Source organism: Lampris incognitus, chromosome 6 (genome assembly GCF_029633865.1).
Source record: "Lampris incognitus isolate fLamInc1 chromosome 6, fLamInc1.hap2, whole genome shotgun sequence".
Taxonomy (NCBI): Eukaryota; Metazoa; Chordata; class Actinopteri; order Lampriformes; family Lampridae; genus Lampris; species Lampris incognitus.
In genome coordinates this window covers 5049119-5121207 of record NC_079216.1, presented here as the reverse complement: position 1 = coordinate 5121207, position 72089 = coordinate 5049119, and the positions used below count along the sequence as shown (strand labels likewise).

The 72089-nt window shown below is 44.6% G+C and overlaps 2 protein-coding genes across 2 annotated transcripts in view; both read left to right on the top strand.

The window, feature by feature from the left end:
* Positions 1-11659, top strand: part of LOC130113846 (aldo-keto reductase family 1 member D1-like) — an 11879-nt gene extending 220 nt beyond the window's left edge. Inside the window, exons 2-9 of the mRNA XM_056281517.1 lie at positions 870-1037; positions 5979-6095; positions 6258-6335; positions 7018-7140; positions 9216-9325; positions 9646-9811; positions 10504-10586; positions 10809-11659. Of these exons, the coding sequence (XP_056137492.1) occupies positions 870-1037; positions 5979-6095; positions 6258-6335; positions 7018-7140; positions 9216-9325; positions 9646-9811; positions 10504-10586; positions 10809-10851 (888 nt within the window). The 3' untranslated portion in view covers positions 10852-11659. The remainder of the gene's footprint in view (positions 1-869; positions 1038-5978; positions 6096-6257; positions 6336-7017; positions 7141-9215; positions 9326-9645; positions 9812-10503; positions 10587-10808) is intronic.
* Positions 11660-42389: 30730 nt separating this feature from the next.
* Positions 42390-71612, top strand: slc6a13 (solute carrier family 6 member 13). The gene is made up of 14 exons (XM_056281666.1): positions 42390-42585; positions 45277-45411; positions 46972-47112; positions 48865-48946; positions 51649-51781; positions 55726-55860; positions 62711-62814; positions 63403-63527; positions 66007-66119; positions 66300-66437; positions 67944-68046; positions 68381-68481; positions 69923-70093; positions 71448-71612. Exons 1-14 carry the CDS (start codon positions 42390-42392, stop codon positions 71610-71612), a joined length of 1842 nt encoding a protein of 613 aa, XP_056137641.1.
* Positions 71613-72089: the final 477 nt, after the last annotated feature.

Here is a 72089-nt window from a genome sequence, read left to right as displayed (position 1 = left end):
GCAGAGATCTCCTGACCCCGTGGGTCGACTAACTAATCATTAGCCAACATTTGCCTTGTTTGAGAGCAGTGACAGTATACACACCGTGGTGTGTCACCAGTTTGTGAGACTACATTAATTATTTAGTATTGGTACAGCAGTAAAATTCAAGAGTATAATAAGCAGCTTGGATTGTGAATGAATGAATACCAGCATCATATATTAGTATTAAAAAAGAATATTAGCATGGAATGGTGGTATTATTCTGTGCTGTTCTTTTCTAAAATTATATTGATAGTATAGCACGTTTTTAACATTGTATCAATTGAACAACACATTAGAATAGTATTTTACAACAAAATTTACAAATATTTATTTGTATAATTACCTTTTGGTACAGCGGCACAGTGGTGCAGGGGTTAGCACGGTCGCCTCACAGCAAGAAGGTTCTGGGTTCGAGCCCCGGGGTAGTCCAACCTTGGGGGTCGTCCTCTGAGTGGAGTTTGCATGTTCTCCCCGTGTTTGCGTGGGTTTCCTGCGGGGGCTCCGGTTTCCTCCCACAGTCCAAGGACATGTAGGTCAGGTGAATCGGCCGTACTAAATTGCCCCTAGGGGTGAATGTCTGTGTGTGGGCCCTGCGTGATGGACTGGCAGCCTGTCCAAGGTGTCTCCCTGCCTGCCACCCAATGACTGCTGGGATAGGCTCCAGCATCCCCGCGAACCTGAGAGTGGGATAAGGGATTCGGATAATGGATGGATTTGTATAATTTATTAGCATATTTTGTTTCTCTACTATATAATAATCTCCTTTTGGAAAAATAGTGAATCTGTTCTTTCTTCATCCAAACTACACTCAATACATTGGATATTCTAATGTGATTCTTTCATAGACCCCCAAAGGCACCACGAAGGAGTGTGTGAAGCTAGCCATAGATGTGGGCTACCGGCACATCGACGGGGCTCTGGTGTATTTTAATGAACATGAGGTGGGTCAAGCCATTCGAGAGAAGATTGCCGATGGGACGGTCAAAAGGAAGGACATTTTCTATTGTGGAAAGGTACCGTTCTGTAGCCTACTTTATCTAGAGTCAAAGCCTTCGATGTATTTCCGATGGCCTTGGATGGTCTAGTCAGGAATTGTGATGAACTATTTCCAGTAGACAAGTAACTGCAACTACATCTTTTCTGAGTCTACTTCTACTCCTTAAACGATAAGTGTAAGACAGTTTGTTGACCTGTCGAATGTATTTCCGGGAATCAGGAATACTTATTTGTTGTTTCGGGAAAAATTTCGGGAAAATTGTCACTGGGGGAAAAACACATATCCAAATACAATAAGAACACATATAATAATAATAACAACAACAATAATAATAACAATAATAATAGTAATAATAGTAATAATAATAATGATACTTTTCTTTATATAGCACCTTTCTAAAACAATGTCACAAAGTGCTTCACAAAAAAACCCAAAACAAAACAGATAAAACCAGACAAGGCAGGAATAAGAGTAAGATCAAATAAGAGTAAAAATAAAAACAGCAAAAATAAAAACAATTATCAAACATTTGTAAAAGATTTCATAAAAAGAAAAGTTTTAAGATGAGATTTAAAAGAAGCTAAAGACTTAGTTCGTCTTAGCTCAGCAGGAAGAGCGTTCCATAGTGTGGGGGCTCTAACAGCAAAGCTCGATCACCCTTTGTAACCAACCGAGACCTGGGAATAACCAGCAGGGCTCCATCTGTTGTAAGTCACTTTGGATAAAGGCGTCGGCTAAATGACTGTAATGTAATGTAATGTAGTCTGCAGACCTTAATGGTCGAGGGGGGACATACCAAGTCAATACAAATGTATAAAGGAGCAATACCATTTAAAGCCTTAAAAGTGAGTGGTAAATTTTTAAAATCAATTCGAAATATAGTAACAGGGAGCCAGTGTAGGGAGGCAAGCACAGGAGTGATATGGTCATGCCTCCTTGTCCCGGTAATTAGCCGAGCAGTGGCATTTTGTACCAACTGCAGACGGTGGAGTGAGCCCTCGCTGATACCAGAATAAAGTGCATTACAGGAGTCGAGAAAAGATAAAAGCACGTACAACTTTTGGCAAATCGGCAATAGATAAAAATTAGCTAATTTTGGAGATTAGCTTGAGTTGGAAAAAGCATGACTGAACAACATGTTTAATTTGATTGTCAAAACTGAGGTTAGCATCAAATATTACCCCAAGATTCTTAGAAGCCTGTTTAAGACTACCTGACAGACCACCAAAATTAGTAGCAAACGGACTGATGGAATTTTCGGGACTGAACAGAATGACCTCAGACTTATCATCATTAAATTTAAGAAAATTTTGGACATCCAGGATTTAATGTCGGCGAGGCAAGCTGTGAGATTTAATAGGGCGCTAGGATCAGTGGGTTTTAGTGGCATGTATAACTGAGTGTCGTCAGCATAAAAATGGTACAGCATGCCAAGGGGCAGCATGTATATAGAGAAGAGAAGGGGGTCAAGAACTGAGCCTTGAGGGACACCACAACTCAACTGAGCCATTGAGGATGTAGAGTTACTCAGAACAACAGAAAAAGTTCTGTTGATGAGGTAAGAGTGTAGTAAGTTAAGAGCTGAGCCCTTGATGCCAACCCAAGTCTCTAAGCGATGTATTAGGATGTTGTGATCAACCGTGTCAAAGGCAGTACTTAAGTCCAAAAGAACTAAAATTGAGCAGTCACCTCTGTCTGCATTCAGCAGTAGATCATTAGTGACCTTAACTAGTGCTGTCTCAGTATTATGAAGTGCTCTAAAACCAGACTGGAAACGATTAAAAACGGTATTTGTGTTCATAAAAGAAATCAACTGAGAAGAAATTACTGTCTCCAGAACCTTAGAAAAAAAAGACAATTTGGAGATTGGCCTGTAGTTACTTAGGGACAGGGGGTCTAAATTAGGTTTCTTCAGCAATGGGTGAATGGTGAATGAAGGCATGCTTAAAACTGTCTGGAAAAGAACCGGAGGCCAGAGAACTATTAAGAATTTGAAGAATAATGGGGCTGATAGTGGAAAATACCTCCTTGAGTAGCCTAGTGGGAATGATGTCTAGGATGCAGGAGGAGCAGCTCATATTAGACACTGTAGTCTCCAACAATGAAATTGTACTTGGTTGAAATTGGGTGAAAGAGGCAGAATTAACATGGGGAATGGAACGAAAACAGCCTGGCTGGATTTGGGACCTAATATTCTCCACCTTGTTTACAAAATGAGTGAAACATTTTTCGGACAACTCAACATCAGGTTCAAAAAGAGAAGTGGAGGGACCATTAATGACATAATCAATTATCCTGAAGAGAACTTTAGGATTGTGGTTATTTCTCAATATTAGTTCAGACAAGTATGCTGATCTCGCATCCTTAACTGCCTTCTGGTAAATTAACATTTGGCTTTTAAGGGTGTTATGTGTTAATTCGGAGTTGTTGGCCTTCCATTGTCATTCTGTATTTCTACAAAGTCTTCTAAGGGCACGGGTGTGAGCATTTAGCCAAACCAGGGGAGATCGTGTTTTAGGATAGTGACTAGGAGTAGCAAGCTGTAGTGGGACTTTGAAAATGATAGTTTTATGGTCAGATACAGGCATATCCACCAAATAGACATTTCATGTCCCTGGTCCTGGTTGTCAGCAGGTTCTGGAACATCAGCTTGGGAAGCAACAATCATATATCCAAAGTAAGAACACATACACTACCGTTCAAAAGTTTGGGATCACATTGAAATGTCCATATTTTTGAAGGAAAAGCACTGTACTGTTCAATGAAGATAACTTTAAACTAGTCTTAACTTTAAAGAAATACACTCTATACATTGCTAATGTGGTAAATGACTATTCTAGCTGCAAATGTCTGGTTTTTGGTGCAATATCTACATAGGTGTATAGAGGCCCATTTCAAGCAACTATCACTCCAGTGTTCTAATGGTACAATGTGTTTGCTCATTGGCTCAGAAGGCTAATTGATGATTAGAAAACCCTTGTGCAATCATGTTCACACATCTGAAAACAGTTTAGCTCGTTACAGAAGCTACAAAACTGACCTTCCTTTGAGCAGATTGAGTTTCTGGAGTATCACATTTGTGGGGTCAATTAAACGCTCAAAATGGCCAGAAAAAGAGAACTTTCATCTGAAACTCGACAGTCTATTCTTGTTCTTAGAAATGAAGGCTATTCCATGCGAGAAATTGCTAAGAAATTGAAGATTTCCTACACCGGTGTGTACTACTCCCTTCAGAGGACAGCACAAACAGGCTCTAACCAGAGTAGAAAAAGAAGTGGGAGGCCGCGTTGCACAACTGAGCAAGAAGATAAGTACATTAGAGTCTCTAGTTTGAGAAACAGACGCCTCACAGGTCCCCAACTGGCATCTTCATTAAATAGTACCCGCAAAACACCAGTGTCAACATCTACAGTGAAGAGGCGGCTGCGGGATTCTGGGCTTCAGGGCAGAGTGGCAAAGAAAAAGCCATATCTGAGACTGACCAATAAAAGAAAAAGATTAAGATGGGCAAAAGAACACAGACATTGGACAGAGGAAGACTGGAAAAAAGTGTTGTGGACGGATGAATCCAAGTTTGAGGTGTTTGGATCACAAAGAAGAACGTTTGTGAGACGCAGAACAAATGAAAAGATGCTGGAAGAATGCCTGACGCCATCTGTTAAGCATGGTGGAGGTAATGTGATGGTCTGGGGTTGCTTTGGTGCTGGTAAGGTGGGAGATTTGTACAGGGTAAAAGGGATTCTGAATAAGGAAGGCTATCACTCCATTTTGCAACGCCATGCCATACCCAGTGGACAGCGCTTGATTGGAGCCAATTTCATCCTACAACAGGACAATGACCCTAAACACACCTCCAAATTGTGCAAGAACTATTTAGAGCAGAAGCAGGCAGCTGGTATTCTATCGGTAATGGAGTGGCCAGCGCAGTCACCAGATCTGAACCCCCTTGAGCTGTTGTGGGAGCAGCTTGACCGTATGGTACGCAAGAAGTGCCCATCCAACCAATCCAACTTGTGGGAGCTGCTTCTGGAAGCGTGGGGTGCAATTTCTCCAGATTACCTCAACAAATTAACAGCTAGAATGCCAAAGGTCTGCAATGCTGTAATTGCTGCAAATGGAGGATTCTTTGACGAAAGCAAAGTTTGATGTAAAAAAAATCTTATTTCAAATACAAATCATTATTTCTAACCTTGTCAATGTCTTGACTCTATTTTCTATTCATTTCACAACATATGGTGGTGAATAAGTGTGACTTTTCATGGAAAACACAAAATTGTTTGGGTGATCCCAAACTTTTGAACGGTAGTGTATATCCAAACTAACACATGTATCCAAAATAAAATAAAAAATTAAAAAAAATCACTGTCCAAAAGAGCAAGCACCAAGATGACTGTCGGAACTGTCGATCTGCATGCATTAGCAGTTAGCTTAGCCTACCCCGCTTCCGCATCCTGTCAGACCACCCTCAGTGTTTCCTCTTTGGGCGCAGCTCTGGGCTGGGGCTGTGGTCCTTGGGCCCACCGGATGCAGCAGACCAAGCTCCCCCAGCCAATCCAACGCTAGCTCTCCCAGGCAGACCCCCTCGATACACCTCCCCACACGCCACACAATGACACCAAAAACACATTCAAACACAAAAAACAAAGTCAAGTTTGATGTGTTATGTTTATTTGTAATGGTTTTTACACCCGAATGAGCTTTATTCTGGCTTGGTTTCGACAGAAAACATAGCAAAAAAAACCCTAGCTGTTCTTCCCTGTCCCCCACCTTAAAACCTTAACCATCCTCTCCAGTTTCTTCTCTTTGGCACAACTTGACTCATTCCTGATGACGTCATAAGTCTTGGTCACAATACGACTTTTTAAATAACTCTGAAAATAAGACAAAAGGCATTCTTAAAGTCAACGGTGTTCATTTTAAAATTCTTCTTTAACCTTTACAATGAATCTTCTGTCAGCTGTGGAACACCTTCCATCCACCAGAGCTGGTGAGGCCGGCACTGGAGCGGACCCTGGAAGCCCTGAAACTGGACTACGTCGATCTGTACATCATTGAGCTTCCTATGGCCTTCAAGGTCTGTATGACTGTAGGGTTCATGACACATTAGTAGATTAGCCTAATGACATCAGGAAGTCTTGCACATTAACATACATGGAAAGAAGGCATGTTAAGAGAGACATTGGGCTAACGGTTAGCTTGACATTTCTGCAATAATTTGACTTGTGCTAATTTACAGCCTGGAATGGAGTTCTATCCTAAATATGAGAATGGAAAATACATCTATCACCATACAGACCTCCTTGCAACATGGGAAGTGAGTGTTTCCGGATTTATACGTTGGCTTGTTGTCTGATCTGATCTTCAATGTGAATGCTAACTCTGGAGTCTGGAACAGGAAGGCAGATCTAACTAAAATTTTTTTTATTTTAACACAACTAAATGATTTGATGATCCATTTATTCTGCTTATCTGAGCTAACGTTCATGTGCAGGTATTGATTGAATCCTAAATTTAAGAATGCGGAAAATGGGGGCGTCCGGGTGGCGTGCACTATTCCGTTGCCTACCCCGTGTTACCTCCGGCTTGGTCGGGCGTCCCTACAGACACAATTGGACGTGTCTGCGGGTGGGAAGCCGGATGTGGGTATGTGTCCTGGTCGCTGAAGTAGTGCCTGCTCTGGTTGGTCGGTCGGGGTGCCTGTTCGGGGGGGAGGGGAACTGGGGGGAATAGTGTGACCCTCTCATGCGCTATAGCCCCCTGGTGAAACTCCTCACTGTCAGGTGAAATGAAGTGGCTTGCGACTCCACATGTATGCAGGAGGCATGTGGTAGTCTGCAGCCCTCCCCGGATCAGCAGAGGGGGTGGAGCAGCGACCGGGATGGCTTGGGAGAGTGGGGTAATTGGCCAAGTACAATTGGGGAGAAAAAGTGGGGGGGGGGGGGGGCAAAACTTGAACTGTTTCTTGAATCCTGCTGTGTCTTGGTGGGGTCGTACAGGCTTTAGAGGACTGTAAGGACGCGGGGTTGGTCAAGTCTCTGGGAGTTTCCAACTTCAACCGCAGACAACTGGAACTGCTGCTGACTAAACCAGGCCTCCGACACCGGCCAGTCTCCAACCAGGTGGGCTGCTCCTCGTTCTAGCATGGGAAGATTTAATCTAACATACACTAAAAGATGTTCTGAAGATACTGAGAATATCTTTATGAATAACTGTACATGTGATAAAATGGATAATAAGACACTCATAAGGTCTTACAACACACTTGTACACACTAGTGGATGAAAACAATCATATTAATACGTCTTTAAATGTTGTTTCTAGTGTCTTCTCCCTTGTTTTTTTTCTATCTAAAGTGAACCTCCTCCTAACAGCACTGACCAGACTAGACTGAACCATTCAGGACTTTGTGACTAAACTTAACCTTCAGCCTCACAAAAAACAGCTCCAATCCTAAATCCTGATTTAAAGCAGCCCTGGGTAACTTTCTGGAGTCCGGTCACTTCTGTTGTCCTGTGTCCACACACAACCAAGAGGCTTTTTTTTGTTGTTGTCTTGTAGCAACGGGTTATATTTGTTTACAAGTCGTCACTCAAAAGACTATGCTGAAGCAGAGAAACGGTCACGATGAGTTAAAGTAAAAAAGATAACCCTCTGTGTGGGCCGTGAAGCATCCCATACATCTCCAGGAAGGTTTGAAGAAACAAGACTTCTTGGAAACTGGTCCGAACGGGGATCGTGTTGTTGAATCTACTTATCCGTGCACGTTACACTACCCCCCCCCCCGTCCTACAGGAAGCGCGTCCCCGCTTCAGCATACCAGCTCCCTCACGCCTCTGGGTGCACACACTTCTGATAACCTCACAGTCTCACCCTCCCACTTCCCCGGAGACCCAGGTTCGCGTCCCAGCCGCGGTGATTCCTGGGCTACCCCCCGAATTCGCTATCATGGTGTCAGAAGTGGGATGGTGAGAGCGTGAGGCCATCGGAAGTGCGTGCGCCCAGAGGCGTGAGGGAGCTGATATGCTGAAGTGCGGGGACGCACTTCCCGAGGGGGGGGTGTAGTGTAACGACCATGAATGAGTTGACTCGCTAGCCTTTGGCTAACGGGTCGGACCCTTTAGTCAACTGGTTAACAGAGTCGCCCGTGGTGTGGGAGACCCGGGTTCGCGTCCCGGCTGTGGCGGTTCCCGGGCTGCCCCCGAATTTGCTTCAATATATTAAAGCAAAAAAAGTTACTCGGTGCCACTCAGATTTTATTTTTAGATGTTTTTGTTCTTTCTTGTAAGGCTATCGTTCACAATCATGTAAAATTTATAAGACAGCTATTCATATTTTAAGCTAGCTGCTGATATTAACGAAGGTGTCGTACGGGCTTATAAGTGTCTTATTACTCACTATTTACAGCTAGCCATTTGAAAGTGAGCCCCCTTCATCTCCGGTATACAACACTTTCCATAGGAGGGTTTATGAAGAGTTTCCCGGTCAAAGGAAGAAGAACAGCACAGCAAGATGTGCACCAGGCATCCGTGTGGCATGGCGGTCTATTGCGTTGCCTACCAACACGGGCATCGCCGGTTTGAATCCCCGTGTTTCCTCCGGCTTGGTCAGGCATCCCTACAGACACAATTGGCCGTGTCTGCGGATGGGAAGCCGGATGTGGGTATGTGTCCTGGTCACCGCATTAGCGCCTCCTCTGGTCGGTTGGGGCGCCTGTTCAGGGGGGAGGGGGAACTGGGGGGAATAGCGTGATCCTCCCACGCGCTACGTCCCCCTGGTGAAACTCCTCACTGTCAGGTGAAAAGAAGCGGCTGGCGGCTCAGAGGATGCATGTGGTAGTCTGCAGCCCCCTCCGGATCGGCAGAGGGGGAGGAGCAGCGACCGGGACGGCTCAGAAGAGTGGGGTAATTGGCCAAGGGCAACTAGAGAAAAAAAAGGGAGGGGGGGATATGCACCAATAGCAGACAAGCTAAAAGAAAGAAGACAAGATTTAACACAACAAGGGCAATCAGACGCCTAAAATAAATCAGAGTTGGATAAGAGTTAAACAAGAACTTCATGTCAAAGACAATTCTGAGGGAAAAAAACACATCCCTTTTAATTGTTCTAGCGACGTAGGGTCATGTGACCAGGACACCACAGTTTCCCTCTGGTGACTTGGGTTCCTTCTGAATTTTGTGTTTTGGTTTCTCTCCAGGTTGAATGTCATCCGTACTTCACACAGCCCAAACTGCTGGATTACTGTCGTCAGAATGACATCGTGATCGTGGCCTACTGCCCCATCGGCAGCTCCAGAGATCCATCCTGGTACTGGTCCATTATGAAGGCCGCCGCTATAACTCTCTTAAAGGATCATTCTGTTCCATACAGCCTGGGTCTTGTTTTCTAGTTCCTTCCATCAAACATATCAGTCATGATTTCATTTTGATTTCTAGAAAGGAAAGAAGGACCTGGTAGATAAAACAGGTTCTGGTCGTGGAAGGGCTCCCGGGTTCTTTTGCTGCCACTGTGTAGAGGTTGACATTGACAACATCTCACGCAAAACAAACAAACAGGTTTTGAAGACACGCAAACCTTGTCCGGAGGTCTCCGCGCATTGTTGATGTTTTCTGGTTTTTGCCTGCCAGGGTGACTTTAAAAAGTCCTCCTCTGCTGGAAGATGAGCTGCTCGTGTCCATCGGGAAAAAGCACAACAAGAGCAGCGCCCAGGTGGCGCTGCGCTTCAACGTGCAGCGAGGCGTGGTGGTCATTCCCAAGAGCTTCAGCCCCGAGAGAATCAAACACAACAGCCAGGTATTTTACAACTGAGATCCGCTCCTTTTCTCTATTCATACATGTCCTCCATGTGTGTGTGATGGAGTCAGGCTCCACAACACCACCAGTCATCTTCACCATGGGTGGAGACTCTCTCCAGTCTCCGCATACCGCTGTTGAGATGTTTGACTCGGTAGGACGAACACTGGTGCAGCAGCAAACACGTTCCTACTGAAACAGGAAAAAGACTGAATCGTGATGCTGGTGTTTCCATGACAACCAGTATGACTGTACAACAGTGTTTCCATACAGTGTGATGTAGTTTGTAATACATCAGACCGTGTGTGTTAATGTTGTGGCACACCAGCCACAATGGCTGCTACACCTGGTTTGTAGTCCTGCTACACCTGGTTTGTAGTCCCAGAAAATCAGAGTCAACAGGTCTGTGATAGAATTCTGCCTTTTGTGACCTGAAGTAATATTAAATATAGAACACCAATCAATCAATCAATCAATCAATCAATCAATCAATCAAACTATATATCTACGGAGCACATTTCTCACATTAAAATGTATTGCAATGCACTTTATATGAAGGGAAATTGTACAAATAAATCAAGGGTAATGATAAAAGGAGAAACAAAACTGGAAAACTAAATGAATGAATGAAGTTCTTACCCCTGATAATGAATTACTGCAGTAAACGGACATCGTCCTCTACTTTGTTCCAGATATTTGATTTCTCGCTCACTGAGGAGGAAATGAAGGCCATTGAAGCGCTGAACAAAAACGTCCGTTTTGTGGAACTGCCAATGTAGGTTTCAACTGTGAGGAGAAAACAGTGAATTGTACCTGTCCTTTGCCTTATCCATCTACTCATTGCTAAGGGATTACGCCAAGTCACGGTGTTATGGCTTTTATCTGACTGATGTTTGATGCAAAACAGATACCCACTGGGCTAATTGGTTTTCTTCATCTTCCTCATCATAGTCCTCATCACCACCATGATCAACTTTGTCTTCTTTCTTTGATACAGGTGGAGCGACCATCCCGAGTATCCATTCCATGATGAATATTAACCTCATCCTGCTTTGTTTGTGTGGCGTGGATTATTTTGTGACATGGGTAAATTTCACATGAGCCCTGCAAACCATAGCTTCTCTCTGTACGTATATCTTACCGGCATCAAGTACATCCACGGCCAGCACGGAATCCGCATTGTTCCTCTTGGATCCGAGGTTCGACAATCGGTCGGAGCCTCCTTTCCAGCACCCTAGAGTAGACTTTCCCAGGGAGGTTGAGCAGTGTGATGCCCCGATGATTGGAGCACACCCTCCTTATTTGTTCGTAATAACGCCAATTTACCCACACCTACACAGTGTGGTCTGGCTGGTCTGGCACGTCAGGATATATACACCAGGTCAGGTCATGGATTCATAACATTAACTTGTTGTCTGAGTTGGTTTTCAGTGTTAATAGTCACTCCGGAGTACAGAACCGTGAGTGTGACGTCATAGCATAGCCTGTGTATTGATAATGATATTGTACATCTCAAGAGAAAACACTAGAGTGCGCCGCCTCATAATGAATCAGGAACGTTCCGGTCCTGCAGACTGGTTTTTCATGTCGTCATCCTCGTGGAGACGCTTTTGGCCTGAGACCAGCCAAACATTTTATGCAGTAAACTAAGCAATAAATTATCACTGCCTGTCAAAAAGTAAGATAATTAACAATCCTTCCTATATTTTGTAATCAATGCAGTATTCCTCATTTTCTTCCATCATGGCCTAAATGAAAAACATTATTGGAGTGATATTTTGGAATACAGTTAAATTGTTGAATTGTTTTGACTCAAAAGTATGAAAATAAAAATGTTCTTCTCTATTATTCTTTTTTTAATTTGAATTCTGTCTCTAAGCAAAATGGGTTCATTGTTGGCATCCCGCGACCCACTTGTCCCTCCAGCTGCAACCCAGTTGGGGGTCACAACCGATAGTTTCAAAACCATTCATCTAACCTGCAGTAATTTCACTTTTGACCTCATCTACCCCCCCCCCCCCGATCCATTCATCCTTAAGTCCACTGAAAGATATTGCCATGCCAACCTGCTGTCAAAATGTATATAAAAAAAAAACCCTAGATAGGAATTCTGTATGTCTGATTCATGTCATCCAAGTAGGTAAATGTGTGTGTGTGTGGGGGGGTACTCGTGTGCAGTAATGGAGTAGAGGTGTTTCCCTGGAGCTCCGTGTTGTCGCCTGCACTTTATTACTAAACTACTGAACCTGAACATTATTTTCCGCTAGTCTGCCATCTGAGCTGTACTGTAACCTGGGAGATTTGGTTTTACACCATGTACCCTAAGAAAGACGAAAGTCAAAGCCATAAGAAGGCATCCTAAGCGAGCTCGACTGCTGCCAGCAATGAAGCTACAGTAGCTGCCATCACCCATCAGGGAGTTGAGCTAGCCAAAGTTTCTAAGCTTGTGGACTTTGGATTGATTTGAAGTCAGTGGAGGGACTCCTCGACTCAACTGAACCGAGTGTTTGTCCATATCATGGTGCTGGAAGCCATGAGCTATCTGCATTGGAGGACAACTACCGAAGCTCACACTCTGAAGACACCCTTAATGCCATCTTGAAAATAAAGTATGGGTATGAACATATTCCTGGGGAACAGGTTGGAAACTATATTCATAAGATCAAACCAACACATTTTAAGTTAGGTGATAAAGCTGAGAAATTGCTCAATGTGCAAGTTGACAGGGCAATACATAACATTTTCTCTTCTACTGGACAGCCGATAACTGATCCCAAGTTGATCACTGACCGTTTCTTTAACTTTTACAGCCAGTTATATGCCTCTGAGTCTAAAGCCACTGATGTAGATGTTGCTGATTTTCTCAATGCACTGGATACTCTCCAGTTCTTGGTGAAGCTGTGAGGTGGGAAGTGGACTCTAACTTCACGCTGGAAGAAATCTGTTCTTTTCCTAATGGCAAGGCCTTTGGCCCTGATGGGTTTGGAATAGAGTTTTATAAAGCCCATGTAGACATAATTGCCCCTATTTTACTCCGAATGGTAAATTGCTTTGTGAAAGACAGAATTTTTCCTAATATTTTGTATGATGCTCATATCTGTCTTCTCTTTAAAAAAGGCAGGGATGACATGCAACATAATTGGAACTGACCCACCATGCAGTACGGGTTGTGAAGCACTCAACTAAAAGGCAACTAATTGCAGGCTAACACAAAAACACGAGTTTTAAGTTTGGATTTAAAGGACTCAATAGACACTGATTGTCTGATGGCAGCAGGCAGGTTATTCCACAAGAACAGGGCCCTGGAAAAGGATAGGAAAAGGTCCTGCCACCAGCTGACTTCTTTTTAACTTTGGGTACACACAGGAGCCCTGTATTTTGAGAGTGAAGAGCTCGAGATGGAGTGTATGGTTTAAGGAGATCAGACAGGTAAGATGGGGCAAGCCCATTTAGGATTTTACAAGTCAGCAGAAGCACCTTGAAGTCTGATATAACATGGATAGGAAGCCAATGAAGGGAGGTAAGAATTGGTGTAATACGGTCAAATTTCCTAGATTTAGTTAGGATTCTAGCTGCAGTATTCTGAACCATCTGAAGACTTTTAGTACTAGAATGTGGCAGACCTGAAAACAGAACATTACTGTAATCAAGTCTGGATGAAACAAATGCATGTATTAGAGTCTCTGCATCAGCCACGGACAGGAAAGAGCGAATTTTAGCTATGTTACGTAAGTGAGAAAAAGGCAGTCCTGGTGATTTCTTTGTTGTGCTTATCAAAGGAGAGGCTGGGATCAAACGTAGCACCAATAGTTTTGGCTGCCACACTTTGTGAAATCACAGAGTTGTTGATTGTTATCATTACTTGATCAAATTGGTGTCTGTGTCTAGCAGGGCCAATGACCAGCATCTCGGTTTTATCTGAATTTAAAAGCAGAAAGTTAAGTGACATCCAGTTTTTCACACCAGCCAAGCAGGCCTCTAAATTAGTCATTTGAGTATGATCATCAGCCCTTATGGGCACATACAGCTGAGTATCATCAGCAGAGCAATGTAAATTTATTCCATAACTGTGTATAATTTGGCCAAGAGGTGAAATATAAAGAGAGAAAAGTAGAGGGCCAAGTACGGAGCCCTGGGGTACACCATATTTAACGTCAGAGAATTTTGATGTAATATTACTATAGCAGAGATAATGTGTTGTTCCAGATAAATAGGACCTAAGCTGAGAGAGGTAAACCAGAGACACCAAAATTACAATTTAATCTGTCTAACAGTATACAGTGATTAATGGTGTCAAAGGCTGCACTGAAGTTCAGTAGTAGAAACACAGAAGTGGAATCAGAGTCCATAGCTAGTAAAAGCAGTAAAAGTAGTTGGAGCAACCCAATATCACAGCAATATTGGGTTGTTCCAACTACTCTTTGACTCTTCCCCCAGCATTATAACCAGCCCTCATGTTTGGTATGGATATACCAAAAATGGTTATTCTGAGAGTGGAAATCAGTTTTCCCTCCTTGCTTTAAAAATTGGCTGAATGACATGGTTTCCTCTCTATTTCTTGAAGAAATTTTATATACTCTGTCCAATGCCCGACTCAAGATCCTTAAGATCTGGGGTTCCTTTACTGAACTTATTAGGAGGGAGAGGTGTCAACCTGGGAACTAATTGTGTCGGACTGTATTAATAATAATAATAATTGCATTTATATAGCGCTTTTCTAGACATCCAAAGCGCTTCACATTGAAGTGGGTAACTCACCTCAACCACCACCAATGTGTAGCACCCACCTGGGTGATGCATGACACGACAGCCATTTTGCACCAGAATGCTCACCACACATCAGATTGAGGTGGAGAGGGAGGAATCATTGAGCCAGTTACAGGGGGGGATGATCAGGTGGCCAGATGGAAAGAGCCAGGTTGGGAATTTTTCCAGAACAAAGGGGAACACCTGGTGTGGTACTGTGCTGCATTGTGCTTTGATCTGCTAAGATCTCAGTTTTCTAGCCTTCATCTTGGGCATTCCTCAGCCTCATTTGGTCTTGGTTCTATGGACTCTATTTCTGACCCTCAATCCACTTGTGGACATTTAAATCATTGTACAGATTGACATACATATGCACACTTTTTCTGTGAGCTGGCAGTTTGTTTTGTTCTACTCTGTCGTGTGTATTTGTTCCTTTTTTATTGTAATAAAGGGAAATTTTCATAAATATAATTTAAGAAAGGCAAATGCATGCAGCTGGACTATTATCATGGGTTTGAAAATGTTTCACCGCTCATCGGCCACACATTTGGCGCCTTATGAGCGGATGTCCTCAACTACGTCCTCTTTCAACAAGAGGAGCGTTTCCTCTACAGAAATAAAAGTGGCATCTGAGGTGTTACAATAAAAATTAAACGTGGTAAAACTGAAAAAAAAAACTTTACCGTAGTAAGAAAGGAGCTGCACACTGATAAAAAAAAAAACAACAAAAAAACTTGTACATTAACAATTGGAGGAAGTCTCCTTCATGAAAAGGTACTTTTTAGGAAGGGAATGAAAAGTTGAAGAACATGGCCATGGTGGGCAGAGACCGGTCAGATTCTTCTTCATGGCTATACAGTAAAGAAACAGCAGGGGAGATTTTATTCATTTGTCTGTTTCTTCTCACTCTTTTTAATTTGTTTTGTGAACCAAGGACATTGTACTGTTTGATAATATTGTGAAGAAACTCCCAAATAACTGCTTTAGAGGAAAGTAATTTGTACACAATTAAACATTCCAGAGACCAGTGAGCTTGAAAAGCCTTTGGAAGTTGGATTTTTTTTTTCAGGCCCCTTTTTACCCCTACAAACCTTTTTGTCTTGTCCATTAAATGTTGTTTTCAGTTCACCCTCAGAGATCTAAAAAAGAGGAAGAGTCATTTTGGTTATGTTCCATGTTGTGTCTTTACATCTCATGATTCATTATGATCCTGTTCTTAAAGGTGCAGTTAGTAAAATCTTTTCTCTACTGACCCCATCAGTGACAGGCCTGCAAGTCTAGTTGTGTCGGAAAGCCGTCTCCTCCATATTGGAAATCTGAAACACAAAGGGAGTTGAATGTGTGAGGACTTGTAGTTTTGTTGAGGGACACTGGATTTCTAAATAGCGGGATTCTATTTCAAACTCCTCAAAAATGGGAAAAACACAGGCGTAGTCGAAAAATATGATGATGGTGTGACCAGGGGTGTAGCAAAAAAAAATAAATTCTGGGCCCTATACATAAGCAGTCTCTGTGGGCCCCTTTTTTTGTTTCTCATGCGTCACTTTTTTTGACCCATTATGCCAGCCTCCCAAGGTGCCAGCCTCCACCAAATGACGGAAGCTAAGCAGGTATGGGCTTGGCTAGTACTTGGGTGGGAGACCTCCTGGAAAACTGAGTTGCTGCCGGAAGTGGTGTTGGTCGGCCAGTCTTCCCTCTGGTCCTAATAAAAACAACAAATATCAAATCCCAATGCCCCAGTGCAGTGATGGGGACGCTGTGCTGTAGGAGATGCCGTCCTTCAGATGAGACGTTAAACTGAGGTCCTGACTCACTGCGGCCATTAAAGATCTCATGGCACTTATCGCAAAGAGTAGGGGGTTCCCCGGTGTCCTGGCAAAATTCCCAACCTGGCTCTCTCCATCTGGCCACCTAATCATCTGCCCATGTAATTGTGTCAACGAGTCCTCCCTCTCCACCTCAAGCTGATGTGTGAGCATTCTGGTGCAAAATGGCTGCCGTGCCTCACCCAGGTGGTGCTACACATTGGTGGTGGTTGAAGTGGGTTACCCCCTTCACTGCGAAGCTCTTTGGGTGTCTAGATAAAACCTTATATAAATGTCATGATTATTATCCATCCATTATCCATCCATTATCCAAACCACTTATCCTGCTGGATACTGGAGCCTATCCCAGCAGCCATTGGGCGGCAGGTGGGGAGACACCCTTGATAGGCCACCAGGCCATCACAGGGCCCACACACACACCCACCCACCCACCCACCCAAGGGATACTTAAGAGGATCAGCAGCCTTATTCAGATGAATCTGGAAATCACCAATAATAATAATAATCACCACGAGTATTATTAATAAACCAAAACAGGTCCTCTGCGCCTGCGCCCGCTCCGTCACAGTACCCTCTACATGTTTGTTTACTAAAGGTTGTGGGTCCACAACGCAGGTTTTGAACGCCAGGAATCTCAGCATCTGCCAAAGCTATCGGTTTTTATCCCACCTCTTCAATGCATGATGGTCATTTTTCTGCTCCCACTTGAAATGTGAATAGTTTCTTTAACATCTTAATTAGAGGGCTATAGTCTAGAGCAGGGTTCAGCGTGGCATTGACACGGGCACGCGGAGCAACGCAATAATTTTTTTTATAAAAAAAACATTTTAATATAAAAGATAACCGAATGGTGAACAAAACGAACAATTCGGTTTAAAATAACACTGAAACAGTATCAAAATACACCGTTGGTTTTGACAGCAAGAGGGCGCACACAAGTGACGTCATCCCCCGCCCTCTGATCTGCCCACGAGCGCAGCGTTACAGCGGTGGTGACGACGTAGCATAGCTAGCTAGCTTCCTGTTTCGCTTTTATGTGGAGAACAACGGACGATGGCAGAAGCAATATTGTTTAACGCTTATGAGATTTGCTTTTGCCCGGAGAGAACAGTGAGTGTCAAATTTACCAAGCCCTACATCCCAACTTTTCACTATCACCTGGGTTGTCAAACACGAACGCGTTAAATACTAATATGGCCGGTGGCCCCGCCATTGTTAGCAGTACCGCTACCTTCCTGCTAGCATCCGGCCTCGTCTCCAGTCCCACGGCCGCGACGTACAGGTTGAACTGCTGTTTGAAGACGCGCCACTTCTCGTCGACATTCCCCGTTAAGTTTCAAACTCTCCGGTGGTTTCAAATCCACGTCGTCTTGCTCAGTTTACTCCTGGTACCATGTTACGTTCGGGTTTAGAAGGACGAGGCTTGTTTTATTCCCACTCTTAACTCGTTTATTAAACAACTCATTCAGTTACATCCGTGTGCGTGGTTAGTGTGTCTTCTTCATCTAATCCTACCTAGTTCTCTCAGGTAAGTACTAACGGCTAGTTCCACCTAGTGGGCAGAACGTGTAACAACATCCAATCGTCACAGAATCTAGACCAGTGTTTCTCAACCCAGTCCTCAAGGAACCCCTATCCTGCATATTTTCTTTGCAACCCTGAATAGGTACCTGTTTGTAGTTATTCAGCCAATCAGCAATGAATTTTGTCAGATGTTGCACACCTTGCATAATTAAGTGCTGCGAGATGATTGGTCGAGTAAGTACAAGCAGGGCTACCTATGCAGGGTTACAATGAAAATCTGCAGGATAGGGGGTCCTTGAGGACTGGGTTGAGAAACACTGATCTAGACGATGAGACAAGGCAGCAGCAGTAAATAAATGGGTAAATATCCATCCATCCATCCATTATCCATACCGCTTATCCTGCTCTCAGGGCCGTAGGGATGCTGCAGCCTATCCCAGCAGTCATTGGGCAGCAGGCGGGTAGACACCCAGGACAGACCGCTAGGCTATCACAGGGCCGACACACACACATTAATTTCATTTAAGAGTTGGCAGATCCAAGTGTGTCCTCGATTTTTGTCAAGCACATAATGAAAGTGACCAGATCTTATTGTCAACCGTTGCCACAATTTGCAAACTCCGAGCCACAAGAAGACCAAAATTGGGCATCGCTTGAACAAAAGGCCGCAAGGCCCAGTTTATACAAGATGGCGGCCTCGGAGTCCTCACCAGCTGCGGCAACATTTCTTTTTAGCAGTTTAATAAGGTGCAGATTATAAGATTAATCTGCAAATTAGTCGACTAACGCTAAATTTAATTGCAAACAAGAAAAAATAAAAAATACTCATTATGAAAATGAACTGACACTCGGGCCAGGGATTTTTTTTTTTAAACTTTGTAAAGTGGCACGTGACATCCAAGAGGTTGCCCACCCCTGGACTGAAGATCAGAGGCAGCTCTCGTGACCAGGATGATTCAGCCTAAAGTGCTGCTGGTATTCAGGTTTGATTTGTTTTTATCCACAGATGTTTATCCAAGCGGCACGGTGGCACAGTGGTTGGCGTGGTCGCCTCACAGCAAGAAGGTCCTGGGTTCGAGCCCCGGGGTAGTCCAACCTTGGGGGTCGTCCCGGGTCGTCCTCTGTGTGGAGTTTGCATGTTCTCCCCGTGTCTGTGGGTCTCCTCCCAGTGCTTTGGTTTCCTCCCACAGTCTTTGGACTGTGGGAGGAAACCAAAACCTGTGTGTATGTGTGTGTGTGTGTGGGCCCTGTGATGGCCTGGCGGCCTGTCCAGGATGTTTCCCCGCCTGCCGCCCACTGACTGCTGGGATAGGCCCCAGCACCCCTGCGACCCTGAGAGCAGGATAAGCGGTTCGTTTAATGGATGGATGGATGTTTATCCAAAAAGATAGACTTAAAAAATGAAACTTTGACATGATTTGGTTGATTGTGTGCCATGTAACACTAATAACACAGCTTCTTTCTGTCTGATTTCCAACCCTGTAGTCAGGCTGTGGATATTTCCATTAACAGCCAGCCAATGTCAAAATCATCCATGTGGATCAGCATCCATGAGTTTTATATATATATATATATGTGTGTGTGTGTGTATATATATATATATATATATATATGTGTGTGTGTGTGTGTGTGTGTATATATACACTACCGTTCAAAAGTTTGGGATCACCCAAACAATTTTGTGTTTTCCATGAAAAGTCACACTTATTCACCACCATATGTTGTGAAATGAATAGAAAATAGAGTCAAGACATTGACAAGGTTAGAAATAATGATTTGTATTTGAAATAAGATTTTTTTTACATCAAACTTTGCTTTCGTCAAAGAATCCTCCATTTGCAGCAATTACAGCATTGCAGACCTTTGGCATTCTAGCTGTTAATTTGTTGAGGTAATCTGGAGAAATTGCACCCCACGCTTCCAGAAGCAGCTCCCACAAGTTGGATTGGTTGGATGGGCACTTCTTTGAGCAGATTGAGTTTCTGGAGCATCACATTTGTGGGGTCAATTAAACGCTCAAAATGGCCAGAAAAAGAGAACTTTCATCTGAAACTCGACAGTCTATTCTTGTTCTTAGAAATGAAGGCTATTCCATGTGAGAAATTGCTAAGAAATTGAAGATTTCTTACACCGGTGTGTACTACTCCCTTCAGAGGACAGCACAAACAGGCTCTAACCAGAGTAGAAAAAGAAGTGGGAGGCCGCGTTGCACAACTGAGCAAGAAGATAAGTACATTAGAGTCTCTAGTTTGAGAAACAGACGCCTCACAGGTCCCCAACTGGCATCTTCATTAAATAGTACCTGTTAGAGCCTGTTTGTGCTGTCCTCTGAAGGGAGTAGTACACACCGGTGTAGGAAATCTTCAATTTCTTAGCAATTTCTCGCATGGAATAGCCTTCATTTCTAAGAACAAGAATAGACTGTCGAGTTTCAGATGAAAGTTCTCTTTTTCTGGCCATTTTGAGCGTTTAATTGACCCCACAAATGTGATGCTCCAGAAACTCAATCTGCTCAAAGAAGTGCCCATCCAACCAATCCAACTTGTGGGAGCTGCTTCTGGAAGCGTGGGGTGCAATTTCTCCAGATTACCTCAACAAATTAACAGCTAGAATGCCAAAGGTCTGCAATGCTGTAATTGCTGCAAATGGAGGATTCTTTGACGAAAGCAAAGTTTGATGTAAAAAAAATCTTATTTCAAATACAAATCATTATTTCTAACCTTGTCAATGTCTTGACTCTATTTTCTATTCATTTCACAACATATGGTGGTGAATAAGTGTGACTTTTCATGGAAAACACAAAATTGTTTGGGTGATCCCAAACTTTTGAACGGTAGTGTATATATATATATATATAAATATAATATCTTCAACTTTTTTTAGTTTCATATATCCTTTGACATTTTTGATGTAGAGTTGAACCAGTTCAGGTTGATCTGTTTTACACTAGTTAAACCATTTGACAGTAATACCAGACTAAAGGAGGCGAAATTTACACGCAAGCCTTCATTTTAAGAGTGAGCTGATGCCTCCTTTGTGTCTTGAATAATCTGTTTTAGATCAAGTGTGAAAAACAAAACAGACGTCGCCCTGAAAGAACCTGACAGAAGGAAAAACAACAACAAAAAACAACTTCTAAATTGTAAAGCCTGATGACCTTTCAAACAAGTGCTGTGAACCGGGCGGCCCCGGACCCCTGCAGTGGGAAAATGTTCTGAATGGGCCACCGGCTCTGTGTGGAAGGGATCCGGTTGGAGAACTATAAAGACTATTTTCCGGGCCCTGAATGTGTGGGGTTTTTTTTTTTTTGGAGCAGGACAGCTTCAGTAAGCAGGAGTGATATTTAATTAATGTCAGACAATTAAGAAACACTGCTGTTTCCTGTTCACAGACTCACTGGTAAAGAGAAACACAGTTTTCCATATGTTGTTGTAAGGACAACACTCCACTAGCATCCATAATACTGAGCAGTCTTCTGTGTGTCTCTGAAACAATACCAGAATTGTGCACGCAATGTCTCTGTCAATCCGTGAAAGTGAAAACTTGCCGACAGGCTGCACTGGAAAAGAAAATATGAATAACAATTTTATGTTGTACAGCTGTATATAGTGTGGTTATATTTGCATTTTATTAGGCAGGGAGACGCCCTGGACAGGCCGCCAGTCCATCACAGGGCCGACACACACACACACATTCACACCTAGGGACAATTTAGTATGGCCGATTCACCTGACCTACGTATCTTTGGACTGTAGGAGGAAACCGGAACACCTGGAGGAAACCCACGCAGACATGGGGAGAACATGCAAACTCCACACAGAGGACGACCCGGGATGACCCCCAAGATTGGACTACTCCGGGGCTCGAACCCAGGGCCTTCTTGCTGGTGAGGTGATCGTGCTAACCACTGCGGGACCGTGCTGCCCTTTTATTATACAATGATAGCATTTTGGCAAAGCAGGAAGTAATATTTCATATTCATGTTTCGGATTGTTCGTCCAGTGATGTCACTGGTGGACACTTTTCTGCATAATTTGGGCAGCATTATGGCTGCTAATGGAGCATTATCCCTACAATGATAACTACAAACAGATGCATATAGAGATCCCTACATAGATGTATAGCGTAATGCTGAGAATCATGATTGCTTCTCTTATTTACAGTATGTTGGCCCATCTAATACAAAGCTAGCATCTAGCAGCTATCCTGTGATGTCTCCACAGGCTTGAGAAATGAGCAGTGGAGCAGCAAAGATGCAAAAACATCTTTCAACCCTATTAAAATGTTTTTATGCATGCTTAGGTAAGAAAATCAAAGAAAGTTGAATCAGTTCATCTGGACACAACATTTATTGACAGAAACGTTTGTTTCATCACTCATCTAAGTGACCTCTTCGGTCTAAACTGACTGCAGGTATCCCCACCCTTATAAACAAGACACCCAAACAGTGCACCAGCCGATCAAAGAGAGGAGAAGGACAACAGCTGCCTAAGCATAAGCTAGTAGTGATTCCATACGTGGCGGGAGTGTCGGAAAAGTTGAGATGCGTATTTTCCAAACATCGCGTCTCAGTTGCTCTCAAACCCCAAAACATGCTGCGCCAGAAGTTGGTCTACCCCAAGGATCAGGTCCCCCAACACAAACAGAGCAATATAGTAGCTGTTAGACAGAGACAAACTCCACCACATCTGCAGACGAGGCTGAACTAGTGCTAACAATCCGTCTTTCGGTCGTGATGTCACAATGCCTCTGATCCTTGGAAGATGGTGCCTGGTGTCGCGTTGCCCTCCGAAAGACCGATATTTGGACTACTAGTCATTTAGGTTAAGGCGATAGCCTGTTATGATAGTCAATGTAGGCAGTTAGATAAAGCCAGCTCTTACCTTTGCGAAAATCACGGTGTTGTCACAGCCTGTTGGCTTGAAGCTGTGGAGATCTTGAACCCATCCATTGGTAAATTGCCAGTGTGCTTCTAGGGATTTAAACGATTTAAACTGGTCCATTGTGTAAGGACTAATACCATAGACGAGGTAATTTACCATGTCTATATAAGTTAGTGAAGGAAGCTTGTCTGGGTCGTGGCTCCATTCTTTTGTTGGCAACTCGTAGGGATCAGCGTTACTTAGGGCACTCAATTTTGTCAAATAAAGACGTTTGGCATCAGGACATAATTTGTCCCTCTATGTCAGCTTTTCTTTGTATTTTTCTTTAAACATCTCAGTGAGGTAAGGGTAAGGGTAAAGGCAAATGTAACGCTAATATATGGCTAAGTCAAGGGCTAAAGTGCTAGCTAATTTGTAAACAATGCCTCTGATCCTTGGAAGATGGCGCCCGGCATCGCATTGCCCTTGCAAACAGCCCAAGTCAGCAGGTCTGCTGTCAGGCCCTGGGCTAAGGCTATCTGGAGTGCCCGTCATGTCTTTATGTATTCCTAGCCGAAAGAAGCTGCTCTAACTCACAGACACGTCTCTCTAGTAGAGACAACCTATCTATAAATGCGGAACAGTTACCACATACCATCGTTTTAACGAGACTGCTTTGACTGCAAATGCAATAGAGCTAACTGCTAAGCTAGGCGAAGCTGGAAGCTAGTAACAAACTAGGAACGAAAGGCTGCCTACTAAACGCAAGAGTAATTTGAGAAAGAAAACTAGAGAATCTAGTGATAGGTGAACTAAGCACAGAAAATAGCTAAATCAGTAGAAAAAATGAAGAGGTCAGGGCAGAATATAGAGAAGAGATGGTAAGAGAATAAACAGCAGTTATTGATCTCATGAAGCCGACTATCACGAAGGCAGAAGCCAGAAACAGCTGGCAGTGACAAGCTGACCCCCTCCCCCAGCATGCTGTACCTCCCATCTGGACCGGGCAAGGGGGCGTACCTGCCAAAAACCCATACCACCTGCCCCATTTCCATTAAAGGGCAGTCTCTCCACCAGTGGCCTGGCTTCCCACACCGCCAGGCGCCCCCTGTTGGTCTGGGAGGGCAGAGTCTGAAGCTGGGCCCTGTGGATTAGGGAAGAGGGAGGGGTTAGAACAGGGATGAGGTGTGGCGGGTATGTGCTGCTGGGTGGTGGGATGTGTGGGTGCATGACTGTATAAGTGTGAGTGCTCCGGTTGGATCCCCTCCTCGAGGCCGGGGGATGGGGCGAACTGTAGGCTTTCTGTATTGGTCCTGGACTGGGAGAGTGAGGTGGTCCTCCGCTAAGGCGACGACTTTGGCCAGGCCGTCAGGGCGGTGGCACTGAACCCAGTCGCAGTGGGGAGGCAGACGATAAATTGCTCCAGTGCCATTTGCTGGAAGCCAGCTGGAGGGGAGCGCAGCAGCTCCCTCGGGAGGGCCCGGTCTTAGGCCTGCTGTGCAGCAGTTCCCTGCAAGGCTTGCGTCTTCTGGTGTTGCATGCAAGCCTGGCTCTCGTGGAGGTCAGCAATCCGGTTGAGGGCTTACCCTAGCAGAGGTTCTGTCGGCTGACTTGACTGATTCATCCCACCCATACGGGCCACCCCTGTGGCAAGACTGCTGCCAGTGGGAGGGTTCGGGATGGAGACACGGACACGGTTTAGGCGGAAACATGGTTATTTAAAGTCTCTCAGTACGCTCTGTACGGGCCGGTACGCTCAGGTGCCAGAGCCGCTGCCTCGCTCTTCTCAATCAGAGCGGCATGAGGCTCCTTTCTGTCTCTGTCTCTCTGTTCCACTTGTGTTTGTGTCAGTGTCAGTCCAACCAGGACCCAGTGTCACTCTGGTATAGAAAGTATAGATTGTTAATTAGTCATAACTGAGGCTGATCACTAATCAGCCTCCCAACTCACAGAAGCGTCTGCTCTCCCGCAACCCACGCCCCCTCTCTCTCTGCTTCCAGCCGACGCTAACTCACACCCCGCAACCACAAGGGTTACAGTTAGAAGTGGGATTAGGTTAAGGTTAGAGTAAGGGTTAATGGCTTAGGCCGTTCTGAGAGGTACACAGAGCGCCCCTTAGTGGTCCAACTGATGACTGAAAATTTGTTGTAAGCGCTGAGAAATTGGCAAAGCCAAATGAAAACCACTATGACATTTAAATATTGTGTGTGTGTGTGTGTGTGTGTGTGTGTGTGTGTGTGTGTGTGTGTGTGTGTGTGTGTGTGTGTGTGTGTGTTGCACGTGCTCATAATAGTCACAGAGATTTGGTACTTGGGTGCTTTGGTTTGATCAGAGATGGTGCTTAGTCCAAAAGTTTGAGAGTCACTGGACGAGGGAATGAATGTAAATCAACAAGGGGTCCCCACAAATATAGGAAGGCAAAGCTCTGTGTGTGTGTGTGTGTGTGTGTGTGTGTGTGTGTGTGTGTGCGCGCGCGCTTATACACGGGCACGTGTGTGTGTGTGTGTGTGTGTGTGTGTGTGTGTGTGTGTGTGTGCGTCTGTAATACACAACCAGCAGTGCCATGTGACCCACACACAATATCAACCAGCGTTTCCTTCACATTTTCTGGTCACTCGATGGACAGAAATGCCCTGACAAAATGTGTGTGTCAAAAGGTTACGCAATCGGCCCACCATGCTGCAGTCGGCACAGACCGCTAGTGTGTGTGTGTGTGTGTGTGTGTGTGTTTAGTTTTCTGAATGGAGCTGGAGAAGGGAATGTTGGGTGTTTGTGTGTATGGGGTGGGGGGATGGGGGGTATAGAGGGGGTACAGAGGGAGAAGCTCATTGAGGACTGTGCTGAGGTTTTGAGACTCGGGAGATCTCCGTCTGCAGACGTTACACAGTGGACCCGGACACACGGACAGGCTGCTTAACCTGTCTGCCTGCCCTCCGATTCCTTCCGGAAGCCTCCAGCAGTTCATCATCATCAAAGGTGTGTAACTCCTGCATGAGAACTTCGACTGATTTATTTGAATATATGACGACACAAGTTTGAGCTCGTTGAACTGATGCTTGCAGGTGTGTTGTGCTTCAGTCATGGATGGTATGGTGCATGGATGATATGGCGCATGGATGGTGTTTGTGGTGCATGGATGTATGGTGCATGGATGGTATGGTGCATGGGTGGTGTGTGTGGTGCATGGATGTATGGTGCATGGATGGTATGGTGCGTGGATATGGCACATGGATGGTATGGTGCATGGATGGTGTGGTGCATGGATGGTATGGCGCATGGATGATATGGTGCATGGATGGTATGGTGCATGGATGGTATGGCACATGGATGTATGGTGCATGGATGGTATGGTGCATGGATGTATGGTGCATGGATGGTTTGGTGCGTGGATATGGCACATGGATGGTATGCTGCATGGATGGTGTGGTGCATGGATGGTATGGTGCATGGATGGTGTGGTGCATGGATGGTGTGGTGCATGGATGGTATGGCGCATGGATGTATGGTGCATGGATGATATGGCACATGGATGTATGGTGCATGGATGGTATGGTGCATGGATGTATGGTGCATGGATGGTTTGGTGCGTGGATATGGCACATGGATGGTATGCTGCATGGATGGTGTGGTGCATGGATGGTATGGTGCATGGATGGTGTGGTGCATGGATGGTGTGGTGCATGGATGGTATGGCGCATGGATGTATGGTGCATGGATGTATGGTGCATGGATGTATGGTGCATGGATGTATGGTGCATGGATGTGTGGTGCATGCGTAAAAGCAGGATTACTTTGTGATGTTGAGAGACAAAAGTTCTTTACGATCCTCAAGACTTTTTTTTATTTCTTCTACGATCCTTGGATTTTTTTTATTTTTCTACTTTCTTTTAGCAAAGTTGGATATAAGAGAGGGTTTTAATCGTCTTTGGTGTTAATATGTTTTAATGGTATTTTCAACAAAACTCAAAAATGACACATTTAAAGTTTCTGTATGGGTTCACATCCCAGTGAGATATTTTAACCAAGTCAAGTCAAGTTTATTTGGAAAGTCAAGACATCACAGGGTAGTCCTGAAGGGCTTTACAATCACACGACCACCCCTGTCCTAATGAGGAAAAACTATTTTTAAAATGTTGTCAGTTTAACACTGTAATCAAATTAACATGATTAATATTAAAATTTAACGCCACTGACCCATGTTAAATGGTCTCAGTACTCGTGTGGAGTGTTAGAAATGAGCTCTCACAGTGTATTGGTGAACTTTGTAGGAGCAGCCTCTATATTAACACTACAGCATGCAAGTACAGTAATCTGCAGTTTACTATCACATCACTCATTCAGATCTGCTAGAGTCAAGCCAAGTTTTACATGTATGGAGGTCCAGGTAAGGTAGCGGTCTATTCCGTTGCCTACCAACACGGGTATCGCCGGTTCGAATCCCCGTGTTAACTCCGGCTTGGTCGGGCATCTCCACAGACACGATTGGCCGTGTCTGCGGGTGGGACGCCGGATGTGGGTATGTGTCCTGGTCTCTGCACTAGTGCCTGCTCTGGTTGGTTGGTCGGGGCACCTGTTCGGGGGGGGGGGAGGGGGAGCTGGGGGGAATAGCGTGATCCTCCCACGTGCTACGTCACCCTGGTGAAACTCCTCACTGTCAGGTGAAAAGAAGCGGCTGGTGACTCCACATCTATGGGAGGAGGCATGTGGTAGTCTGCAGCCCTCCCCGGATCAGCAGAGGGGGTGGAGCAGCGACTGGGACGGCTCGGAAGAGTGGGATAATTGGACGGGTACAATGGGGGGGGGGGATTTTATATCTATAGCCTTTAAGTCACAGTTAAGTCCCAGAGGCTTTTACAATCACATTTTCTTTCAGATGTAAACAATAAATTGCAATGTATGAAATCCCCCTTACCTTTGACCATCCATTCAGATGAGGAAAAAAAACACACAGAAAATAAACTTATCTGGGGGGGAGGGATGATATAAACCTCAGAGCAACAGAGAAAAGATCTCTCTCTCTCGCCCCCCCCCCCCATGGATATAGCACAAGAGTATGAGCAGAAGAGCAAATGAGATGATTTATGTCTCAGTATCGACAAGTAAGCCATGTAGAGTAAGCAGGTTTGAAAATGATCAAGACTCCTTTTTCTGAATTAATCGTCAGACTGTATTCATAAGGCTTGGAGGCGCTGTTATCCACTGTTCGTATGCAAGGACAGTTTGGCTTTACGACATTCATCATAACACGCATGACCGATGCTGACGAATCAGGACTGATTTGTGTCGGTTGGCCTGACAGGTCTGAACTCTCTGACCCACAGCGATGGCTGATTGTCTGGATGGGGTCTGTTGTACCAGTTTGGTCTGAGTCCTTACTTAGTCTAGTTGTCACATAAGTATTGTAGTGACCGGAGGAGGCGGTCACTCTGACTGTCGGCGGTCCTGCGCCGGGGGGAGCGTAAAGGCTCATGGAACTTTTAATGTTCAAGTTGAAATCGTTGTTTTGGTGATGTGATGTTTGCGTTTTGATTGTTGTGGTTGCGTTGTGTGGTTCTTGGCGTTTGGAGCTGGCGCACAAGTTCTGCCTCACCAACATCCGAGACCCGTGCATCATTGGCCTACCCTGCTGACCCACTGGGTAGTCTGTGTTAACGTGTTGGGGGCGACGTCGCCCTCAGCACGAAGACCGTGGTGCTCCAGTCCGATTAGGGGAAGATCAAGCCCAAAGACCAATGCACCAGTGGCCAAGCAGCCGCTGCTCCCCCTGTGCGTCTCCGCCCCAGTGGCCCAGACCACTGTGCAAGCCCTCTGCAGCACACCCACCACCAGCAGCCCTGCGTCACCCCAACCTGCCTCAGCCCTGGTCGCTGAGCCTGCTGTCCTGCCCTCCACTGATATGACCGTGGCTATACGAGACTTACGACAGCGCGGCAGCGACTGCCTTGACCCACAGCAGCGCCACCAGTTGAAACGCCTCCTCGATGACTATGCGGACATCTTCACTGTTAGAGACTGACTGCAGGCAGACTGGGCTGGTCCAGCATGCCACCGAGACCGGCCCTGCCCAGCCCATCCATCTAAGCCCCCATCGGCTGGTCCTCGCTAAGCGGCAGTGGGCGGAGGAAAAAATCCACGAGATGGCTGCTGCCGGGGTGATTGAGCGGCTTTGGCCATCTTGGTGAGGAAGAAGAATGGCGGCTGGTAGTTTTGTCCATCCATCCATCCATTATCCAAACCGCTTATCCTGCTCTCAGGGTCGCGGGGATGCTGGTGCCTGTCCTCGCAGTCATTGGGCGGCAGACAGGGAGACACTCTGGGCAGGCCACCAAGCCATCACAGGGCTGACACACACATCTGTCCATTATATACAGTGCATCCGGAAAGTATTCACACCCCTTCACTTCAAATGTGGTCCATTTTTTGGACGGGAACTGGTGAAATGAAAGATGTGATTCTGTATGTTAATATGAGTTACAACCTGAATATCAAAAGTAAAGCAGAGACAACACTGATGTCCAGTCATAAGTGAACAGCCTTCATCATCATCATCCTTTGATCACAGTCAGGCATACATTCACAACGTCACGCCGGTATTCTCTGTTTCCCATTTGATTTGGTAGGCCTTGAACGCTTTTTTTCCTGTGCAGTTAAACTCTGTAATGCAGATATATGCAATTTTAGGAGCATTCGGGGAGCGGCAGGTCTGTATCTTTGTCTTTTCCACAAAGTTATTAAACTTTGTAAATCCAAAGCAGTCAAAATGACGGCTAAATGGTTGAACAGGGAGTGAAATATGGCCTGACACATCTCCAGGTTTCAGAAATGTGGTCCATTTTTTGGACGGGAACTGGTGAAATGAAAGATGTGATTCTGTATGTTAATACGAGTTACAACATGGCACACAGCAGTAAGACGTAGCGGTTCTTTTTAGCTTTCCCACCCTGAGCGTCACTTGACGGAAAAATCACTGCCACGTGAATATGGTCAATGTCTGCAGATTGGCTTGCTGAAAATGTTAAGTTGTGAAATCATGGCGGGGACTCACGTTTGCGGCGGCCTCGCAGTGTCTACGTCTACATCTGAGTTTGTGTCATCATGTGAACCAGTTTTACGAGGATTTATGTCTGTGATCGGCGATCTGGTTTGATGGCTGGGAGAGCCGGTGTTGGATTGGCTGGGAGAGCGGGGCAGGCTAAGCTAACTGCTAGCCCGTGCAGACTGACAGTTCTGATAACACCAAGAGGACACCAAGGGCGGTCTGGCGGCAGCCTCGCCTAGCTTCGATTGTGCGTCTGCGTTTGTGTCGTCGTGTGGAGTGCGGGGGAGGTGGGTCGAAGGTGTCTGGCTGGGAGAGCTGGCGCTGGTCAGCTGAAGGAGCTTGGTCTGCTGCATCCTGTGGGCCCAAAGACCACAGGCCTTTCTGGAGCTGTGCCTGAAGAGGAAACACCGAGGGCGGTGTGACAGGACGTGGAAGCGGGGCAGGCTAAGCTAGCTGCTAGCCCACGCAGACCGGCAGGTCCAGCAGTCATCCTGGCTGGCGTTCGTTCTCTTGGACAGTGAACTTTTTGAGTTGTGTTGCAAATTTGCTGAATGGACTGTGTTGTTGACTGTGTCTCTTTTGTGTACGCAAGTACATGAATGAGATGACGATAAGTTGTTCCTGATCAGCCATCTCAAGTAGAGACGTGTGCTTGGTAGGAGCCATGTTTTCACCATGTTGTTGTTTGTGCGCTGCTTTGTCGTGTTTTATATTTTCCAATGGCGGTGTTTTGGGAAAAAAAGACAAAGAGAATTTTTTTTTGGTTTGGTGAAGGGATGATGTATGAGCTGCCAGTTTCTTTTTCGCTATGGATTGGCGGCCTGTCAAAATGATTGATTCACACAGACCACGTTACAGTCGGTCAGTCGTTCAGCCAGTCGGTGTATAGAGCTTTTCAGACAGAAGTGATATTGGCAGCGCTAGCTGGGATGGGGATGGGGGGGGGGGTCATTTTCAGTCTTTTCATATTTTCTCACAGTCTCCTCCATCTTTCTGAAAGCATCTCCGTCTGCTCGTGCTGCTGCTTCTAAAAATAAGGTGGATATGTGGTTTCAACCTGTTAACAAAAGGACGGGTGTTTGAAGGCGTCTCTCGTGGCGATGTGGACGCAAGGTATTTGGCTTGTGGGTCGTGTCGTTCGAGGCCCCACACCGAGTCGGTGAATGGGGAAGGTAAATCGTGATCCGGCATGGTGGAAGCCGCAGGTTGCCAGCTCAGAGTCGCAGCTGAGAAGAGGGGCTCCGCCGTCTTTGTGAAGGCAAGCCTTCATTCCCACCGAATACCTTCTGGAAACAAGGGGCTCTATTTTTACCAAAGACCACAATTTGGCTCCAGTGCAGGGGACTTTGGCTCCCAGGATGGGTCCCAACCCCCCCACCCCTCCCCCCCCCACACACACACACTGTCAAAAACACTTGTGCTCCTCCACCTCTGCCCTTCGCTAGTCGCGGTGCATTCCCAAGACTTTCTGTCTCAACGTGCTTTCTAACACCCGCGTTTCTTAAGAGCTCAACTCTGTCAGGAGAGCAGGCTGCTTCCTCCGGCCTGTGAGAAACGCTCTGAATGCACAGGGAAAGGAAGAAATCAAGTCTGGTTTATGGGTGACCTAGTGTGTGTGTGTGTGTGTGTGTGTGTGTGTGGTGTGGGGGGGGGGTCTCTATTATCTGTCCTCAGTGGGGCCAAGTTTCCCCGTAAGGATAATAAATGAAAAACAAGCTGCCTCACGGGGACATTTTGGGTCACGGGTTGCAGCTGAGATTGTAGTAAGGCTTAGGCCCAGTATTAAAGTTAGGCATTAGAATTGAGATCTGGGTTAAAGGGTAATTCTGCTTGTCCAACATTGTGGGTCTCATTTCCATAGTTTTTTTTCCGTCAGACATATCAGTTACGGTCTCATTTCGCTCAACAGCTTCATATCGTAGAGGTTGGACACAGGACCACCGCCGGGGCGGCACGGTGGCGCAGTGGTTGGTGCGGTCACCTCACAGCAAGAAGGTCCTGGGTTCGAGCCCCGGGGTAGTCCAACCTTTGGGGTCGTCCTCTGTGTGGATTTTGCATGTTCTCCCCGTGTCTGCGTGGGTTTCCTCCGGGTGCTCCGGTTTCCTCCCACAGTCCAAAGACCTGTAGGTCAGGTGACTCGGCCGTACTAAACTGTCCCTAGGTGGGAATATGTGTGTGGGTCCTGTGATGAACTGGCGGCCTATCCAGGGTGTCTCCCTGCCTGCTGCCCAATGACTGCTGGGATAGGCTCCAGCATATCGTGAGCCCAGTTCGAATAAGCGGCTTGGATAATGGATGGATGGATGGATGGATGTCCAGTATGATCAATGGTGGAGGACACTGCTGATGTACTTCCTGGTTCAGCCTGCAGGAAGTAGCAGCCTATACTTACCGTAGGTAGTAGTAACCATCCATAAACTAGCCGGCCAGCACCGTAGAGAAGTCATAGATAATGGACAGTCATGGACACCGTCTGACTGAGACTCTAAGGGGGTTTGCTGTTTAAAGACTCCTTTTCAGTTGTCCCATAAGACACTGCTGTAAAGCTGAGTCCAGTGGTGGGCCACGTCCAACATCTACTGAATGAAGCCGGTGAGTAAAATGAATTCATAACTGATAGGAATGATGGAAAAATCTATGAAAATAGGACCCAGGTTGTAGGAAAAAAAATGGAATTAGCCTTGAAGGTTATTTTGGGGTTAGGGAAATAGACTTTAACTCTAGTGTGTGTGGGTGTGTGTGTGTTAATGGGTGAGAAAAAGAAATTTCATAAAACCCATGTATACGTTTTACGATCTCAAACAAGCTAATCCTCGGTTTGTTTGATTTGATCTGCAACAACTGGCCTCGCTAGCCTGCATCTCATCATGAAGCACAGCGAGAGAGACAGAGGGCGAGAGAGAGAGAGGGCGAGAGAGGGTGAGAGAGAGAGAGAGGGCGAGAGAGAGAGAGAGAGAGAGATAGTGAGAGAGAGAGAGGGCGAGAGAGAGAGAGAGAGAGAGAGAGAGGGCGAGAGAGAGAGAGAGAGAGAGAGAGAGAGAGAGAGAGGGCGAGAGAGAGAGAGAGGGCGAGAGAGAGAGAGAGGGCGAGAGAGAGAGAGAGAGAGAGAGAGAGGGGGCGAGAGAGAGGGTGAGCAAGAAGCCTGCTAATGTAACCTGACAGGAGTGAGCACAGTCAGTGGGCCGTCTGTTTCCTCCACAGAGAGAGGGTCTTTCAGCATCGCCGGCCCCTGAACAGGGCCCAGCCGAGGGCTTCACCAGCTCCAAACATGCTCACGTAATACCCGGCAATTACCGGCCTCCCTCAAGACAGGGACGCTAGCGACATGTTCTGCCCTTGTGAATGAGAACGAGCATATTTTGGCATGTCAGAGAAATGTTTCAGCCGCAAAGTCTCCCTGTGAACTGGCCTCTCCACCTTCAATCCGGGTTTCATGTAAACTTTAGAAGGGATAGTAAATGTGAGGTAAATACATGTGTCAGGGCCGGTTATGGTATGGAAATATGTATTTATGATTTGACTATATTTATTTTTATATCAAACTGTATTTGACTATATTTTTTGTTTTATATTATTTATTTATTTATATTTTTATTTTTTGTTTTATTTATATTTTTTGACTATATTTTTTATTTTTTTATTGACTATTTTTATATTTATGATTTGACTATATTTATTTTTATATTTGTTATTCTATATTTATTTTTTAATATATTTATGATTTGACTTATACTCATTGACTTACGCGTATCCCTACCTAGACTTATTCATATTGCTTACATTCAGAGGAATTATTTGATTGAATAGTACGGGTATTTATTTTTACGTTATATTTCTAATTACCCAATACAACCCCAGTCTTCAAATGCTGGCCACTGGTAACTGCCCAGTACAACCCCAATCTTCAGCCACTGGTAACTGCCCAGTACAACCCTAGTCTTGGCTAGTGGCCACTGGTTAGCCACTTCTCTGTTAGAGCAGTTGGGTGTTGAGTGCCTTGCTCAAGGGCATTTGCTCGTTTGTTGTTGCTGAAGATGTAGAATCTTATTAATTTGCATTTTACATTTTCTCTATAAGGAATTTTTTTTATTCAAAGCGACTTACAAAGACAGTCATCTGTTAGCAGATAGAATCGTATCAACCCTGACACCTAATGCCGGCAGACAAATTTACAATGTCAGAATAAAATCATGAGAGTCTTGATAGAGTTGTGGCGCTCTCCCGTCATCTCGACTGTTTGGTGTAAGGGGTTCATTAAAGTCGGTCCGAGCTGTTTTAAGTTAGTCTTGTCTTCAAGGAAGGTTGAATCAGTTCATCTGGATACAACGTTTGACAGATACGTTTCATCATCGTCTAAGTGACCTCTTCAGTCTCAACTGACAGCAGGTGTCCTCACCCTTATAAACAATACAGTGACATAATGACCGAAACCAACGACCAGCTTCATATGCAAATATGGGCGTGACTATTAACTAGAGTTTCAATGGCCATGTGTACTATTCACAGAGGATTTGGGGACGTTTGCAATCACAGCATTATAAGATGGAGATAGATATACTCTCAGGCCCTCGCCTCAATTCAGGGATGGTCGTTCCCTCTTCACATAGATGGCCTCTTTGACTCCCCGTTCAAACCAGCATTCCTGCCTATCCTCATCCTTGAAAGAGTGGCCTCTGGCCTGTAGATGATGTAGACTGTGGAGTCCCGGGCTGACACTTCAGCTCTCCTGTGTTGTGCCATCCTCTTGGCCAACATCTGTTTAGTTTCCTCAATGTACAAGTCTTGGCAGTCCTCCTGCCACTTAACAGCGTACACTATATTGCTCTGTTTGTGCCGGGGGACCCGATCCTTGGGGTGGACCAACTTCTGGCGCAGCATGTTTTGCGATTTGAAAGCAACTGAAACGTGGTGTTTGGAAAATACGTGTCTCAACTTTCCCGACACTCCCGCCACATACAGACATGTCATTGCTCTATGCTTAGGCAGTTGTGGTCCTTCTCCTCTCTTTGATCAGCTGGTGCACTGTTTGGGCGTCTTCCTGGCTTTGACAAACGCCCAGTTAGGATAACCGCACTTAACCAGGGCCTGTTTATTGTGAGATGTCTCCCCTTCCCCGGCCGCTGTGTCGGTGGGGACGTTGTCAGCTCGGTGGTACAGTGTCCCGATGACTCCTAGTTTGTGCTCCAGTGGATGATGAGAGTCAAACCTTAAGTATTGATCAGTATGTGTTGGTTTACAGTAAACATCCTCTATCACCAATTGCAATTTCACAGTCTTAAGAAGGCTAACCTGTCATGTTCCACATCCTCCCTGGTGACCTTGATGTGGTGTCCACAGAGTTAATGTGGTCGGTGAAATGTGCTACGTCCTGAGATTTAATATTAACCCAGGTGTCGTCCACCAATCTGGACCAATGGCTACGTGGTGTCCCTGGATAGGGCATCAGAGCCCTCTTCCACTTCCTCCATATACAAGTTGGCCACTACAGGTGAGACTGGGGAACCCATAGCACACCCAGTCTCACAAATGGAGCAATATAGTGTACGCTGTTAAGTGCCAGGAGGATTGCCATGACTTGTACATTGGGGAAAATAAACAGATGCTGGCCAAGAGGATGGCGCAACACAGGAGAGCTAACACCTCAGATCAGGACTCTACCAACCACACCATCTACAGGCCAGTCACCACTCTTTCAAGGATGAGGATGTTCACATCCTTGATAGGGAGGAACGCTGGTTTGAATGGGGAGTCAAAGAGGCCATCTATGTTAAGAGGGAATGACCATCCCTGAACCGGGGGGGGGGTGGCTCAGAGTACATCTGTCACCATCTTACAATGCTGTGATTGCAGCCATTCCCAAATCCTCTGTGAATAGTACACATTGCCACTGAAACTGTAGTTAATGGTTACGCCCATATTTGCATATGAAACTATTGCCTACCAACATGGGCTTCGCTGGTTTGAATCTCCGTGTTACCTCCGGCTTGGTCAGGCATCCCTACAGACACAATTGGCCGTGTCTGTGGATGCGAAGCAGGACATGGGTATGTGTCTTGGTAGCTGCACTAGCGCTTCCGCTGGTCAGTCGGGGCGCCTGTTCAGGGGGGAGGGGGGACTGGAGGGGAATAGTGTGATCCTCCCATGCGCTACGCCCCCTGGTGAAACTCCTCACTGTCAGGTGAAAAGAATTGGCTGGCGACTCCACATGTATCGGAGGATGCATGTGTCAGAAGGGGTGGCGCAACGATTCGGACGGCTCGCAAGAGTGGGGTAATTGGCCGGATACAATTGGGGAGAAAAAGGGGGGGGGTCCAATAAAAATAGGGATGGGGATCCCTGCAGTCAGTTGAAACTGAAGAGGTCACTTAGATGAGTGATGAAACGTATCTGTCAATAAACGTTGTGTCCACATGAACTGATTCGCCTTCCTGTGATTTCCTCACCTGGTTTATTGAGCATACATAAAGACACCTTTTCTTGTCTTTAAGTTCTGATAAAATCAAACATGTTTAATATTATCTTAAGTCTTTAGTCTTGGCTCACACAAATAGTGAAGTTCAATGACGTGAACATTGTCAGCGACCAATGCTATGTGCACTCTTTCCAGCACGGTTACGCACTACAGCTACTTGGCCCTTCAACGGGTAAAAACTGCATAGAACCAGTGTTGGGCAAGTTCTTTTCAAAATGTAATGCCTTACAAATTACTAGTTACTTTCATTTGAAAGTAATCAATTACTTTAGAATATTACTGTCTGTGTAGAATAATGTGCTGCTGATTACAGTACCTTTCCATTACTTTCACCAAAATATCCGCAAAGGTAAAACTAGGTATTATTAAATGGAAGAGGTTAATGTTGTTTCTGTGGGGAAGGTGTAATTTCCCAGTTATTACTATGTGTTGTATTACTTCAAGGAGAACCCGCTGCAGGTGATCGATCCAAATCACGGATGTCTTCAAATTGTGCGTCTTTATCATCACCAATACAACCACAATCCTTGTACAGCAGTCTGATGACTCAATGGGTTCTGTGTAAAGGAACATAATAAAATCAGAATAAACATGTTGGATATCTGTATAAAAATATTAGAGGTACATGCAGAAAATGTCAACTACATTGCTTTCTCAAAGGTATTAATTTACACTGTACAAGGTAATACAACTGGCAAACAGCAGTTAAATAATGTGGTTATGTATCAAACAGGCATATCTGATGCTGAAACAACATATTCCCTCTTGATGAATATGCAAGTTCTGAATTACTGCTGTGTAAGATTGAATAGTCAATTCCAGTACATTGTGCACTTTTATACAGACCCCCCCCCAAATTCAACAAGGTTTTTATTGAGGAATTCTTTCACTTTTTTTCTTTTATGGTTACTAAATCTGATAACATTAATTTTAGATAATTTTAACATTGATATTTGCTGTCCATCAAACCCACTTGCTCGGGATTTTCTATATCTAATTGACTCCTTCATTCTTGCCCAGTTAGTGATGGGTACTACTCATGTACATGGTCATACTCTTGACCTTATTCTAACATTTGGCATTCTGGGCTCCAATGTCCAGATAAACTACCTCAATGTATCTGATCATTGACCCATTATGTTTTCCTCCTCACTTCCCTCCCAGACTCCTAAACCCTGTCTGCCAGGAAACTATTCCAGGTCTGTTACCCCTCTTGCTGCCAGGCAGTTAGATGCCTTCTCCTCTGCTCTCATTAAAGTTCCCCCTGCTGGTCTTGGCACATAAGAACTGGTCACAGTATTCAATTGCACTTGCACTAATATTCTCAACTCAATTGCCCCTTACAAAGTTAGAAATGCTAAAATCAAAGCTCAGCCCTGGTTTAACCCCATAACTCTAGTGGCTAGGCAGGAATGCAAGAGAGCAGAGTATAAACGGATAAAAGATAAATTCCAAGTGTCTTACCAGCATCTGAGATAGTCTGGCTATATACCAACTGTGTGTCAATGGAGAAAGAACCAAATATTTTTCTGATATGATCATCAAACACGCTGATAGACCCGAAGTTTCATTTAATACAATAAATACAGTACTCAACCCTGCAGTCACAAATTGTCACGAAGCAGCATCGGATGCCTGTGAATATTTCCTAAGATTCTTTATTAGCAAAATTGACACTATATGATATTAGATCTCATCGCCCTCCTATGTGCTGTCAGAGTTAAGCTCAGGCTCCTCAGTTCTCATCAACTTTGAACCCATTTCTCTCTCCATCCGTCCATCCATCATCCAAACCGCTTATCCTGCTCCCGGGGTTGTGGGGATGCTGGAGCCTATCCCAGCAGTCATTGGGTGGCAGGCGGGGAGCCACCCTGGACAGGCCGCCAGTCCATCACAGGCCCATTTCTCTCTCCTCTTTGACAAATATTGTCTCACATATGAAGCCTAGTACATGTCCCTTCGGTCCCTCACACCTATTTAAGAAAGTGCTGGACACTGTCGGGCCTAGTATTTTATCAATTAATAGATTCCTGGTCAATGCCCACGTCCCAGCTTGCTTTAAACATGCTATCATTTGTCCTCTGATCAAAAAACCTAACTTAGATTCACCCGTCCCCAATAATTACCGACCAATCTCAAAGCTCCAATTTTTATCTAAAATTCTTGAAAAAGCCCCCCCCCCCCCTCAATTCGTCGCCTTCTTGGACAAATTCAGCATACTAGATAAATTTCAGTCAGGTTTTAGAATGCACCATGGCACTGAATCCCCTTTCATGAGAGTGACAAAAAAAATTTGCTCTTGTATTTACATTCTGGAAATTACAATATTTTAATTCTTCTAGATCTGTTGGCCGCATTCGATACTATTGATCAATCCATTGTTTTGGACTGCCTTAAGCATGTTGTTGACATTCAAGGACAGGCCCCTTAGTGGTTTACCTCCTACCTCCAAGACCGACCAGCCTATTAGAATTTATAATGTGTCCTCTTCCTCTACAGCCATCTCCTGTGGAGTACCACAAGGTGTCATTTTAGGCCCTATTTTATTTTACCTATATATGCTTCCTTTTGGGTCTATTTTCAGAAACCATAACTCCTATCATTGTTATGCTGATGACACTCAAATGTACCTCCCGCTGAAATCTTGTGATCCATGCAGTGTTAATGCCCTTCTAAATTGTGTCGAAAATGTAAAATCCACGATTGCGAAAAAGTTCTTTCAGCTAAACCAGAAAAAAACTGAGGTCTTAATCTTTGGCCCTGCAGATAACTCCACAACCACAATCAATGCCCTTGGGCCTCTGTCATTGAATGTAAAGTCTCATGCAAGAATTTTCAGTGTTATCTTTGATTCTGGTTTAAAATTTGATAGACAAATCAACTCAGCTGTCAGCACTGGCTTCTTTCATGTTAGATTTATTGCACAATTAAAATCATTCATCTCCGTTAAAGATTTGGAAACTCTAATTCACGCTTTTAGTTGTTTTTGCCCCGACTACTGCAGTTCCGATTTCCTCTATAGCGTTATCAGTCAGTTAGGCCCAACTCACTTACAACTGGTTCAAAATGCAGCAGTGAGATTCCTCACTGGAACCAAAAAGAGTCCACATCTCCCCTGTATCTGCCTCCTTTCACTGGCTACCAGTGAAGTTAAGAATTGATTTTAAGATTCTTTATTTTGATTTTGAAGCACTGCATGGACTGGCACCAAGTTACATCTCTGAACTGCTCATCCCCCATTCCACCTCTCGACCCCTTAGATCTGCTGACCAATCACTGTTTTTGCTTTCCATTCCACACACCCAGTTAAAAACCACAGGTGATCAAGCTTTTTCAGTTGTTGGCCCTAAAGTGTGGAATAGCTTGCCGCTAATTAGATCCTCCCCCTCCATTGATATTTTTAAAACCAGTCTAAAGGCCCATCTCTTTTCTTTAGCTTCTTAATTGTTATCATGGCATGCCTGAACACTCTCTGGCTTTTATTTGTATTTTATTTGTTGTTTGTGCAATGCTGCTTGTGCTATGATTTTACCAAGATGCTGTTTTTTCACTTTAGTTTTATTCTCTTATTTATATCTGTGTTTTTATTTGATCATCCTTGTGTTTATATTTGATGATTCATGTGTTTTTGATTAATAGTAATCATTTTAATCTCTTTGTAAAGTACTTTGGTAAATTTTTGTTGATTTTAAATGCACTATACATAAAACTGACTTGACGCTTTAACAGTGGATTAATTCCCATCACTGATGCAAAGGCACCCTCTACTGACCAGTAGTGTATACGTGCAGATTTGACACAACTTTCATCACCCCGTAGCCCATTGGACCCCAGTTTACAGACCAAGGATCTGCAGAACAAAACCAACTATCAGGACAGTACAAGTGTGGTCTGAGGAAGCAACCTCATTGCTGCAAGACTGCTTTGATAATACAGACTGGGATTTGTTTGCAGATGGAATAGACCTTGAGGAATATGCTGGATCAGTCCTAGGATACATGAACTTTTGCACAGAAAATGTGTTAACACAAAAGACAATAAAGGTGTTTCCCTAGCCAAAAGACGTGGATAAACAGCAATTTGAAGGCATTACTCAAGGAGCGGGATACAGTTTTCAGGACAGGTGAAAAACAAGCCTACAGTGAAGCACGGGGGAAACCCAACAGAGTCATCAGGGATGCAAAGCACAAATACAAACAGCTCAACAACAACCCCTGCAGCATGTGGCACGGCATCAAGGCACTGATTGACTACAAACCTAAAACTGCTCCCCAGTGATGATGCTAAACTGCCTAATGTCCTGAACTAGTTCTTTGCCTGTTTCGATACTCAGAGAGGAGGGTCTGCTCCACTCATCAACTCACCCGCCGGAGTGTCGACACTCGTTCTACAGCACCACCAGGTGAGGATCACCCTGAGGAAGGTCAATGCAAGCAAGGTAGCTGGCCCAGATGGGGTGCCCAGCCAGGTAGCCTGATCCTCTTCACATTCTTCATCCATGACTGCATCCCCATCCACACCTCCAACTCCATAATTAAATTTGCGGACGACACCGCACTAGTTTGGTTGATTTCAGACAATGAGGAGACTTCCTACAGGCTTGAGGTGGAACATCTGGCTGAGTGGTGTAAGGACAACAATCCCAGTCCTTAACACCTCAAAGACAAATAATGGACATGTCTGCCCATCTTGGGAGAGAGATCGCTCCCCTATTGCTCTCCCTGACGTTTGTTTCTATTTTTATCCCTGTTAAAGGAGTTTTTTTAGGGAGTTGTTCTTTATCTGATGCTAGGGTCTAAGTACAGGATGTTGTATCGCTTTACAGCCCCCTGAGGCAAATTGTTAATTTGTGATATTGGGCTATATGATTAAAATTGACTTGACTTGTTCATCTCATTGCTGCTCAATTATTGATTGTAACTAATTAGTATTATTCTATTTTTAATTAATTGTTCTAATAAATGGTTTTCATTGAAGTAAATCGTGTTTTGTGACAGTACTCACTGTGACAGCACTCATCTGCCAATTAAATGACCCCAGTTGGTGCAACATTGATTATTCCATCAACTTGAATGGTTCAATTTTAACTATTGAACATCAAAATTAATGGTTGATAATTTTATGAGACTGATTTGATTATTTCATCAATTTTAGTATTTCAATCATGAAATTTTAAACACCAGAATTAATGGTTAGTAAATTTATGAGACTGATTTTATGAGACTGATTTGATAACTCTGTTGCACACATACCTCTGCTGGGCCCTTTTGGTGATTGTGTCTATGTTGGATGCCCACCTTAGGTCCTGGGAGATTGTGGAACCCAGAAATCTGTAGGTTTTCACCACAGACACCATGCTGTTGGGTATGGTTGTGGCAAAATCAACCTAGTTTCTTTTCTGCATGTGAATACTGTGTTGGTAAAGTGTGCTATCTATCTATCTATCTATCTATCTATCTATCTATCTATCTATCTATCTATCTATCTATCTATCTATCTATCTATCTATCTATCTATCTATCTATCTATCTATCTAGGTATCTGTCTATCTATCTATCTATCTATCTATCTATCTATCTATCTATCTATCTATCTATCTATCTATCTATCTATCTATCTATCTATCTAGGTATCTGTCTATCTATCTATCTATCTATCTATCTATCTATCTATCTATCTATCTATCTATCTATCTATCTATCTATCTATCTATCTATCTATCTATCTATCTATCTATCTATCTATCTATCTATCTATCTATCTATCTATCTATCTATCTATCTATCTATCTATCTATCTATCTATCTATCTATCTATCTGTCTGTCTGTCTGTCTGTCTGTCTGTCTGTCTGTCTGTCTGTCTGTCTGTCTGTCTATCTATCTCTTCCTTTCTCTTCTGTCTTTTGCTCTCTCTTCTTTTTCTTTTCCTTTGTCTTTCTTCATTTCTATTCCTTTTTTCCTTTGTCTTTCTCTCTCCCTGTTGATGTCTCTCCATCTCCTTTTCTGTCTTTCTATCTCAACTTTTCTGTCTTTTGCTTTACCTTTTTGTCTTTCTCTCTCTCTTCTCTCTCGCTCTCTCTGTCTCGCTCTCTCAGGATATACAGGATACATGGAGAACCAGTCTAAGGTCGACCCGTCCAATGGGCCCAGTCGTCCTCTGGACGTTGTGCCCAGTTCGGAGGAGAAGATGAAGGAGAGAGGTCAGTGGGGGAACAAGGTGGAGTTTGTCCTGTCGGTGGCGGGAGAGATCATTGGCCTCGGCAACGTCTGGCGATTTCCCTACCTGTGTTATAAGAACGGGGGAGGTGAGTGGTGAAGCTGCTAATTCTGTTTTTAATGGAAGCTGCAAGGTGGCGCTTTGGGATTTTTGATGACTTTGCTGTGGATAAAAGTGCTTGTGTTTCATGGAGGAAAGACTTCATTTCACATAAGTATTGCTTCTCCGTTCAACCTCTGGTTGCTGGTGCATTTGTTTGGAAGAGGTGAGAGAGATGTAGTGGTGTTGTGAAAGAAAAACACATTTAAGATAGGCAGACCTTGATGAGGTAATGTATCTCTTATTGAACCTGTTGATCGTTTTTTTTGGGGGGGGGGTCCCTGCTTTTTCTCTGAATTGTACTTGGCCAATTACCCCACTCGTCAGAGCCGACCTGATTGCTGTTCCACCCACTCTGCCGATCCGGGGAGGGCTGCAGACTACCACATGCTTCCTCCGATTCATGTGGAGTCACCAGCCACTTCTTTTCACCTGACAGTGAGGAGTTTCACCAGGGGGACTTAGCACGTGGGAGGATCACGCTATTCCCCCCAGTTCCCCCTCCCCCTTGAACAGGTGCCCTGACTGACCAGAGGAGGCGCTAGTGCAGCGACCAGGACACATACCCACATCCGGCTTCCCACCTGCAGACACGGCCAATTGTGTCTGTAGGGGTGCCCGACCAAGCCGGAGGTAACGCGGAGATTCGAACTGGAAATCCCTGTGTTGGTAGGCAACGGAATAGACCACCACGCTACCCGGACATCCCTCTTTGTGGGTCTTTTGATTGGTCCACTGACCCATCAACCAGAGGGCTAATGCACATGCCAACTGTTGCTAATGTTCTGTAATGCCTGTTAGCAATTTAGCTCACACTATGGGCTCTATCTTACACCTGGCGCAAAGCGGCGCCAAGTGTAACACAAGTGTCTTTACTGGTTTCAGACCGACACAGTTGTCATTTTCCCGTCCAGTACCCATGTCGTCTAAATAGCAAATGTACTTGTGCCCATCTGAGCGCCCATGGGCGTGCTGGTGTTAAAATGAGGTTTGGTCAGGTGCTTTGTTGGTGCATTGCTATCTTGAGGCAGTGGAAGGCAATTGCACAATTGACCAACAAAAACCTGGTCTTAAGTCAATGGCACAGTATTTCACTGTTATTTTAAGGGCGCATTATTAAGATGGTAATATGCGCCTACGTAGGCAGGTGCCCAACACGAGATAGTTTAAAAAAATACTTGTCATAATGTCTTAATGCTTGCTCAATAGTCCAGGGAAGAAAATCAAAGAAGGTTGAATCAGTTCACCTGGACACAACGTTTACTGACAGATACGTTTCATCACTCATCTAAGTGACCTCTTCAGTCTCAACTGACTGCAGGTGTCCCCACCCTTATAAACAACACAGTGGCATAACGACCGAAACCAACGACCAGTTTCATATGCAAATATAGGTGTGACCATTAACTAGTTTCAAAAGATTCCACCTAGTAGCAATGATCCTTTAAAGTTCATGAATTCTCCTGTACTTGGAAGAGGTTCAGTTTTCTCAGGTTACAGAAGCTGAGGTCACAAATGTCCTTTCAGATTCATCTCCTGGTTTTGATAATGATCCAGTCTATTAAAATCAGTTCAGGATCTAATACTAAAGCCCTTAACTCACATTCTCAATCTTGGAGAAAAAGGGAAAAAATCAGAAATAAATTTATAGAAAAAAAAAGAAAAGAATGGAAGATTAGAGATTGGTCAATAGTTATTAAGAGACCATGCATTGAGGTGCAGTTTCTTAAGTAGAAGTTTGACCACAGCTGTCTTAAAACTGCTGGAAACAGTGCCAGTTGTAAGTAAAAAAAAGTAACAATGTCTAGCATTGTAGGACCCAGAAAAGGCCAGAGATCTTTAAAAAGTTTTGTTGGTAAACTATCAAGTAGGCAAGCAGTTGGTTTAGAAGGTGACCCAAGCTTAGTCAACGTATCAAGAGAGATATTCTCAAGAGCTGTAATAACAAGGACCATCAGTGACTCATTGTATAGATATGAATGTGCTAAGATCGGATCCGGAGGAGTAGCTGGAGTTGAAGAACCAATTTTGTTTATGATCTCATTAACCTCATTACAGAAAGTCTAGAAACTCGCGGGCCGTGAATGGTGAGCAGCTACTAGACGGCTGCTTTATAGTAAATTTAGCTACAGTGTCAGAGAGAAATCTGGATTATGTTTATCAATATTGATTAAGTGAGAGAGCTATGCTTGTATTTCAATAAACACTCTTTCATAGGGCGGCGTGGTGGCACCTTGGTTAGCGCTGTCGCCTCACAGCAAGAAGGTCCTGGGGTCGAACCCTGGGGTTGTCCAACCTTGGGGGGTCATCCCAGGTCATCCTCTGTGTGGAGTTTGCATGTTCTCCCCGTGTCTGCGGTGGGGTTTCTCCGGGTGCTCTGGTTTCCTCCCACCATCAACAAGACATGCATGTTAGGGTTAATACTCCTGTCTGTGCCCTTGACCGAGGCATGGTAAGACGAACTGGAACTCGTCTCCTAGCTCTGGTAGTGAGAGGTGCATCTGAATCAAGGAGACTAGAGAGGGTTACATTTAAGTCACTAGTGAGATTTTCAGCAGGGTCGGTATCTACAGTGACAGGACCCAAGGCTTCAGGCAGCTGCTGGCCAAACATTTTGTCAACATTCTGCTACTTAGGAATCACGAGCAAACTGTTCCATCAACTTCTGTTCTCCATCCAGGTGCATTCTTCATCCCCTACCTCATCTTCCTCTTCGCCTGTGGCATTCCCGTCTTCTTCCTAGAGACGGCGTTGGGACAGTTCACCACCGAGGGTGGGATCACCTGCTGGAGGAAGATCTGCCCTCTGTTTGAAGGTACTGCTACTAAAATTATGACTACTACTACCACTACTTCTAATTGTACCACATTATTACTACCATTACTACTACTGTTACTAAGAATACTGCTATTCTTACTCTACCACAATACTACTGCTATTGCTACTACTACGACTACTGCTACTATCATGACTGCTACTACTACTTATTATTACTACAACTTTTACTACTCTTACGAAGACTACTAGTACTACTAATTCTTCTACAGCACTACTACCACTTCTATTACGACTGTTACTACTACTACTGCAACTAGTGCTTCTACCACTAATACTGCTTCTACTACTAAGACTAGTACTACTAGTGTATTATTACTAGCGCTAATATTACTACTGTTACCAGGACTACTAGTACTACTTCTAATTCTACTGCATTACCACTACTACTATTTCTGCTACTAAGATTACTACTACTATTGCTATTACTGCTACTACGATTATTACTATTACTGGTATTTCCATTACAAGTAGTTCTCCTACTGCTAAAATGTTAAAAACAACTTTACAGCAGGAGAAAAGCAGGATCATCAGTGAATAATTGATCAAATACAAAACACAAGTCACACTAAATGAACTTGCTCATTTAAAGGACACAAAGGTCAGATGAAATAACACAATGCAACACAACAAAGCCCAGTTTACTGACATTTGGCAGCACTGTAGTTTTACAGTGGTGGCGGATGGTTGGTAGTTTTATTGTATGGGTAGTCCTCTCAGTAGCTGAAAACCAACCCAGGGCAATTTATGGTATTTCACAATCTGCTGATCATGCTAACGACACCTGAACATTGTTGGAGATGTTTTAATACTTTACACTTTACCAGGTGTGATGCTGTGATACTTCCAGTCTGTCCCCTGTTAGACAGAAACAATGTGTTGATTGTGCGCTCCACAGGAATGCCGACAAAATGAATGAAGGCACAAACGCATATGTCTGCATGATTTCATGGGATGCAGGAGGGATTCTCAGAATCTGTGCGTGTTTGCACATGCAGGTTTATGCACACTTGTGTGTGCGAACACGCATCTTTTTGCATCTCTGTGTCCATGCACATGCGTGAAAACAGGTCTGCGAAGAGTCCATCCTGTTCACCACAGAGAAGAGAAAATGGGGGAACACAGGACCGTAGCTGGCACTGAGTCAGCGCTGGACACCGTCCATCTTCTCCAAAGCTTTTATTGTTCAAGTCCCCCCTTTAAACAAGCACACCAAGTTTACAGCGGCTCACACGTTAACCCAGGGGAGAAAACAGACTTTAGGAAGAAGCTTTGACTCAGACTCAGATGGGCTTGTGTGTCGTAGTATATGCATAGACATTGAATATAAGCTAGACATTTCAAATAGCAGACAAATAATGTCGCATCTGGTTTGCTGCTAAGCAGACCACCATTGTGTCTTGAATTAATGGTTTTCTATGGGACAAAGTAACTTCTGGTTAAAAAGGTATCTTATTTCTTGCTCCTTAAGTTGGGCTTAGTTGATTTGTCTAAGTCCTCTGTTAAGCTGACCTTCTCATTCATCTCTGTCTTCTGTCAGGGGTTGGCTATGCCACTCAGGTCATTGTGGCGCTGTTAAACATTTATTACGTCATCGTGTTGGCCTGGGCCATCTTCTACCTGTCCAACTCCTTCACCTGGGACCTGCCCTGGTCCTCCTGCAACAACAGCTGGAACACAGGTCAGAGGTTAAAAGTCAGAGTGCAGAGTCCTGGAGGTGCCCATGTTCAATACATAACCATGTAATGTATTTCTCATAGGCAGGGTTTCCTACTACTTAATTGGAAGGACTGAATCGGTTGGTGTTTACACCAACATGTCTGTATTGAATTGTATTGCATTTTGATTTTCAGCACATTTTCTGAAATTTCACTTTATTTTTCTTGACGCTCGCTCAATAATCCAGGTTAGGAAATCCCGGAAAGTTGAGTCAGCTCATCTGGACACAACTCTTAGTTGGAAAAATGTTTCATCACTCACCTAAGTGACTTTATCAGCCTCAGCTGACTTAGACTGTTCATGAACCTGGTAGATGGTTAAGAGCTTGAGCCCTTTTCTACCCATAGGCAACTGAATCCTTTGTATTTGGAGACGTGAGAGGAAGACATGGTGGGGGAGGAGCCAGGTGGCAGCATGGGACCATGGATTCTTGTTTTCTCAGCTGACTGCAGGTATCTCCAACCCTATAAACAGGAGTCGTCAGCACCACTGAGTTGACAGCGTCCCCACCAACGCAGTGGCCGGGGAAGGTGAGAAATCTCACATTAAACAGGCGTGGGGTAAGTTTGGTTATCCTAACTGGGCATTTGTCAAAGCCAGGAAGACGCCCAAACGTCCACGAGAGGAGAAGGACAACAGCTGCCCAAGCGTAAACCAGTGATGATTCCACATGTGGCAGGAGTGTCAGAACAGTTGAGACGTGTGTTTTTCAAACACCGCGTCTCAGTTGCTTTCAAACCGCAAAACACGTCGCACCAGGAATTGGTCCACCCCAAGGATCGGGTTCCCCGGCACAAACAGAGCAGTATAGCGTACGTTGTTAGGTGTCAGGAGGATTGCTGTGGCTTGTACATCAGGGAAATCAGACTCTGGCGAAGCGGATGGCACAGCACAGAAGAGCTACCTTGTCAGGCCAGGACTCCACGGTCTACAACCATCTACAGGACAGTGGCCACACTTTCACGGATGAGGATGTGCACATCCTTGATAGGGAGGAACGCTGGTTTGAATGGGAAGTCAAAGAGGCCATCTATGTGATGAGGGAGGGGGGGCGGGTAAGAGTCCATCTGTCACCATCTTACAACACTGTGATTGCATCTATTCCCCAATCCTCTGTGAATAGTACACATGGCCATTGTAACTCTAGTTAATGCTCACAGCAATTTGCATATGAAACCAACCAATCGCTGGTTTCAGGCCTTATGCCACTGTATTGTTTATAAGGGATACCTGCAGTCAGCCGAGACTGACGAAGTCACTTAGGAATCAGGAGGGCTTAGATGAGTGATGAAACATTTCTCCCACTAAACTTTGTGTCCAGATGAACTGATTCAACTTTCTGGGATTCGCTTTATTCTGTATTCATAAGGGCAGTGTTTTTGGGTTATGTTGTTAAGTCCTTTCCATCTTGCTTTGAGTTTAGTGCCATTCTAACTGCAGGATATTACCTTATTTCTAGAGTTGCACAAGTTTTATTTAAAGTGGTTTTATTTGAGTGTCAGTATTTAGATTATTCCTGCTGTATCTTCATTTTGAGTCATGTAATTTTCACGCCCATTTTGGACGAGTGAGTCTTACCTCACCGGGTTACTCCAGAGAGTCTCTGGTTGCATTTTGTTGGGCTCGCTGACGTTTCCCTGGGAAAACCGCAGGGTTTTCTGGGATTTCTCCACACCAACTGAATGTCCTTATTTTTTCTTTTCCTACTTTAAAGATTCCTGTGTGGAGTTTCAGAGGGGGAACAGGTCCATCAGTCACAATGAGAACACCACTTCTCCAGTCATTGAGTTCTGGGAGTAAGTGTCGATTCAGAGACCTCTCGTCCTTTGTCCAGGCGTACAAATTCATCCGTCGCCTGCCAACAAGTTCACTGGAGCAAAACATTCACCCTGACAAGCCCTTTAAACACCAATTCATTCTTAACTTTGTTTTAGTTTTGGATAAGCTACAATAAAACTCAGTCTGAATACATTGGTAAGCTTTAAATTACAGGACACTCATAACATGGAGATTATCAAGATACATATGTGCACAATAGAGATAATTGTATAGCAGTGACCGGTAATTGTTTAGTAAGAAAGCCATAGTAAACATAGAATAACATTCCAAATTCACCTCAAGTTTAACATCTAATTACTTTTTATCCTTGTGACACAGTTTGAATCAAAATACTTGTTTGGCACAATTTGATTCATGAATTTATATAATGTTTGCTGCAGATTATATTTAAAAGCTTATAATAACAAGGAAGCAAATAGGAGGTATTGAAGGGTCTCGGTTTTACTCCTACGTTACTTTGTAAATGCAGTTCCTGGACATAGTTCAGTCACATCTATTTTACTTTTAAATTGCTTGGGTATATCTGAAATATGATGCGCATATTTGATTTGGCAAAGGTTTTACGCCGGATGACCTCCCTGACTTAACCCTCCCCATTCATCCAGGCTTGGGACCGGCACTAAGAATGCGCTGGCTTGTGCATCCTCAGTGATTGGCATACGTTTGGAGGCATGGAGGTGTTTAGGAGAGATGGCAGTGGAGTTTTTAACTATATTGTTTATATAATGAGGGAGATGAGAAGGTTGGATGATGTGAATCAGGAAGTGAGTGGATTAGCAGGGGGAAGTGAGGGCAGCTATGAAGAGGATGAAGAGTGGAAAGGCAGTTGGTCCTGATGACATACCTGTGGAGGCATGGAGATGTTTAGGAGAGATGGCAGTGGAGTTTTTAACTAGGTTGTTTAACACAATCTTGGAAAGTGAGAGGATGCCTGAGGAGTGGAGAAGAAGCATACTGGTACCGATTTTCAAGAACAAGGGTGATGTGCAGAACTGTAGCAACTACAGAGGTATAAAGTTGATCAGCCACAGCATGAAGATATGGGAAAGAGTAATAGAAGCTAGCTGTTTGCTGTGAGAATGTTGATGGAGAAGTATAGAGGAGGCCAGAAGGAGTTGCATTGTGTCTTTGTAGATTTAGAGAAAGCTTATGACAGGGTGCCGAGAGGGGAGGTGTGGTATTGTATGAGGAAGTGGTGAGAGGCAGGGAAGTATGTAGGAGAGGTGCAGGATATGTATGAGGGAAGTGTAACAGTGGTGAGGTGTGTGGTTGGAATGATGGATGAGTTCAAGGTGGAGGTGGGATTACATCAAGGATCGGCTCTGAGCCCTTTCTTGTTTGCAATGGTGATGGACAGGTTGACTGATGAGATCAGGCAGGAGTCTCCGTGGGCTATGATGTTTGCGGATGACATTGTGATCTGTAGTGAGAGTAGGGAGCAGGTGGAGGAGAGCCTGGAGAGGGGGAGGTATGCACTGGAGAGAAGAGGAATGAAAGTCAGTAGGAGCAAGAGGGAATACGTGTGAATGAGAGGGAGGACAGTGGAATGGTGAGGATGCAAGGAGTAGAGGTGACGAAGGTGTATGAGTTTAAATACTTGGGGTCAACTGTCCAAAGTAACGGGGAGTGCAGAAGAGAGGTGAAGAAGAGCGTGCAGGCAGGGTGGAGTGGGTGGAGAAGAGTGTCAGGAGTGATTTGTGACAGAAGGGTACCAGCAAGAGTTAAAGGGAAGGTTTACAAGATGGTAGTGGGACCAGCTATGTTGTATGGTTTGGAGACAGTGGCACTGATGAAAAGACAGGAGGAGGAGCTGGAGGTGGCAGAGATGAAGATGATAAGATTTTCAGTGGGAGTGATGAAGAAGGACAGGGTTAGGAAGGAGTATATTATAGGGACAGCTCAAGTTAGACGGTTTGGAGACAAAGCAAGAGAGGCAAGATTGAGATGGTGTGGACATGTGTGGAGGAGAGATGCTGAGCTGCCAGGGAAGAGGAGAAGAGGAAGGCCAAGAGGAGGTTTATGGATGTGGTGAGGGAGGACATGCAGGTGGCTGGTGTGACAGAGGAAGATGCCGAGGACAGGAAGAGATGGAAACGGCTGATCCACTGTGGCGCCCCCTAACGGGAGCAGCCGAAAGTAGTAGTAGATTACTTGGTTATATCTGTGTAATGAACAGCCTGTAATTCTAACCGTTACCAATATTTTTCAAAAATAGTCAAAAAAAAGTAATTTTGTTGCAGTGATTGTTTCAGCAGTGAGTCAGTTGTGTCAGTGTCACTTTATAAAATAAGAAATTTAAGTTGCAAGATGAGTTACATTTGGAGCGCTGATTATTTTTTGAATCAGGTTTTTAGACTCATAACTTTTAAGTGTAAGTCTCGGATCAGCGGCTTTATGTATTTGTGTATTATTTCATGTGTTGGCTAAACAGCTTTTCCGGATGCTGAAAGGTTTTTAACCTCCCCAAAACCAGCCAGTGAATAACTGACTCCCATCAAGCTGGGAACAGACAGTGCAGATATGAGTAGAGACAGGAAGTGATACTGCAGTTAATGTGCATTTAGATGTGAGATACCATGAGATACCATGTGTTTGTGTCTATGTGTGTGTGTGTGTGTGTGTGTGTGTGTATGTGTTTGTTTTGTGTGTGTTGCTGCAGGCGTAGAGTGCTCCGAATCTCTACCGGCATCGATCACATTGGTTCTCTGAACTGGGACCTGGTTGTGTGTCTGGCGGTTGCCTGGGTCATCTGCTACTTCTGCATCTGGAAAGGCGTCAAGTCCACTGGCAAAGTAAACCAGTGCTCCCATTCATTTGACAATTAAGACCACTGTCTGACAACTGTGTGACATTAGTGAAGATCCGAGCACAAAAGCTAGGCTACATATGATCTGTATTGTTTATTATTATTATTATTATTAATAATAGTTGTTGTAATAGTAACAGTAGTAGTAGTAGTAATAGTAGTCGTACTAGTAATTGCTGTAGTTGTAATAGTACTATTAGTAGTAGTACAGGAAGTCTCTGGATTATGAACAAGTTCTGTTTTTGAGTCTGTTCATAGTAAAATTTGTATGTAAGTTGGAGCAGTTATGTAAAGTTTACAACTAGCATTGATTACTCAGATGTTTGTCTTAGGGTGTCCGGGTGGCGTGGCGGTCTATTCCATTGCCTACCAACACGGGGATCGTTGGTTCGAATCCCCATGTTACCTCCGGCTTGGTCGGGCCACCCTACAGACACAATTGGCTGTGTCTGGGGGTGGGAAGCTGGATGTGGGTATGTGTCCTGGTCGCTGCTCTAGTGCCTCCTCTAATTGGTCGGGGCGCCTGTTCGGGGGGGAGGGGGAACTGGGGGGAATAGTGTGATCCTCCCATGCCCTAGCCCCCCTGGTGAAACTCCTCACTGTCAGGTGAAAAGAAGCGGCTGGTAACTCCGCATGTATGGGAGGAGGCATGTGGTAGTCTGCAGCCCTCCCCGGATCGGCAGAGGGGGCGGAGCAGCGACGGAGATGGCTCGAAAGAGTGGGGTAATTGGCCAAATACAATTGGGGAGAAAAAGAGTGGGGGGGGGGATAAATAAATAATGTTTTTCTGGGTAGATAGTATATATTTTACCTGAAATATCATAAATCTAATAATGCAGTAGTAATAATAAATGTAACGACAGTACGGTATTTATAATGGAGAGCTAGTGAATGTGTATAGGTATAAAAAACATTAAAGAAAAATTTCTGAAACTGTTTAGATAGAAAATAAAAGATAATTAAAGGCTAACACTTAGTCTCGCTCCAATTGATGTCTTGCATACGGGAAGGAGCCTTAATTAACAACTAAAATTACTTTATTAATTGGATGATGGGCCTGGTGTTGGATAGGATCTACTAAGACATCATCTTCGTTGACGTCTAACTGCACTTGATTATTACCAGTATCAACCACAGCTTGCCTGGCTTCGGCGACGTCCTCAGCTGTAAACTTTTAAAACCATCTGCAAATTCGGGGTACAATTTGTTCCAGACTCCTTTCATGTTGGTTTTCTTCATTTGTCACGATCGTTGATGATGTATAAAAGTGGAGGAAAGTGCACACAGGTGGAGTATATCTTATGTAGGAGGCGCGATCTGAAAGGGATTGGAGACTACAAGGTGGTGACAGGGGAGAACATAGCTAGGCAGCATCGGATGGTGGTCTGTAGGATGACTTTGGAGACCAAGAAGAAGAAGAGAGTGAAGGTAGAGCCAAGGATCAAATGGTGGGAGTTGAAGAAGGAAGACTGTTGTGTGGAGTTCAGGCAGGAGGTAAGACAGGCACTGGGTGGTAGTGAAGAGTTACCAGATGGCTGGGCAACCACTGCAGAAATAGTGAGGGAGACAGCTAGGAAGGTACTTGGTGTGTCTTCTGGACAGAGGAGGGAAGACAAGGAGACTTGGTGGTGGAATGAGGAAGTACAGCAAAGTATACAGAGTAAGAGGTTGGCAAAGAAGAAGTGGGATAGTCAGAGAGATGAAGAAAGTAGACAGGAGTACAAGGAGATGCAGCGTAAAGTGAAGAGAGAGGCGGCAAAGGCAAAGGAAAAGGTGTATGGTGAGTTGTATGACAGATTAGACACTAAGGAAGGAGAAAAGGACTTGTACCAATTGGCTAGACAGAGGGAGTGAGCTGGGAAGGATGTGCAGCAAGTTAGGGTGATCAAGGATAGAGATGGAAATGTGCTGACAAGCGAGGAGACTGTGTTGAGAAGGTGGAAGGAGTACTTTGAGGGGCTGATGAATGAAGAAAATGAAAGAGAGAGAAGGTTGGATGACGTAGGGATAGTGAAAAAGGAAGTGTGGTGGACTAGCAAGGAGGAAGTGAGGGCAGCTATGAAGAGGATGAAGAGTGGAAAGACAGTTGGTCCTGATGACATACCCGTGGAGGCATGGAGGTGTTTAGGAGAGATGGCAGTGGAGTTTTTAACTAGATGGTTTAACACAATCTTGGAAAGTGAGAGGATGCTTGAGGAGTGGAGAAGAAGCATACTGGTACCGATTTTCCAGAACAAGGGTGATGTGCAGAACTGTAGCAACTACAGAGGTATAAAGTTGATCAGCCACAGCATGAAGATATGGGAAAGAGTAATAGAAGCTAGGTTAAGAGGAGGAGAGGTGATGATCAGCAGCAGCAGTATGGTTTCATGCCATGAAAGAGCACCACAGATGTGATGTTTGCTTTGAGAATGTGATTTGTGACAGAAGGGTACCAGCAAGAGTTAAAGGGAAGGTTTACAAGATGGTAGTGAGACCAGCTATGTTGTATGGTTTGGAGACAGTGGCACTGATGAAAAGACAGGAGGTGGAGGTGGAGGTGGCAGAGTTGAAGATGATAAGATTTTCATTGGGAGTGATGAAGAAGGACAGGATTAGGAAGGAGTATATTAGAGGGACAGCTCAGGTTGGACGGTTTGGAGACAAAGCAAGAGAGGCAAGACTGAGATGGTTTGGACATGTGTGGAGGAGAGATGCTGGGTATACTGGGAGAAGGATGCTGAATATGGAGCTGCCAGGGAAGAGGAGAAGAGGAAGGCCAAAGAGGAGGTTTATGGATGTGGTGAGGGAGGACATGCAGGTGGCTGGTGTGACAGAGGAAGATGCAGAGGACAGGAAGAGATGGAAACAGATGATCCGCTGTGGCGCCCCCTAACAGGAACAGCCAAAAGTGTTAGTAGTAGTAGTAGTAGTAGTAGTAGTACTACTACTACTACTTGATCGACTGTCGCCTGTGTTCCAGTGTTTGTTGGCGTTTCACCTGTCTCTGAACACTATTATTTCCACTTTTGATTCCGTCGTGATCGTTTTCCTTTTCTTAGGTGCATCACCATCGCTTGCCTCAGATTTACGCTTTGACGTCATAATTATGAGGATAAACACACAAAAAATTCAAGTCAAAGCACAACACACACAATGTTCACGCAATCCGATTTAAAATGGTGACGACGGCATGGCGTTGTTCTCCCTCCGGCCGACGAACCGTCTAAAACGTACAGTGTTTTGAGCATCATGTAAAGTAGTCCATCTGTTCATTGGTACGAACCGTGGTGTGTAACTCGATTTAAAAAAAAAAATAGGCTTTACGGAGGTCGGTTCGTAAGTATGGGCGTTCGTAAGTTGGGCGTTTGTAACCCGGCGACTTCCTGTAGTAGTAGTAGTGGTGGTGGTAGTAGTAGCAGTAGATACAGTTCTAGTAGTGGTAATAGTAAGGAGTGGCATAATATGTAAGTAGAAGCAGTAGCAGCATTAGAAGTACTGGTAGTAGAAGTGTTGGTAGTAGCACCAGTCATAGGAGTACTACTACTACAGCTAGTAGTAGTATTAGTACCAGCATATTTAAAACTCAAATGCTTCATTTTACAAAAAAATCCTGTAAAAGGTGAGGCCTGTTTCCAAAGTCTTGTCCAACAGACATATGTTTAATTCCATTTAAGAAATAAGCATTCGATATAAACAACCGAAAACCATGAGGTTAGATAGAGAGAATTTGTTGGAAGAAGAAAGAGGGACAGAGAACGAGGGACCGCAAAGTCTTAAAACAGTCAACTTCATAAAGTCAAAGTGGTTTAAACTCCCGAATAGACACTCATTGAATTTTAGGCCTCTGTTCCATAGTAAGGTCATTGTAAATGTTAATCTGAAAGAGAAGAAAGTTCATATTCTACAGGAAAAGGAAATATTCTGACGGACCTCGATGTGTCTCTTAAGGTGGTATATTTCACTGCCACTTTTCCATACGCCATGCTGGTCATCCTGCTGATCCGAGGGATCACTCTTCCAGGAGCCTACCGGGGAATCCAGTTCTACCTTTACCCTGACCTGGGACGCCTGTCCGACCCACAGGTATGTTGGAAAACACACAGGAACACATGCTAAGATCTACATGCACATATATATATATATATATATATATATATATATATATATATATATATATATATATATATATATATATATATATATACCATACATGAAAACACCCACGTGTACATGTTTTCGGACGATGGACAGACATCCTAGGAATCAAAATCTGGAAGCAAACAGATTAGATTAGATTAGATTAGATTAGATTAGATTAGATTAGATTAGATTAGATTGTTTTATTAGCCACACCACTAAGGCTGGTGGAATTTGTTTTCGGCACATGTTAAACTCTGCAGCACAATACCTACATGGACAACAGCAGACACCCCACATATTATCATGAATAATACAGTTACACAATAACAGAAACAAACATATTACACACAATTAGTGGAATGATAGTATGCATGCCAGTGGTGTGCGAGGAGGGGTCTATAGGGAGGAATTCAGAGTCCTGATAGCTAGGGGGAAAAACTGAAGCGTTTAGTCTTAGTGGACAGTGACCTGTAGCCCCTCCCTGAGGGAAGGAGTTGGAAGAGGTGATGAGCAGGATGTGAGGGGTCAGAGATTATCTTCTTGGCTCGCTTTACAGTCCGATGAGTATGTAATAATAATAATAATAATAAATTAAACTTATATAGCACTTTTCTAACACTAAAAGTCACTTTACAATAAACGGCGGTGAAACGAGACAACAGATAAACTTAACACAGACATACAGGGGTGGATGGGAAGGGGGGGCTACGAAAGGGAGAAGCTGCAGCCACACACAACGCCAGCAGTACTCTCCGACTTAGACAGATACAAAAGGGGAAAAAAAACAAACATCATAAATCACAAATAAAAGCAGGTCTGAAGAGGTGAGTCCTGATTAATGACTTGAATGTGGGCAGATCGCAGCAGTGTCTGATGTGCTTGGGGAGGGAGTTCCAAGAGGAGGGGGCAACAAGTCGAGTGCTCGGTCCTTAGTCTGCCTCAGATTAGGGGTGGATAAGAGGGCGGGGGGGGGGGGGCACGAGAAGGCAATGGAGAAGAGGTGTGTCGAGACGGGATTGGAAGAGTGGGAGGGATTCTGAGTCTCTAATGATTTGGGGGAGTGAGTTCCAGAGCCTGGGAGCTGCCCTGGAGAATGCTCAGTCACCAAAGCCGCGGAGGTTGGACCTGGGGGTAGAGAGAAGGGAGGCTGAGTATGTAGAGATTCAACTGAGGGGAAGTGGGTTGCCTATGATTTTGGATGTCTTGTTGACAATCCACTGCAGTTTTTTTTAGTGTTTGACTGTCCCTGCTGCCGTGCCATACTGTAGTAGAAGATGTTATGATGGACTCGATAATGGCTGAGTAAAACAGAACAAGAAGTTGATTTTTGATCCGGTATTTTTTAAGCTGCCTCAGAAAGTAAAGTCGTTGTTGAGCTTTTGCAGTGATGTGTTCAGTGTTAATTTTCCATTTCAGGTTGGTGCTGATGGATGTTCCAAGGAATTTAAAAGAGTCTGTGGTGGTGATGGGGTCTCTGTTCATTTGTATGGGTGATTTAGGATTCGGCATGCATCAGAAGTCAATAATGAGTTCTTGGGTTTTGGCTGTATTAAGCAGAAGGTTGTTGTTTGCACACCAAGTGGCAGCTTGGTCTACTTCAGTGCGGTACTGGGTTTCATCATTGTTGGAGATGAGGCCTACAATGGTTGTGTCGTCTGCATATTTTATTATTTTCACAGAGCTATCTGTGGATGTAAAGTGGGTGGTGTTAAGTGAGAAGAGCCAGGGGGAGAGAACACAGCCCTGAGGAGCACCTGTACTTAGGGTAAGAGGGTATGAGGTTAGGTTATTAACCTTCACCCTCTGTGGGCTGTTTCACAGGAAGTTCTGAATCCAGTAGCATATGGCTGGGTCGATGTTCATATCCATGAGTATGGTAAAGCGTTTGAGTGGGTTGATGGAGTTGAAGGAGGAACTAAAGTCTATGAACAGAATGCGTGCGTGCGTAGGTGTTTGGTGATTCTAGGTGTTGCAGGGCATGGTGCAGGGCTAACAACAGACCGGTTGGCTTGATAGGCAAATTTATATGGGTCCATCATTGGGGTGGTGCAAGAAATCAAGTGTGACAGAATGATGCGCTCAAATGCTTTCATGGCCACAGATGTTAGGGTAACTGGTCTGAAGTCATTGAGGCAGGTGATCTTTGAGGACTTTGGCACAGAAATGATGGTAGAGAGTTTGATGCACTGTGGGACTATACATTGGCTTAGAGAGGTGTTAAATATGGTGGAAAATATTAGGGCCAATTGTGCTGTACAGTGGCTCAACAAAACAGGACTAATGCCGTCTGGTCCTGCTGCTTTCCTAAGGTTAATCTTCTTGAATGCTGCTCTCACCTCATCATCCTGGATGCAGAAGGGTGGCATTGGAGTGGGAGTAGGGGGGATGGCTGATGGGATAGGTTTTTTCAAACCTTGCAAAAAACTTATTTGATTTATCTGGGAGGTTATGGTCGTTATCTGGAGGGGAGCAGGGACGTTTTTTTTGCAATCTGTCATTTCCTTAAGATTTTTCTTCATTGATCTAGAGTTGTTCAGAGAGGCAGGTACGATAGATCGTAGATAATAGAGGCATGTCCTCGCCAACTTTAAAGGTCTGTTGTTGTTCCCTATACCAATAAGTAAGCTTTAATGTTAGCCGAAGAGGACACCTGAAGTAGTTTTGTATTGAGAGGATAAGTCAGTTGAAACACAAGAAGCAGCCAACTGTTAACATTGGCAGACATCTTAAAATTGTTGATAACCACTTTACAATTCTATAATGATTGTCAGTAATAGCATTACAAGAGACTACTACTACTACATTACATTACATTACAGTCATTTAGCCGACGCTTTTATCCATAGCGACTTACAATAAGTGCATTTACTACTTTCGACTGCTCCTGTTAGGGGTCGCCACAGCGGATCATCCGTTTCCATCTCTTCCTGTCCTCTGCATCTTCCTCTGTCACACCAGCCACCTGCATGTCTTCTCTCACCACATCCATAAACCTCCTCTTTGGCCTTCCTCTGACTGCAGGTATTTTCTTGTGTTTTTCTTCAAATAGCATTACAAGAGAAACACAAGAAAATGTAAAAACTAAATGAAAAAAAAGAGTTTAGTGTGACAGTCCTAAATGGTTCCAATTAGGCCAAATCTTTTGGTCTAGACAGGCTAGTGTGGTAAATGCTATTAGGAAGAGGTCCAGTTTAGAAATATAAAAAAGTAAGAAGACGCTCAATACAACATTCAAAGACATGTTAATAAGATGGTTATTAAAATTTTAAGCCATCTGCTAATGTTAACAAGTTTCTAGCCTCTTACTGCCACATCATTATTATGTTTATAAATCACCCATGTCTAATGTACTACTATATTACTGTACCACTATTTCTATAGTACTATATCACCGCAGTACTGTATGAATGTAGACTTTATAACTGTAGTATCTTAAGACAGCCTTTAAGACCAGGGAATGACAACGTTGAAGTTATATCCCCATATTAGCAGAAATACTATCCTGCAACACATCTAGGCTCATGTGAACATACCCATATCCAGATATCGCCAAGCTCTAGGCAAACATGGAGAAAAGAAACAAAGAGCTTTTAGTATTTTGGCAAAATGTCTAGCCTGTCCAGAGCTGAGAGAAAGAGAGTGAGAGAAAGCGTGAGAGAAAGAGTGAGAGAGAGCGAAAGAGACAGAAAGACAGAGAGAGAGCTCACAACCACTTCTCCATTTTTTGCCCTTGCTGTTAAATAACAAACAACCTTAAAATAAATGGAAGATTGACGTTACCTCACCACTCCCTTATGGAGCGCCGGGGGTTAATATCGGCCCTGTGTGAGCGGGAAGAAGGACATGTTAGTTTGTTAGCTTGGATGTTGGGGGTGTCTCTGTGGAGCGGCGAGGTCTGTCCTCGTGTTTTGGGATTGGACCTCCTGGTTAGTTGGAGCCTGTTTTTGGCAGGCGACAATCTTGAACGTGCTGTGGCAGTCCGGGAACAAATGGAGCCCTCATTCAGAGTTGGAACAGAGTGTTTGAGACTGGAATGGAAAGGTAACACAGACAGGAAGGAGGACGAGCCCTATCACTACTGCTAGGCAGGTTAAGAGGTGAAGGGGGTAAGAGGATAAGGATTTTGATAAATACAGTCAGAGGTATATTGTGTTTAGTGAACTCTAACTTGAAGTGAAGGTAATTTAAGGGTTTCTTCAATGCCCATGGGAATCTGAAGCCAAGCTGCCATCCAACCATCCATCCATCCATCCATCCATCCATCCATCCATCCATCCATCCATCCATCCATCCATCCATCCATCCATCTATCCATCCCCTGGCTGAATGATCACACTCATGCCCTTACAAGACTGTCACAACGACAATGGAAGGTCAACAAGTCCAAATTAGCACATAACACCCTTAAAACCCAAATGTTAATTTATCAGAAGGCTGTTAAGGATGCAAGATCGGCGTACTTCTCGGAATCAAGAAATAACCACAATTCTAAAGTTCTCTTTAGGGTAATTAATTCTGTTATTAATGGTCCCTCCACTTCTCTCTTTGAACCTGATGTTGAGTTGTCTGAAAAATTTCTCACTCATTTTGTAAATAAGGTGGAAAATATCAGGTCCCAAATCCAGCCAAGTTCTTGCATTCGCTCCATTCCCCCATGATGTTAATTCTGCCTCTTTTACCCAGTTTCAACCAATGACATTTTCAGTGTTAAAGAGTATAGTCTCCAATATGAACTCTTCCTCCGCCTACATCTTAGACATAATTCCCACGAAGTTGCTCAAGGAGGTATTTTCAACTGTCAGCCCCCTTATTCTGAAAATTCTCAATAATTATCTGGGCTCTGGTTCTTTTCCAGAAAGTTTTAATCATACCATTGTTCACCCATTGCCGAAGAAACCTAATTTAGATCCCCTGTTCTTAAGTAAAAGAACAATCTCCAAATTGTATTTTCTATCTTAATTTCTGGAGAAAGTAATTTCTTCTCAATTGATTTCTTTTATGAACACTTACAGTGTTTTTAACAGTTTCCAGTCTGGTTTTAGAGCACTTCATTGTACTGAAACAACTCTAGTTAAGGTCACTAATGACCTACTGCTGACTTCAGACAGAGGTGGCTGCTCAATTTTAGTTCTTTTAGACATAAGTGCTGCCTTTGACACAGTCAAATCGCTTAGAGCCTTGCGTTGGCATTAAGGGCTTGGCTCTTAGCTTATTATGCTCTTACCTCACCAACAGAACCTTTTCTGTTTTTCTTGGTAACTACTTCCTCAATGGCTCAGTTGAGTTGTGGTGTCCCTCAAGGCTCAGTTCTTGGCCCCCTTCTCTTTTCTATATACATGCTGCCCCTTGGCCAGGTCATTCAAAATCATGATATGCTTTACCATTTTTATGCTGACGACACTCAGTTATATATGCCACTAAAACCCACAGATTCCAGTGCCCTAGCAAATCTCACAACTTGTCTCTCTAACATTAAATCCTAGATGGCTGAAAATTTTCTGAAATTTGATGATAAGTCAGGTCATTCTGTTTGGTCCTGAAAATTCCATCAGCCCTTTTGTTACTAATCTTGGTGGTCTGTAAGGTACTCTTAAGCAGGCTGCAAGGAATCTTGAGGTAATATGAAATGCAAATATCAAATCAAACATGTTGTTCAGTCGTGCTTTCTCCAGCTCAAACTAATCTCCAAAATTAGGTCAGCTTTATCAATTGCCGATCTGCAAAAAGTTGTACATGCTTTTATATATTCTAGGCTTGACTATTGTAATGAACTTTATTCTGATATCAGAAAGGGCTCCCTCCAGTATCTGCCGTTGGTACAAAATGCCGCTGCTCAGCTCATTACTGGGACAAAGAGGCATGGCCATATCACTCCTGTGCTTGCCTCCCTCCACTGGCTCCCTGTTATATTTTGAATTGATTTGAAAATTTTATTGCTCTTTTAAGGCTTTAAATGGTCTTGCTCCTACATACATTTCTGATTTATTGACCTGGTATATGCCCTCTCGACCATTAAGATCCGCAGATGGAGCCCTGCTGGTTATTCCTCGGTCTCGGTTTGTTACAAAGGGGCTTTTGCTGTTAGAGCTCCCAACTCTCTCAAGGGCGGCACGGTGGCCCAGTGGTTAGCGCTGTCGCCTCACAGCAAGAAGGTCCTGGGTTTGAACCTCGGGGTTGTGTAATCTGGGGGAGGGTCACCTCAGGTCGTCCTCTGTGTGGAGTTTGCACGTTCTCCCTGTGTCTGCGGTGGGTTTTCTCCAGGTGCTCCGGTTTCCCCCACCACCAAAAGAAACACGCGTGTCTGTGCTCCTGACCAAGGCAACGGGAAAAGAACTGGAGTTGGTCTCCGGGTGCAGCGTGAAGGCCGCAACCCACTGCTTCTAGCTACACAGACCACAGCTGGGATGGGTTAAGTTGCAGTACCTGAATTTCCCGAAGGGGATTAGTAAAGAAAACTTAATCTTAATCTTCCTGTCGAACTAAAACAAACCAAGTCTCCAGCTTCTTTTAAATCTCGTCTTAAAACTTTCTTTTGATGAAAGCTTTCACAAATGTTTGATATATGTTTTTATTTCTTTATACTGTTTTTATTTTTACTCTTACGTATCTGGTCTTACTCTTATTTTTGCCTTGTCTGGTTTTATTTCTTTGTAAAGCACTTTGTGAAATTGTTTTAGTAAGGTGCTATATAAAATTATTATCATTATTATTATTGATCTATGTGTCTTTCCATCTAGCTTATGTTCTTGCGTCTTATGGCGTGTTGGTAATGTTTTGTCTGTTGTGTCTGAAGGTGTGGATGGATGCTGGAACACAGATTTTCTTCTCTTATGCCATCTGTCTGGGCTGTTTGACAGCCCTGGGCAGCTACAACAAGTACAACAACAACTGCTACAGGTCAGAACTGCACCCTTATCACAGTCCACATACACATAACACGCAGGAAACACATAACACACATATCACATAACACAAGATAACACACAACATAAACATTACACAATATGCACAGAACATGTACAGTACACACAACATACACATAACATACATAATAACATATACATAATACACATAACGTGCATTTAACACACAACACATTTAACACACAACACGTATAGCGAATACACATAACACATCTGATCTTACATTGTTTGGTGAAGGATTTTTATGTGATCAATTTGGGGTTTTTTACATCCTGGGTATTATTTTTGTACTTTTTGGTACTGTTTGATTCTCATATACCCTTTTCTAGATATTCTGTGATACTCTCCCTCCTCCTAAACAGCTTTTATGTCTCTTATCTTATTGTCCCGTGTGGTCAGCTATTACATGTATGTACAAAATGAATTGCAAACGCCAATCTTGAAGTTCGACTCGACATCTTTTTTTGTGTGCCGTTTTTATTTTACCGTTAAAGTTTAGGATTTTCATCTCTCTCTGCCCCACTCGGTCTCACTCTCTCACTTCCTTGCTCTGTCTGTCCAGGGACTGCTTGTCTCTCTGTTTCCTGAACAGCGGCACCAGTTTTATGGCGGGCTTCGCCATCTTCTCCATCCTTGGCTTTATGTCGTACGAGCAGAACGTTCCCATCTCAGAGGTGGCCGAATCTGGTGGGTCATCATTCTACTGTGTTCTAATGTGGATACTAGATCCTTCTACTGTGTTCTAATGTGGATTCTAGATCCTTCTACTGTGTTCTAATGTGGATTCTAGATCCTTCTACTGTGTTCTAATGTGGATACTGGATCCTTCTACTGTGTTCTAATGTGGATACTAGATCCTTCTACTGTGTTCTAATGTGGATACTAGATCCTTCTACTGTGTTCTAATGTGGATACTGGATCCTTCTACTGTGTTCTAATGTGGATACTAGATCCTTCTACTGTGTTCAAATGTGGATACTGGATCCTTCTACTGTGTTCTAATGTGGATACTAGATCCTTCCCCCGTGTTCCAATGTGGATACTGGGTCATTCTACTGTGTTCTAATGTGGATACTAGATCCTTCTACTGTGTTCTAATGTGGATACTAGATCCTTCTACTGTGTTCTAATGTGGATACTGGATCCTTCTACTGTGTTCTAATGTGGATACTAGATCCTTCTACTGTGTTCTAATGTGGATACTAGATCCTTCTACTGTGTTCTAATGTGGCTACTAGATCCTTCTACTGTGTTCTAATGTGGATACTGGATCCTTCTACCATGTTCTAATGTGGATACTAGATCCTTCTACTGTGTTCTAATGTGGATACTAGATCCTTCTACTATGTTCTAATGTGGATACTAGATCCTTCTACTGTGTTCTAATGTGGATACTAGATTCTTCTACTGTGTTCTAACGTGGATACTAGATCCTTCTACTGTGTTCTAATGTGGATACTGAGTCCCCGCGACCCTGACAGCAGTATAATTGGTTGGATAATGGATACTCATTACATTTATATAGCGCTTTTCCAAAGCTTTTGCCCATGGAGAAAGGTAGCAGGAGTCCTTTGAGACAAAATAATGCCATTGAGGGTAAAGGGCAAGGTGTTCAAAACCATGGTTGTCCTGTAGACATTATATCTATCACCCTCCCTCCTGTAGTTACCCTGTCTGTCCTGTAGACATTATATCTATCACCCCCCCCTCCTGTATTCACCCTGTCTGTCCTGTAGACATTATATCTATCACCCCCCCTCCTGAAGTCACCCTGTCTGTCCTGTAGACATTATATCTATCACCCCCCCCTCCTGTATTCACCCTGTCTGTCCTGTAGACATTATATCTATCAACCCCCCCCCTGTAGTCATGCTGTCTGTCCTGTAGATATTATATCTATCACCCCCCCTCCTGTATTCACCCTGTCTGTCCTGTAGACATTATATCTATCACCCCCCTCCTGTATTCACGCTGTCTGTCCTGTAGACATTATATCTATCACCCCCCCTCCTGTATTCACCCTGTCTGTCCTGTAGACATTATATCTATCAACCCCCCCCTGTAGTCATGCTGTCTGTCCTGTAGATATTATATCTATCACCCCCCCCTCCTGTATTCACCCTGTCTGTCCTGTAGACATTATATCTATCACCCCCCCTCCTGTATTCACCCTGTCTGTCCTGTAGATATTATATCTATCACCCCCCCTCCTGTAGTCACCCTGTCTGTCCTGTAGACATTATATCTATCAACCCCCCCCCTGTAGTCATGCTGTCTGTCCTGTAGATATTATATCTATCACCCCCCCCTCCTGTATTCACCCTGTCTGTCCTGTAGACATTATATCTATCACCCCCCCCCCCTCCTGTATTCACCCTGTCTGTCCTGTAGACATTATATCTATCACCCCCCCTCCTGTAGTCATGCTGTCTGTCCTGTAGATATTATATCTATCACCCCCCCCTCCTGTATTCACCCTGTCTGTCCTGTAGACATTATATCTATCACCCCCCCTCCTGTAGTCACCCTGTCTGTCCTGTAGATATTATATCTATCACCCCCCCCTCCTGTATTCACCCTGTCTGTCCTGTAGACATTATATCTATCAACCCCCCTCCTGTATTCACCCTGTCTGTCCTGTAGATATTATATCTATCACCCCCCCCTCCTGTAGTCACCCTGTCTGTCCTGTAGACATTATATCTATCAACCCCCCTCCTGTATTCACCCTGTCTGTCCTGTAGACAGTATGTCCATCAGTGTGTATCATGTTGCTCGTAGTCAATGGTTTCAGCCATGTTTCTGACCAAACTGTAAAGTTGCGGTCAGTCAACTCATTCTTGCTCATCTAAAAAGGACAACCTGGGTTTCCGGGTAGCATGGCGGTCTATCCTGTTGCCTAGCAATATGGGCATCGCCGGTTCGAATCCCCGTGTTGCCTCCGGCTTGGTCGGGCGTCCCTACAGACGCAATTGGCCGTGTCTGCGGGTGGGAAGCCGGATGTGGGTATGTGTCCTGGTCGCTGCACTAGCGCCTCCTCTGGTTGGTCAGGGCGCCTTTTCAGGGGGGAGGGGGAACTGGGGGAGGGGAGGGGGGTAATTGACCGGCACTTTGTAACCGTAGCAGGAAGAAAGTGCCTCGTAAATAAAGATCCTGTCTCACACAGGTCCAGGTCTGGCCTTCATCGCGTATCCCCGCGCTGTGACCATGATGCCTTTCTCTCCTCTGTGGGCCTGCTGCTTCTTCATTATGATCGTCTTCCTGGGGCTGGACAGCCAAGTGAGGCTACTGTCTCTCTCTCTCTCTCTCTCTCTCTCTCTCTCTCTCTCTCTCTCTCTCTCTCTCTCTCTCTCTCTCTCTCTCACACACACACACACACACACACACACACACACACACACACACACACACGCACACGTTACATGTGCTGATACCTTCTGTGTCGTCCTGCCGTGCTAGTTTGTGTGTGTGGAGAGTCTGGTGACGGCCATGGTGGACATGTATCCCTCCACCTTCCGCCGGAAGAACCGCAGGGAGCTCTTCATCCTGCTGGTGGCCGTGGTGTCCTTCCTCACCGGCCTCATCATGCTGACCGAGGTTAGCCTGCACGTCTTATCGCACACACCTTTCTCACATGACTCACCGGCACCTAAACACCTCCCCGATGTAGTCCGACAAGCAAGACCAGGTTCTGGTGTGAGAACACGTCCTCAATATGGAAAAACGATACCTGCCTCTTTAAATCCATCAGCTAATGAGTGATGGTTTCATCAGCCTCCATAAAAACTGTGTTAAAGGGGCCTTGGTTGGGGTTGGTTGGTCTGTTCTGTTGCCTACCAACACGGGGATCGCCGGTTTGAATCCCCGTGTTGCCTCCGGCTTGGTAAAGAAAAACAAAAAAAAGTGTGTGTGTGTGTGTGTGTGTGTGTGTGTGTGTGTGCAGTGGTTAATTTAGTCACCCTATTTACAGTAAGGGCCAGGTGCGTGCTCGTGTGAGTGAGTGTCCACTAGGGCCCTAGTGGATCTATAAAGTACTGCAGGCCTTCTTACCATGACAGTGTCATCATGTGAGAACTGAAATTCTTCTAATCCAATGTATTGTACACATACATTGTAATGTATCCAAGGGATCCATATGCATACAGGGTCTAAATATTAGTTAATTAAACCCCCGTGCAGCACATGTGCAGGCTCTAATTTATAATTATGATCAAGAAGTACTTTTCACTACAGCTGTCAGGGAGCAGTACTGTATCTCCAAGTCTGGACCACAAGGTCTGGGAAAAGTTGTTTTTTTGGGGGGGGGGGGGGGGGTTCCCTCATTTTCTCCCCAATTGTACTTGGCCAATTACCCCACTCTCCCGAGCCGTCCCGGTCGCTGCTCCACCCCCTCTGCTGATCCAGGGAGGGCTGCAGACTACCACATGCCTCCTCCCATACATGTGGAGTCGCCAGCCGCTTCTTGTCACCTGACAGCGAGGAGTTTCACCAGGGGGACGTAGCATGTGGGAGGATCACGCTATTCCCCCCGAACAGGTGCCCTCGACTGACCAGAGGAGGCGCTAGTGCAGCGACCAGGACACATACCCACGTCCGGCTTCCCACCCGCAGACACGGCCAGTTGTGTCTGTAGGGACGCCCGACCAAGCCGGAGGTAACACGGGATTCGAACTGGTGATCCCCGTGTTGCTAGGCAACAGAATACAGCGCCACGCCACCCGGACGCCCTAAAAGTCTGGAATTGTAAGATTAGAAATGGGCAAGAGACCTGTAGATAGGAGAGTGTTGTGTATAGTAAGTCTTGTAAATGTCTCTCATCTTTAGATAACGATATCGGTTGCAGTGTAATTATGCTGATGTGTGCGACCACCTCGTGTGCTGCGTATCTGGTGGCGTTCAACATGTGATTGTGTGTCTGTGTGCCAGTCTGAGTGATCTGCTGTCAATGGGGCGAGTTAGACCAGGATATAGTGCAGGGTTTTTGCAAGAAGAGGTGGAGGAGGATGAAGGTCGGGGGATCCTGGTGTAAATCTCCTTCAACTTTCTACATGACTGTTAACTACTACCCCCCTCCTCCTCCTCCCCCCCCCCACACACACACAGGGGGGCATGTATGTGTTCCAGCTCTTCGACTACTACGCCGCCAGCGGGATGTGCCTTCTCTTCGTGGCGGTTTTTGAGACCGTTTGCATCGCGTGGATCTATGGTGAGTGTTTTCACCCAGGACATGTGGGGAAATGATGGAGGGGTGGGAGCTGGGGGGTGGGGGGGGGGCAAAGACAAGACAAAGGCTTTATTTTGACAGGAGACAGGGGAACTATTGGGGGAACAGCCCCACACAGGACAGGGGCCAGTCCGGGGAAACTCTTCTCTTATTTCTCCAGCGGGCTGAGCAGGTCATGAACGAACAGTGTCAGACTTTCATAAAGACGTGTGAGAAGACTGCTGCTGAAACACAGTTCGTTGGTTTGATTCGGTGCATATTGATCCGTGGATGTTGATCGGTGGATACTGATTGGTTGTCACTTGACTGATAACAGGTGCGGATCGTTTCTATGACAACATTGAAGACATGATTGGATATCGACCCAGCTCCGTCATTAAATATTGCTGGCTTTTCTTCACTCCTGCTACTTGTTTTGTGAGTTGGTCTTTTTTTTTTTTTCCATTCTCTCATCCAAACAATAGATTAGCGACCCCTGGTGGCTAACGTAGTAATACGTTTCAATTTGCAGATAACCAAAAAGTAATCAGATATAGTTTTCATTTTCATATGATTATGTGTTTACTGTCTTCATGCTCAATAATCCAGGTGAGAAAATCACAGAGGTGGATCAGTTCACTGGACACAGCGTTTACTGATACAGATACGGTTCATCATCATCATCTAAGTGACCTCTTCAGTCTCACCTGACTGCAGGTACCCCACCCTTATAAGCAATACAGTCACTGTATTGTTTATAAGGGTGGGGTACCTGCAGTCACTGTATTGTTTATAAGGGTGGTGTACCTGCAGTCACTGTATTGTTTATAAGGGTGGGGTACCTGCAGTCACGGTATTGTTTATAAGGGTGGGGACACCTGCAGTCACTGTGTTGTTTATAAGGGTGGGGACACCTGCAGTCACGGTATTGTTTATAAGGGTGGGGACACCTGCAGTCACTGTGTTGTTTATAAGGGTGGGGACACCTGCAGTCACTATTGTTTATAAGGGTGGGGGTACCTGCAGTCACTATTGTTTATAAGGGTGGGGACACCTGCAGTCACTGTATTGTTTATAAGGATGGGGACACCTGCAGTCACTATTGTTTATAAGGGTGGGGACACCTGCAGTCACTGTGTTGTTTATAAGGGTGGGGACACCTGCAGTCACTATTGTTTATAAGGGTGGGGGTACCTGCAGTCACTATTGTTTATAAGGGTGGGGGTACCTGCAGTCACTGTATTGTTTATAAGGGTGGGGGTACCTGCAGTCCCTGTATTGTTTATAAGGGTGGGGATACCTGCAGTCACTGTATTGTTTATAAGGGTGGGGGTACCTGCAGTCACTGTATTGTTTATAAGGGTGGGGGTACCTGCAGTCACTGTATTGTTTATAAGGGTGGTGTACCTGCAGTCACTGTATTGTTTATAAGGGTGGGGTACCTGCAGTCACTGTATTGTTTATAAGGGTGGGGGCACCTGCAGTCACGGTATTGTTTATAAGGGTGGGGTACCTGCAGTCACTCTATTGTTTATAAGGGTGGGGTACCTGCAGTCACTGTATTGTTTATAAGGGTGGGGTACCTGCAGTCACTGTATTGTTTATAAGGGTGGGGGTACCTGCAGTCAGGTGAGACTGAAGAGGTCACCTGGTTGAGTGATGAGACGTTCCTGTCACTAAACGTTGTGTCCAGATGAACTGGTTCACCTTTATGTGATTTGTGTTTAACGTGTAATGGTGTAAGGTTGGTGTCAGGATGAAGAGCTACTGAGGCTTAGGTGGAGGCACAGCTCATTAAAGTTGGTTCGAGTGGTGTTGAACATTATGTGAAAATTTCAAGTACAAAAAGCCAATGTCGCCGTTTGCCTTTCCCCTGTAGGGTACTTTCGCCTTTTCGTTGATAAAGTACACTCCTCTGAAGTACAACAACGTGTACGTGTACCCTCATTGGGGCTACGGCCTCGGCTGGATTCTAGCCCTGTCCTCCATGCTGTGTATCCCGTCCTGGGTGGCTTATAAAGTCTACAACACCCCCGGCACCATGAAGGAGGTAGGTGGGACCCGCAGCATTTTCTCACTTGAGAAGAACCAGCCAAGTAAGGATGGCCGCCGACCTACACAGAACAGGCAGACAGGAAGCACCGTGCACACGTTTCCTTGTGTGTTGTGCAGATGTGTGTGTGTGTGTGTGTTTGCGGTGGTGGTGGTGGTGGTGGGGGGGTTCCACAATTTGTTAGGGAGCCTAGAATGCCTTGAGGGACCCCTAACTAAGAAGTGCCAAACAAGGTCGGACCATATGTGCCAACATCGAGCCAACACAGAAATTCCACGTGTGGCCCGTGATGACAGAACTGGCCCCGGGCGTCTGAAAGCTCGGTCTGTCCCGTTATGAACCTCCATAAACTGAACTAGGTCAGCATTCTTCACACTGATACGTCAGGCTAATCATTACACACCTCCTCTTTACTACTATATTAGTCCTCCTGCCATCGCATCCGTCAGAAATTCCTGACAGATTTAGCTGATGTATTCCCAAACAGTAGCAAAGCTTTGGGAGGCCCAAATTTGGAAATGTGCATCTCCAAAAACAGCATATATACACTCTGTATACATGTACTGTTTTTGCAGACCGGTTATAAAGGAGATTGTATTACCAGGCCAGGATAGTGGTTTCCTAATCAGCAGTAGTTCAGAACTGCCCCTAAACCTTATTTGCATCCTGTTTGCATCATACAGACATCAGACGTGGACAGCCAGCTCTGCTGCGGGAACATCTTTGGCTCAGCAGAATACAGAATTCAACTTTACTGCTGCCTGAATCCTTTTTAATTCTCTTAAATAACCTCATTGTGTGCTGAGCCATGCTCTTTGTGTTTTCAATAGACTGCTGAGAACACAAAGAGCATGGCTCAGCACACAGCACACCACACTCTCTCTGCTCTGCACACCAGCTGCTCTGCACCACATCTGCTTCATACAGACCCACCGCAGTGTACACACCCACATCTGAATCTGTGTTATTAGATCGATAGACAGACAGACAGACAGACAGGTAGACAGGTAGATAGACAGACAGACAGACAGACAGGTAGACAGGTAGATAGACAGACAGAGACGGATAGATAGATAGATAGATAGATAGATAGATAGATAGATAGATAGATAGATAGATAGATAGATAGATAGATAGATAGATATATACATACATAGATACATAGACACATAGACAGAGAGCTAGATAGATAGATAGATAGATAGATAGATAGATAGATAGATAGATAGATAGATAGATAGATAGATAGATAGATAGATAGATAATGTTCCTGCTAGTCAGTGTTTGATGTCTATGAGAATGGTGGAAATAATGAAGATGTCTCCTCCGATGGCTCATCTGTCTGTTTTAGCGCCTCGCTCTGCTCACCACGCCATCCGCCGACCTCCCCAAGACCAAGCTGGACCAGGAGAAGCTGCTGGCCATCTTCGCCGCCGACGGCGGCAGCCTCCGTCAGAAGGCCCCTCCCACCAAGGACGGCTACTTCCCCGTTGATGAGAAGGAGTCGCACTGCTAGAGGGTCCGCGCCCCGCCCCCACCCACCCACCGCAGCCTCATTCCCCCACCCAGCCGCATCCCAACACTCTCCTCAGCACCTCACCAAAACAAGGTGTCAAAACAGGCGAGGACTCGGAGGGAGCAGGGCCTTTCTGTCTTCTTCTACCCGGAAACAGCACCGATTTCTGTTTCCGGGGTTTTCCCTTTTCTTTTCTGATTTCTTCTTTTCTGTTTTCCTTTTTGTGGTATGTTCATATATGGCGGTCCCGGTTGTCTGTCATTCGAACCGTTCTCCGAGAGAGTCGGCCCTCGTTTCTACATCCTCTGCTTATTGAACTAGAGGTAGTTTGATCAGGTTCTCGTTTAAGCAGGGAGCGGGTCGGGAAAGCCTCTCAGAGACTCGTGATTTGTTTTAATTTTTTTTCCCACAGTGGCTAAAAGTGTGCACTTGACCACATTTGCTTCTGAGGAAGCATTTTTTTTCCTCTTCTCCTAT

What these genes read in the sequence shown, in the direction of transcription:
- slc6a13 (XM_056281666.1), top strand. Translation starts at nt 42,390, where the DNA reads ATGGAGAACCAGTCTAAGGTCGACCCGTCCAATGGGCCCAGTCGTCCT. An exon ending in TTGCATCGCGTGGATCTATG is followed by an intron (nt 68,047 to 68,380) that starts GTGAGTGTTTTC and finishes GACTGATAACAG; the next exon opens with GTGCGGATCGTTTCTATGAC. An exon ending in TCACTCCTGCTACTTGTTTT is followed by an intron (nt 68,482 to 69,922) that starts GTGAGTTGGTCT and finishes TTTCCCCTGTAG; the next exon opens with GGTACTTTCGCCTTTTCGTT.